Source organism: Mytilus trossulus, chromosome 2 (genome assembly GCF_036588685.1).
Source record: "Mytilus trossulus isolate FHL-02 chromosome 2, PNRI_Mtr1.1.1.hap1, whole genome shotgun sequence".
NCBI lineage: Eukaryota > Metazoa > Mollusca > Bivalvia > Mytilida > Mytilidae > Mytilus > Mytilus trossulus.
The window spans coordinates 63,425,908-63,495,964 of NC_086374.1; the positions used below are offsets into that span (position 1 = coordinate 63,425,908).

At 31.2% G+C, this 70,057-nt stretch overlaps 5 protein-coding genes across 5 annotated transcripts; 4 read left to right on the top strand and 1 right to left on the bottom strand.

The window, feature by feature from the left end:
• Positions 1–2,665: 2,665 nt before the first annotated feature.
• Positions 2,666–25,586, bottom strand: LOC134707757 (integrator complex subunit 5-like). Its single transcript, XM_063567788.1, has 22 exons — positions 25,500–25,586; positions 23,787–24,000; positions 23,004–23,107; positions 22,227–22,381; positions 21,702–21,794; positions 21,292–21,493; positions 20,373–20,490; positions 19,725–19,800; positions 17,429–17,520; positions 16,243–16,298; positions 15,684–15,820; positions 13,406–13,514; positions 12,202–12,386; positions 11,409–11,605; positions 10,414–10,532; positions 9,451–9,648; positions 8,918–9,171; positions 6,329–6,399; positions 5,881–6,029; positions 4,265–4,369; positions 3,480–3,522; positions 2,666–2,810 (listed from the first exon to the last, which is right to left on the bottom strand). The coding sequence occupies exons 1-22, from the start codon at positions 25,530–25,532 to the stop codon at positions 2,683–2,685; spliced, it is 2,838 nt and encodes a 945-aa protein (XP_063423858.1). The 5' UTR covers positions 25,533–25,586; the 3' UTR covers positions 2,666–2,682.
• Positions 25,587–28,514: 2,928 nt separating this feature from the next.
• LOC134705317 (uncharacterized) lies at positions 28,515–29,411 on the top strand. Its single transcript, XM_063564062.1, has one exon. It carries the CDS (start codon positions 28,573–28,575, stop codon positions 29,281–29,283), a length of 711 nt encoding a protein of 236 aa, XP_063420132.1. The 5' UTR covers positions 28,515–28,572; the 3' UTR covers positions 29,284–29,411.
• A 4,714-nt stretch (positions 29,412–34,125) lies between these two features.
• On the top strand, positions 34,126–38,129 carry LOC134705318 (perlucin-like). Its single transcript, XM_063564063.1, has 5 exons — positions 34,126–34,211; positions 34,770–34,858; positions 35,341–35,431; positions 36,741–36,966; positions 38,071–38,129. Exons 1-5 carry the CDS (start codon positions 34,127–34,129, stop codon positions 38,102–38,104), a joined length of 525 nt encoding a protein of 174 aa, XP_063420133.1. The 5' UTR covers position 34,126; the 3' UTR covers positions 38,105–38,129.
• Positions 38,130–46,522: 8,393 nt separating this feature from the next.
• LOC134705934 (SCAN domain-containing protein 3-like) lies at positions 46,523–47,791 on the top strand. Its single transcript, XM_063564647.1, has one exon. It carries the CDS (start codon positions 46,523–46,525, stop codon positions 47,789–47,791), a length of 1,269 nt encoding a protein of 422 aa, XP_063420717.1.
• A 16,717-nt stretch (positions 47,792–64,508) lies between these two features.
• On the top strand, positions 64,509–67,589 carry LOC134705319 (coagulation factor XII-like). The gene is made up of 2 exons (XM_063564064.1): positions 64,509–64,710; positions 67,006–67,589. The coding sequence occupies exons 1-2, from the start codon at positions 64,599–64,601 to the stop codon at positions 67,518–67,520; spliced, it is 627 nt and encodes a 208-aa protein (XP_063420134.1). The 5' UTR covers positions 64,509–64,598; the 3' UTR covers positions 67,521–67,589.
• The last annotated feature ends 2,468 nt before the right edge of the window (positions 67,590–70,057 follow it).

Below are 70,057 nucleotides of genomic sequence, written 5' to 3' on the forward strand. Positions count from 1 at the left end.
TTATGTAAATGAATTATATGTTTCAGATTTAAAAAAAAAAGGACATGGACATTTTTACCTAGAAATATTAATGACATGGACTTAAATTCCTAGGTAAATTAGTCTGGGGACAAAAATTACTAATATCAGACTATATTTACTAGTAAAATTTGTAACCATGGACATTTTATACTAGGAATATGGGTCCGCCCGGACATATTTTACAAGGACAAATTTATCGCTTACATATACAGTATGTGTTTCTCAATATTAAAGGCCGTATCGGTAATTACATACATCCTCTTTATTTGAAATTTGTTAGCTGTATCATTCGCAATCACACCACATCTCTTTGTGTTTACATTTCATGCTGGTGAAACGAAATTACGATCCACAAAATGTAAACTCCTGTGACATTAATGTTACAAAAGCGAGAAACAGTGATCCTAGATTCTGTCCTCGGCGTCGACCTTGTCAACTTTTATGTTCAGTCTGTCATTAAAATTTGTGAAGACATCAATAACGATGTCCAATCTCCATAAAAAAATTATGAAATTGGACAGAAGCCTGTTTATGAGCAAAATACAGTATCCCCAGAAAAATTTACAGGTAACAAGAACTAACAGTAAGTTTAACAAAAAAAGCTTCTGCCAAAGTTTCACAAAATTCTATAAAGTTTTTAAATGCCCTATTTGGCGTATAATCTGCAGTGGTGTTGGAGGCAAAAAAGTTTACACCTAATCGTAAAACAAATGTCAAAGTGTTTGTAGAACCAAATGAAACCCCCAAGTAAAACAACCCGGATAATTTAATTTGAAATAGTTAGGCTGTTAGGTTTATCAATTGAATTGTTTCAGATCTGTCATATGCATGTAAGGCCTTTTATAGTTGACCATATGGTATGGTTTTCTCCTCATTGTTGAGGGCCGTATTATTGCCTATAATTGATAACATAAACTTCATTTGAACTTTGGTGGTCTAATTGGCAATAATACCACATCTCCTTATTTTTATATCAATTACTAGTATAAGTTAACTGCATTTGGGACTACAACAATTGTGCAGGCTACTAGTATTCAAAACCAGTTAGCCATGATAACGAGCAGGAAGTCTTCACAAGGCCGTCAAATGGAAAATTTGACTAAAGGATAAAGCACAAATAATGAAATAGGCCCATCTTTTGTTTCAATTATTACACATTGTGTAATTTTAGGGACTTTTATAGCTCACTATACAGTACTGGTTTTGCCCATTATTTAAGAATGTACAGTGGCAAACAGTTGAAAACATCCATGTCCCTTGACTCTGGTGGATAGTTAATCTAAATTATTGTTATTATATTTTAATTGTTGTTTGATTATTTCCCTTATACTGCTTGAAATTATGTAGTAAGAAATGATGATTGTCTTTAGATGATTAGCTGTAAAATCATTTTTAGAAGTTAATATCAATTAATATTAATTTTTAACCATGATTGTATGTCATTTTATATTTTAATATTTTATGAAGTATTTAAATGAGTAGCTTTTGTTGCAAACTCCATAAGAAATTGAATTGAGATTATTTTTGAAATAAGGGAAAAGGGGAGGTGAAAAAATAATTGGGGTGAAGGGGTACAATATTTCTCATTTCAGATGTCAGAAATTAAAATGAAAATTTCATTCCATGTCAGAAACCTATGCTGTGTCAACTATTTAATCACAATCCAAATTCAGAGCTGTATCAAGCTTGAATGTTGTCCATTCTTGCCCCAACTGCTCAGGGTTCAACCTCTGGGTCGTATAAAGGTGCGCCCTGCGGAGCATCTGGTTTAACATTTTTTTTAAACCTAGATAGCGACAATGCCTCACCCTTTTCTTTTCAGCCATATGCATGAGTATAGTTCCACATATAAATTAGATTTGACAAACAATGAGGTCTGAATACAACTTGAAAATTGTTCCGCTGTCTGTAAGACGCAAATGATGCCCTGCCTGACCATAGAAACTTATAAATTTAACACTATGCATGTCCAAGTTGATAACGGAATGTAGGATTGCTATGTTAGGCTTTTGATACAAAAGTTGCTGGCTAGACAAGAATGAAAAAATAATGACCAAAAACGGTTGGTGGAGATTGTTGGACAAACCATGATTTCTTTGTGCAGCTAGTACAAAAAACAGTCTGTCATTTTCAGAATATTTAAAAGAAATCAAAATCCGGTGGCCATGCACACCTCCATTATGTGTATGAAAATCCTACAAAGTATCAAAGCTGTATCTCAAAAACTGAAGGAGGAGATTGCCAGACAAACCATGATCTCTTTAAGCAGCTAATACCAAAAAATGACTGAGTCCGACTACTAGGGTTTTTTTCAGAATATTTGAAAATAAATCATAATCCTGTGGCCAAGCACACCTTCATTATGCATATAAAAATCCAACAAAATGTTAAAGTTGTACCTCCAAAACTTTCGGAGGAGATAGCCAGATCTAGACAAACAGTATATACCTATCCTAAAGGAGGGATGGACAAACAGATGGAGTGACATTTTGTCGCAGGGGAATAACAAATACAACAGAATTGTTTACATGGTTGACTGATGGGTTAAAGATTGATTTTAAAAGAAATCAACCCATCTCAACCTTTCAAGAAACTAGCAAAGAATAGATATCTAATGAAAGAATAGGTAAACAAACAAGCATAAGAATTTTTTTAATAATTTTAATCGTCCATTTTGTTTTCAGATGGTGGCATTGTCTCATGAAAGAATCTTGAATAAATGTGTCCCATTCTGTGGATATCTTTATGTAGTATGGATCTAACACAGACTGTATGGCGTGGTTCACAAACTGGAAAATACAGAAACATAATTGTCATAAGCAGTAAACAAAGATGATTTTGTTTTCATTTAAGATTTTGATATCAGATACATATTTATGTCTACAAATTTTCTTGAAATGGTAATAATAAATTTCACATTTTTGTCCACTCTGAAAAAAAAATCAATAATATCTGAATTAAAATCTATGACCAGATGGTCAAAAAAAAAAAAAAAAAGAATCTATCAAAAGTAAAAGAGAGTAAGAAAATACAAAAGGCTTAGTCAAGCTCATGAGTTGAAAACAAACTGACAATGCAATTGCAATACAAAAACATACTGCTAAAAGAAAGTGACTACAAAATAAGAATAGACTATTTTTACATTGGCAATAAATTAACATTGCTTAGTACCAATTCATTTTAACTCTGATAGATAGTTGTTTCATTGGCAATCATACCACATCTCCTCATAAGTGACTTCGACTGACAAAAAGGGCCTAAATGCGGCATTTACAATTTCATATTATGAAGTCGTAAAGTTGACATTGTCAAAATCTAAATGAGCACCTGTATTTCGTAATTACAAATTTGTAATTAGGTTTGCGGTAGGATTGAAAATAGACTAAACTTTTTTACTTATGAAATTGTATAACATTTTTACATCAATTATTAAGAATTTTCCATTTATAAAATCTTACCTCTTTTGTTGACTTCTTCTGGATCTTCAGTGGGAGGATTCTCCTGCAACAAACATAAACATTTCTCATTTTCAATATGACAAAATCTCATAAGACTTTATATCAGTCTTCCTTTAGATCATTCATTATTTCTATGAAAGTTTGTGGCGGAGATGAGCAGAAATTAAAACACTAAGTTGAAATAAAATGTTTACACTACTATAAGCAGATCTAGATGTCCAACAGATGTATTATAGTTTAAAGCTATTCCACAAAATTTTACTTGATTTTACTGACTGATAATTTCTTTTCTCAGCACAGTAGAGTGATATGAAAAATTATCACTAGAAACTAAGGTCACATGTGGCATTGTCAATGAAATTAACAATGTCCTCATTAAAATAGCAATAAACAGATTATCATTGGTCATATCAACTCAGTTGCTTTTCTAACTTTTGCCGTACTGACTCGAGCGTGAAAAGCAATCTTGTTGAGATGATCACAGATAATCTAAAAAATAAATGTTGATTTAGAATAAGGAAGAGAAGTAATCAAGATTACCCTGTTATCTGACTTAAAAGTAGACAAATATCTGACTTATAATTCTTACAACTAATAAACAAATATTCAACATTTAATATTTTCATGTAATTATTTACGTCTGCTGTACAACTTGAAATATATTTATACATGTTGGAATACTTCTGACTCCTACTTGTAATGCTTGTCAATTAATTAGTCTATATTTAAAGGTATTTCAAAAGGTATTTCCCAAGGATTCGTTGCATTTGAGTTATTATTGTTACCTTTATGTATTTCCACATTTCCACCAAAAGTAAATATGCTTCATAGGAAGTCACCAAGGGGAATAACTCTGATATAAACTTGAGTGGTGTTGGTAGGAGTCGACTCTGTAAAAGAAATAAGGTTAATGAAGGTGTTATTAAAGTACTGTATTTATTAATGCTCAAAGATAATGTATTTTAGCTAAAATTAGTATGCGGTATAAATTCAGCATACTAATTTTTAGCTAAAACACATTATATTTGAGCATTAATTAATAGAAGGACTATACAAATCCTTGGTATTTCTATTTTCTTTTCTACATCAGTAAAATGACCCCTTGTCTGAGGGAGGGTTGTTCTCAACCTGATAATAACAAACACAGGTCAAAGTATGGCCTTTTACACAGGGCTTTACTACAGGCCAAACAGCAAGCTATAAAGGACCCCAAAATTATTAGCGTACACAATTTGAACAGGAAACCAACGATCTAATTTATATATCCAAACGTGAAAATACTAATGAACAACATCAACAAACGATAACTGCTGAGTGACAGGCCCCTGAATCAATCAGAACAGGTGCTTAAAGGTGCAGTGGCTATATATAGTTTTGTTTCGTAAAGAACATTTTTTTATAAGGATTATAAGTAAGGGGGAAAGAAACAATTTTTTTGTTCATTACAGGTGTTTCCGCTGTTATAAATTTATATCGGAGCACTCCTACTTTGGATAAATAGGTTTCATGCTGAAACAAATATTCTCACAGATATTTACACAGTCTGGTGGGGTGCTTTTATGTTTAAAATCGTTATATACAGGTAAGACTGTGATTTAAAAAAAAAATGTTGATATCTTTTTCTAATATTTATAAAAAAAAAACGTGTGGTAAATGGACATGATTACATTTCCGTATGCGGGAAGCGGGAATATAAATTAAAAAAAAAAATCTGTTTTGAAAAAAATAGATGCGGGCGCGTCCGTCGAACAAGGAATCAAATTGGTGTGGCCTGACAAATCAATAGCAAATGTCAGAGCATAAAACAGATATCAATTCTTAATAAAATTAACTTCTTCAAAATTTTGTGGATGAATATGTGAATCAGTGCCGGCAGAACAGGACATCATGATTGTGACCTAATAATAAAGTTATAACAATTTTGAGTGTTATGAATGCAATAAATAGCAAGCTTAAGTCTCACTTATATTATTAGCTATGTATAAGTGATACAAAATTTGATTTATTAATTTATTGATTGAAACTATCTTACTTTACAAATTATAATCACACTAAAACAAAATACCCTAAATTGTACTCATTACCAATTGCTGTGGATTCATTAATATTTGTTGGATACCAATTTTCTTGAATTTTGTGGGTAAAGGGGAACCAGGAATTTAAATGTTCAACCAATTGCAAATTTTCTGAAGGAATGTATGCAAGCAGTGCCAAGACCACAAAATTAAATATCCACAAATATTGAGTTTTCCTTAAACCTGGATTGGATGCCATGAATATAAACGAATCAACAGTAGTTGGTAATGTGTACAATTTAGGCTTTTTTGTTTTAGTTTGATTATAAAACAAAGCCTAAAACTTTACACATGTTTAATTTCTGTATTTTGAAAGATTATTTTACCTTTGACAAACACCTCACAAGTTTACAGCATGCCTCCATCTGCCTTGGTGAATGACTGGCCTGTTTCTGTCTACAACTCTCAAAGTAATTCATTAGAGAAGCTGTGATGGATTTCAACACAGGAGAACATCTACACATAGCCAATGGACCTGAAAAATACAATTATTTTATGTAATGTAAAATATCTTGATAGTTTCAGTCAGATTTTAAACCAGAAACTATTCATCTGATAATTTCTATAGTAACTGGTCAATCTTAAAGTGAAGTAAAGGGAAATCTTAAAACATACTTTATTATATAACAACTAATGCATGACAACCCTAAATAGCCATTTGACCCTTGTTTAGAGACCCTTGTTAGTACATTAATTCACATTTCCCATGAAAAGTACAAATATTTTTTTTTTATTAATTAAATGAGACAACAAATTTTATCTGTATATACTTACTTGATGAATATAAATCAAACACATCCCATAATACCAGGTTATCTTCAAATATCTTCCATACAAACAAATCTCTGAAAAAATAATGGTTTATTATGTTATAGAAATATCCTTAGAGTAGAAATGAGACAAACTCTTTCCCAGTTGCAATTGAGTTCATTCTTTCATATACCCTTAGTAACAAGAGAAAAGAATTCAAATGATTGCAAAATAAAGATTGTGATAAGTAGAAATCAGATGCAGCGTAATAAATACATGTTTATTTATTAGTCTCAAATTGAAATCCCTATTTTTATGTTTACCTATAGTAATTTATGATTTAGAATCAACTTTTGATAATTAACAGATTAACAATGATATTTTAGATAACTATAAGTCATACTGTGGATACATTAATATACATGGGTACCAATTTTCATGGGTACATTTAAGAGGGGCGTAAAGGTGGGTATCTGCACAGAAGAACACAAAATAAAATTGCCATTCCTATTGAACAAATAATTCAAAATTTTCTGCACATTGATCTTTTGACCGATTTCACCAAACATAGTGATAAACGAACCTTTTTCAGTGCAGCACGTAAAATAACTAGAGGCTCTAAAGAGCCTGTGTCGCTAACCTTGGTCTATGTGAATATTAAACAAAGGACGCAAATGGATTCATGACAAAATTGTGTTTTGACGATGGTGATGTGTTTGTAGATCTTACTTTACTAATCATTCTTGCTGCTTACAATTATTTCCATCCATAATGAACTTGGCCCAATAGTTTCAGTGGAAATGTTAGTAAAAATTTACAAATTTTATGATTGACCATTTTGGTCATGTTGACTTATTTTCAGGTCTTACTTTGCTGTACATTATTGCTGTTTGCAGTTTATCTCTATCTAAAATAATATTCAAGATAATAACCAAAAACAGCAAAATTTCCCTAAAATTATCAATTCAGGGGCAGCTTTTGGTTTTTGAGTTATAAGCCAAAAACGTCATTTTACCAATGTGTTCTATTTTTAGCCATGGTGGCCCTCTTGGTTGGTGGGCCGGGTCACGCCTCACAATTTTTTAACTAGATACCCCAAAGATGATTGTGGCCAAGTTTGGATTAATTTGACCTAGTAGTTTCAGAGAAGATTTTTGTAAAAGATTACTAAGATTTACGAAAAATGGTTAAAAATTGACTATAAAGGGCAATAACTCCTAAAGGGGTCAACTGACCATTTTGGTCATGTTGACTTATTTGTAAATCTTACTTTGCTGAACATTATTGCTGTTTACAGTTTATCTCTATCTATTATAATTTTCAAGATAATAACCAATAACAGCAAAATTTCCCTAAAATTACCAATTCAGGGTCAGCAACCCAACAACAGATCGTCAGATTCATCTACAATTTTCAGGGCAGATAGATCTTGACCTGTTAAACAATGTTACCCCATGTCATTTTTGCTCTTAATGCTTTGGTTTTTGAGTTATAAGCCAAAAACTGCATTTTACCCCTATGTTCTATTTTTAGCCATGGCGGCCATCTTGGTTGGTTTGGCAGGTCACGTCACACATTTTTTAAACTAGATACCTCAAAGATGATTGTGGCCAAGATTGGATTAATTTGGCCCAGTAGTTTCAGACGAGAAGATTTTTGTAAAAGATATATAAAATTTAAGAAAAAATGGTTAAAAATTGACTTTAAAGGGCAATAACTCCTAAAGGGGTCAAATGACCATTTTGGTCATGTTGACTTATTTGTGAATCTTACTTTGCTGAACATTTTTGCTGTTAACAGTTTATCTCTATCTATAATATTATTCAAGATAATAACCAAAAACAGCAAAATTTCCCTAAAATTTCCAATTCAGGGGCAGCAACCCAACAGTGGGTTGTCCGATTCATCTGAAAATTTCAGGGCAGATAGATCTTCACCTGATAAACAATTTTACCCCACCCAGGTCAGGTTTGCTCTAAATGCTTTGGTGTTTGAGTTATAAGCCAAAAACTGCATTTTACCCCTATGTTCTATTTTTAGCCATGGCGGCCATCTTGGTTTGTTTGGCAGGTCACCCCACACAATTTTTAAACAAGATACCCCAATGATGATTGTGGCCAAATTTGGTTTAGTTTGGCCCAGTAGTTTCAGAGGAGAAGATATTTGTAAAAGTTAACGACGACGGATGACGACGACCACAGACGACAGACGCCAAGTGATGAGAAAAGCTCACTTGGCCCTTTGGGCCAGGTGAGCAAAAAATGGCAAAACAGTTTGCACGAAAATAACCTTTTACCACCCTCATTTGAATATCATGTACAACACAACAGGCTTGTATAGACTTTACCACCCTCATTTGAATATCATGTACAACACAACAGGCTTGTATAGACTTTAGCAAACACAATGTCAAATATAACAAAAAACATAACTTTTCTAAAGCAACAAAAATATAGATGAACCCAGAGTACTTCTTTTTATAAAATTTAACAAAAGATGACGTCAAGGAAAAAAGTGAAAATTATACAACTCATGTACATGTAAAACCTTTAAGAATATTTTTGCTGTGACAATACACATATGACCCAGTATTACATTTGTTCAAAGTAATACCTTTCAACAGTTATTCTAATCGAGTCCTCCTCAGGCCAGAACCTATTATTATACAATACATCTGGTGTAGCTAGCTCTGTGATAAGACTCCCAACCATTCTACATAACTCTGCCGATAATGTGGATCTTCTTTTCCTAACAGGGAACATGTTATCTGTTTCCATTGGTGTATGAACTTCCTCTGGTCCCTGTGCTGTCACTGAACATGCTGCTAAAAGCTCCACTAAACACTGTTTATTTCTTACAACTTGAGGCTGAAATACAGAGGATGTTTAAATTTCTTGTAATAGTGCCAGAACTGTGTATTGGTGCTTGATCTTTTTAGAGTTTTTGTATGCACAAGCACTTCAAATTTACTTCTATTGTCTTTCCCGTCATCAAATTTCTAGAATAATAATGGAAGTTTGATTTTGTATGCATGGTACTTATAACATGTATAAAAAGACTTATTGTTAATTCTTAAGAAGTACTTATAAAACATTGGCTTTCAAAAATTTTGGCCAAGCATGATTGAGTTGAAGGTTATTTTTTACCTGCTTTAAAACCTGCACATGTGTTCTTGGTTTCAGACCTTTCCCTATAACACCAGCATGGAATACACTAGAGTGTGACCTTGGCAAGGTCAAAGATAAACCATGTTTCATATTTTCTTCCTTCAGTTGAGTATATGTATCTTTCTCTGAGGTGAGAGACGATGGATCTATTTTACCACCAAATAAAACTGAAATTTCCTGAAATTAATATTAGTAAAAAGTGTGGTTACTTCTCAAATTTATTTTAAATATAATATATGCCCTAAATTTATAAGAAGTATTTTATTTTGTTTGTTCACAATTTAATAAGGAAATATGGCAAGTCACTCTCTGACATCTGTAGGCATTTTGTTTTATTCACTTTAAAAATAATTTCATTTTCACATTTAGTGAACATCTATAGCTAGATTATAATCAACAATCTTTCTACAGTACACTTTAAATAAACTAAATATACTAAATAGTGTACAGCTCCAAAAGAGGAAAATATAACAAATGAATACAAATATCAATAAGTAAATAATTTGGATAACAGATATCTTGCAATAGCATATAAATATAGAAACTCTGTCATAAATGAATCAATATAAATTCTTTTGTTCATGGTTTGTGGTCAAATATCATATCATATCATATGTACAGTTAGTATAATAAAATTCAAGGGGATTTGTATACAAACAAGAAATTAAGCAAAAGTCTCTCCACAGTTCACTATTTTAGCCATAATGAACTTTATCAGATACAAAGGTTAGGTAATCTTTGAAATATTAAATGATTATCTCCCTTTTGTCCTCTCTCATTTGCAGGCACAGACTGTTTTTTATTCTATAATATTGTACTTTATGCGTTATTTCATTACAATCATTGTATAAATTTTATTCTAAAGGGTCCATGATTGGCAAATAAAGAATTGTTCTTCTATTGCATACTACTGAAAAAAATCTGCATTCAAATCTTAATTACCTTTGTAAACAAAGCTTCAATAAAAAATCTTAATATGGTGGTCTGTACATAAGAACTGTTGATCAATTGTTTCATACACTGTTTACACACTGTTACCATTTCAAATGCTGTCTTTGAATCTAGAAAAGAATATAAATCTAGCTATGATTCCACTTTGAAATGTGTACATATTAATCTATGTGTAATAAAAAATGGTTTTGATTTTCAAAAGCTAACACATCTGACATTAACTATTGTTATACAGAGGCTAATATCGTTAATACAATTTTAAAATATATTGACATTTTGTTTTTTCTGTATTAAAGTGTATATTTGTTGCTGGAATCTTAATAATTAAAAGTTTATCAAGCAGACTCTTTTTTCTAAAAATGTTTTTCTGATTTGAATTTTGACACTCGTGTGTGATAAATACACTGAAAGTTGCCGATATCTTTTTACTATACGTCATTAAAATATTTGAAAATTGTTATTACACTCAAACTTATATTATGCTGTTTTTTTTATGTTCCACAACAGGTGCTACATGGAGTAAAATCTGCTTACATTTAGGAAGCACCTGAGATCAACTAAAGGTTTTTAACGAGGTTTGTGATGCTTACTCTTATAGTTTTTATGTAGTGTTTTGTAGGCTAAAGGTGGTACCCAACACCTTCACTAAAATTATTTTGGCTCGTTTAATTTTTATAAAATTTTGACAAAGAATTTACTTTGACCCTTTGACAAAAATATAAAAATTTAAAATAATTTGAATCAACCATTTTATCAGAAAAATTACACTGGTTACATAGCAGTTTGACAAAGACTAGTTTTGATCAATGAGGCTAAATATTCCCTTAACAACACAACGTGATTAAAACGTTTAGCTGATATTACAGAGTTATCTCCCTGTAGTGTTAAGTACCACCTTAAGCTGTCATTTCCTCTCATGTACTTTAGGTATCATTAGCCTCTTTTTCAGATTGATCAGATAAACTTCCCACTGTTACATTAATTACCTTCTATTTCTAATATCCTGAAGAATAATTCTGACAGGGATGAACACAATGTAAGAGTTACAGGACTTGATAAGACCTTTGGGAGTTTTACAATGTTGATGATTTTGAGCATGGTGATAGCAATCTTTGTATCACTGCTTGTTAGTAAAGGCAGGAACGATTCCCACTGCTGATGAATACAATACTGGTATAATGATCTGGAAAAAATATATATACAGATTTATATATATAGCATATAATACAAACACATTTTTTTATATTGCATTTTATAGTATTGCATAGAAATATAATATTTGCCACAGAAAGTAACCAAAAGTTAGCTTGCAATAATTCCGAATAAGTCTTCAAAATTCATGACGTCACCAACAACAAAATCTTAGTTTAAACAAATTTTAACTTTCAAATATTATATTGTTATACAATAAAAGGGCTATTGCAGGAATATTGGGGAATATTGTCTACTCTGAACAATATTCCCCAATATGCATGCAATAACTCTATAATATTGATTTATGTCTTTGTTATTAATTTTTTTAGTAGAAAAAGTATGCATCTCAGATATTCAACTAATATTGATGTTATCTTCTTGGCAATTGTTATGGAATTACATTGTGATAGCACACAAAATTACACATATTTTTCAAAGAAAATCTTTCATGCTTTCTGAAATAATAATTTCACAAAGAGATTTTGCTAAATCAAATTATGTACATATTTTTTCTTTTTAGGTTTTCTGTATATTTTATCGAAATTTAACACTAAACAAAAGTTTTTCTGTGGTTTGAAAACAAACCTATATTCTTTGGCTACATGTGATGTACTCTCCCATTGGACAAGACACAACAAGTTGCCAAGCAACTGCTTAACATTGTCCATTTGTTGTGTGTTTAACATATCAACAAGTCTGTGTATTGTACAGGGTAAAACATCTCCGAGTTTGACTTCTACTGTGCTCTGTAAGTCCAGGCATCTAGATAGCTACAAATAAAATTGAGAATGGAATATGTCAAAGACACAACAATCTGACCAAAGAAGAGACAACAGCTGAAGGCCAACAATGGGTCTTTAAAGCAGCAAGAAAATCCTGCACTTGAAGGTGGTCCTCAGCTGGCCCCTAAATAAAATTGTGTACTAGTTCAGGGAAAACATGTAGTAAGGATAAATAAAGCAACCGGTACAAAATATGTTCAAATGAATGGTAAATTAAACACACTAAGAGCTCACACCCTCTAGTCCTATCTTATTCAACATGGGCTTCTTGTTCAAACTTCAGTTTTCTGTGTAGTGTATTTTGTACTAATGCTGTCTTTTTTATTTCTATTTTCACCTTGTTGTTGATGAGCCTGCTAGTGGAGTGTTCCTCTTAGAGGGTTTCGACTGCCCAGTAGTTTGACCTTTGTTGTTAACATGAATTATCATTTATATGGTCAGAATTTAATTAACTGTTTATTAAACTTTGGATTGTTCAAAATGCTGCGGATTTTCTACCTGAGAAATAGATTACTATAGCTGTATTTAGAAAAACATGTTGGAGTTTCAAGTCCTCAATACTCTTTAATTTCATACTTAATTTGTCCTTTTTATCCTAATAGATTCAAGCGTTATTGATGAGTATTTTTTAAACAAAACATGCATCTGGTGTACAAATTTTAATCCTGGTATCTTTGAGGAGTTTATTTGTCTTCTAGCTAAGATTTATAGTTGAAGATTGCTCACATAGTATCTTCCTTCTTTTTCAATCCTTACTTGCACAGTTCAGGGAAATGACAAATAAGTCACAAACATTAGACTATATAATATGATTACTTATTTTTATCCTGATTGAATAAGACAAAAATAAAAGTGCTTTAGGAAAAATAGAGAAATTAATAAATATATACATTTGTGTAACTGTCTATATGTGACTTTAATAGATAGATGTTGAAATTTTTTTTAATTTTTTTTTAAAAGTTCTAAAGAAAAAGAGATTTTTATGTGCATGTTTTATACTAACATACCTGTCTATAGTTAGTGGCTTCAGATATTATACAGACAAGTATTTCTGATGTGCATTCCTCTCCACTGTATAATGCTACATAAGACAACAACTTCATTAGCCACAGTGATCTGAAAAATAACATAAAAAATAAATAACAACAAGATAATTCAGGATATGACCTCAGCATGTAAACAAAATAATGAAAGAGGGGGGATAAGACCTTTAACAGGATTCTGGGATCAGGTGTTTTTAAGCTCAGGATTTCAGGATTGACCCTTTCAGGATCCAGGAATTCTATTTTTCGAATTTCGGGACGTCAGGATTTCGTATTTTTAAGCCCGGGATTTCAGGATTTCGTGATTTAAAGCCCGGGATTTCTGGATCAGGGCCCCTCCTTACCCCCCCTCATAAAAGTAAACTCTTTTGAGTATTATTATAATAACTGCAATAGTGAAGCAAATAATAGGGAGCCAATGCAACAAAGCCATTAATGATTAATTTAAAATTTTCACTTCCATCGTTGAAAATCAGTGGTGGCAAATTGAAACATTGCATTAAACCATAAGGTCTATCCAATCAGATTTCTATTCTGAACTTTCATCATTATTCAAAAAATAAAATCTCGAAAAGTTACTTGTTTTGGCATTTATACATTTGTAAATAATATATTTTCATGAAGCTTTAGTCCAAAATTTGTATGCAGAAATTAAAAACGTTCAAATATATGCACAGCTAAAATTAGTTAGATTTTCATCCACATTGAGGGAAAATGGAATAGGTGGGCAGATTAAATTTGATTTTATCAACCTCTGAAATCCTAAGAAGTAAACTCTCTATAAGGTAGGGTAATAATTAGCTAATATAAAAAAGAATTCTGTATACTTTTTCAAGTTATTAATTAATATTTCTAATTGGCAATGCAATGGTAACCACTGTTAAAACTAATTTTCAGTTTAACATTAAAAATATGGAAGCATGCTCTCTGACAAAAAGACTACTTCTCAGTTCATTTCCTTTCTCAGCGACATAAAATGAAACAGTGCTACAAGAACACCATATGTCCTGAAAGCTAATTCGCAGTGATAACTATCCACATCAGATTGATATTATATATCTCCTAAACAAGATATTATAATAGAAGGAATCCTAGCACATTGGTTTGAAAAACAAGTATAATAAAGATCAAAACACAAACTGTGCTTAAATACTGTGACTCTTGCTTTGAAGATTCTAACTCAAGGTGAAATAAATATATTTCTATTAACTAGCTATGAGAAAAAATATAAAACACGAACTTAACTAAAGAAGAACTTGTTAAATGACTTTTTTGGATGGCTAGAAACACAATGCTTTTGATTGTTTTCAACTAATGTCAGTTTTGATGTATATCTAATACATTTTTACCATATATATGGTCCAAAACAATGATATTTGGCAAAAGCTTGTGCTTTGATCCAATCTGTCATGTGTTTTCATACCAATGTGTGCCCTGATTCTTAAATTTTGGGTATCATTCACAGTCCACATTTTCTGTCACAAAGACATTGTATAAATAAAAAGATTCATAAAAGATTCTGCAGAAGCCTTTGTCTTACCTGCTATTGCTGTTTATAGAATAAAAGTGTAATGTTTATGCTGCCTAAAAAGTACATTTATCAGCAAAATATTAATTTGCTTTCATCAGATGCTACCCCTATTACATTTTATTGGTGAAGAAGATTGTGTCCACATTTATTAAATTCAATACAGGTTTGAAAAAGTTATTAATTTCTTAAAAAATCAATTTACATGGAATATTAAGTGCCAAGAAATAAGTCCATTTAAAAAGTAAAATGAAAAATATTTTCAAAATTTTCTCTGGATACAATTAATATGTCTTTTGATAATAACAAAGTTTCAAACAATTTCATGAAGTTTTGACAATATTAATGATGTTTAAATTTTTTTTTTACAGATTAAACCTTAATGTTAATGCTTCTGGTGTTGATAGCAGCATTGATGGAATGCAGGATTGCCATGTCTGACCTGTGGATCATGTTGGACATTCTTACTTTCTGAATTATTTTAACAAACACATTTTTTAAAATTTTTACTTAATTCATTGAAATAGATTATTTTTCCAATTCATGTCATTCCTTTATTATACCTGTAATTTTATTTACTAAATTCTTTCATAATCAGTTATTTTATATTCACAAATATTTCTCAAGTTGTAAACGAAACATGCATGACATGGCAACATTTGTATGAACTATGAACTTAGAACAGGAATGTTAAATGTACAATCCAATACTTACACCATGCCATCACTTTGTAGAAGCATTCTGGTCAACTCTTTGACCTTTGGTGTGAGTGAGGCCAGAAAGGGGACTTCCACCATTCCATTATTCTGTCTGTGATATACAGCACTTTGTACTTCTCTTAACAGCTGATCCTACAATTATAACATACCCAATGTATTAAGTAGACTAAAAATAATTCCCAGGTTTAATTGTCTTAAAGTTTTGTCAAACTTTGATCCTTTGACAAAAATATAAAAAAATCAAAAACTTGAACCCCAAACTTTATCATAAAAATTATAATTTCATTGGATATATAGCAGTTTGACAAACTCTTATTTTAATCATTGAGAAGCTTAATATTTCCATAACAATAAAATGTGATTAAAATGTTCAGCTGATTTTTACAGAGTTATCCCCCTGAAGGTTTATGTACCACCTTAAACCATAACCATTTATGAAATTGCATTTTCAAAGCTTATACAACATCAGTATGGAATCTTGTATATTCAATGTTACTGTACAAACAATGGTATGGTTTGCTGTTTTTTACAGAATGTATAATAATCCAACTTACAATTAGAAAGGAACATGTATCTTGTATATCTTCATGGATTACTTTGGCCTCTGTACCTACAATTAAACAGAAATATATACAGTCAAAGAGACAGCAACCCCAAAAACACAAATATGAATACATGTAAAAGTAGATGACATGGAACAGTCCAAAGAAACAACAACCCATCAACCAAAGTTTTTATTGATACACATTTTTTGTGGATGTAGGAAAGTGTACTTTCATGAATATTTCATTTTATGGTTATTACAAAAACATTTGTCCTTCATTCAACATTAAATTGTGAGGTTTACGTTAAACCAGGAAATCCACGAAAATGGAGTACACATGAAAAATGCTAAATCCACTTTAAATTTTATCTTTGATTTAGGAAAAAAATGTTGGTTTTTGATATTTAATCTCAGACTTTTAGATTTCTTTCAGCAACTATAAAATATAAATTAACTTTACTAACAATTCTAATATATAGAGCCTTCTTAAACATCTTACATTATAAGTGATTGGTTGTAAATTAATAACGTTTAATAAATCATTGGAGAAAATAAATTGACAGCTGTGACTTTTTAGTTGAAGCATTTCATATTAAACATTATTTTAGAAAATTGTAAAAAAGTTGTAATGTTACATGTTAGGGATGGTTGGGATCCTGCTAACATGTTTAACCCACCATATTCTGTATGTTTGTGTCTGTCCCAATTCAGGAGCCTATAATTCAGTGGTTGTTGTTTGTTGACTTGTTGTGTTACATATTTGTTTTTTTCGTTCAATTTTTTTGTACATAAATAAGCCTGTCAGTTTTTTTCATTTGAATTGATTTACATTTATCATATAGGGGCCTTTTATAGATGACTTTGCAGTATGGGCTTTGCTCATTGTTGAAGGCTGTAAAGTGACCTATAGTTCTTTATTTCTGTGTCATTTGGTCTCTTGTGGAGGGTTGTCTAATTGGCAATTATACCACATCTTCTTTTTGGTATTTACATCAAAATTGGCAGCAGAACAGATTCAAAAAATATCTAGGCTAGCTAAACTTGGGTTACTTTAATTAGTTCATACGCTCCATGGACTAGGTTCATCAACTAAAGATTATATTGGAAAATAAAAATTTGGTCAATTTTCAGCCCACAAATTCCATTTTCAACATGTCAGATAATTAAAGAATGACATCCTGCAAATGTTTACAAACCTGTTGGAATGGCAGCTTGGAGAAAGAACTGTAAGACTTGATAAGCTCCAATATCACTCTGTATCACAAGGTGAACCACCAACAGGAGGAAACTATAATAAAAACAAGAATGTGTCCATTGTACACGGATGCCCCATTCGCACTAACATTTTACATGTTCACTGGACCGTGAAATTGGGGTCAATACTTTAATTTGGCATTAAAATTAGAAAGATCATATCATAGTTAACATGTGTACTAAGTTCAGAGTTGATTGGACTTCAACTTCATCAAAAACTACCTCGACCAAAAACTTTAACCTGAGCTTCATACTATCTTTTTCTTTGTTCAGTGGACCATGAAATTGGGGTCAATACTTTAATTTGACATTAAAATTAGAAAGATCATACCATAGGGAACATGTGTACTAAGTTTCAAATTGATTGGACTTCAACTTCATCAAAAACTACCTCGACCAAAAACTTTAACCTGAAGCGGGACGAACGAACGGAGGCACAGACCAGAAAACATAATGCCCCTCTACTATCGTAGGTGGGGCATAAAAACATAATTTATTGGATGTTCCTTTAGGGCTATACCATTAAAATGAATGTGGAAGAGTAGGAAGGAAAGTTGCATTTTTTTGGACATACATTTTTGTACATAGTTGTTTCATTTCTGAGAGTCTTGTTTACTCCTTGGTTTTGATTGTTATTGTCTTTGTGAAGAAAACAAAATCCTATGATATGGTAAACAAAAAGAAAAATCTTTCACAAGAACTTATCTCAAAACATGACCAGTTTCAAACTGAATGTCAGGTAATCAATATTCATTACCTTCAAGTAAAAAGTCTTTTACATATTTACTAAATACAATCTGCTATTTTTAAGTTGAGATAAATAGTTGGAAATCAATGACAATATTTTATAATGTTCAACATTTAACTTACATGTAAAATGAATAGCAAATACATCCCCCCTCCCCCCCCCCCCCCCCCCCCCAATACATTTTATGTTTGTTTCACTGTTTATTAAAATCTATTAATTAAGGAATTAAAAATTTATGTGAGGTTAGATCAACAGCCCAAAAATCAGGATTTATCAGAAGGGGGAACATCAACAAAATTAAACAAATGTCAGGTAATACCAACAACACCAAAAACACCACAAAACTTTAACAAGAGGCTCTCAAGAGACTGTGTCGCTCACCTGTATCTACTGTGGTTTTGTTTAATAAGGTTGAAATCATGATAAATAGTATTAGATACCCTAATAATGATTTAGGCCACATTTGGTTAAATTGGCAAAGTAGTTAAATTAAAAGCAGATTTTTTTTTTAATTTAACAAAAATTTAACAAATAAATGCAGAATGATTTTAAAGTCCAATAATTTGCTTATGGATGCAACATGTCTGATGATTGGCTAAGAGTGTTTTCTTTATCAACTCATAGACATCATTTTGTCATGTGGCTGTGACACTAATGTTTTTCATAATTTACTTCGGCTTTGGAAATAAGAATGAAATTAATGTATATAACAATATTTATTCTGCTATTTTCGAAATAACACAAAAAATGTGCTTTTAAATAAATTGCTACACTGGTTATTCAGTGTACACCACATTTTTTTTATTTTTATTTTTTCAGACAGAAGAAATAGTACAGTTGTTTCTTAAATAACTGCAATAACATGTCAATTAAAGATGTTGGTCATGTTGACAAATTTGTAGATCTCACTTATCTGAATATTGTTGACAACTTAGTTTATCTCTATCTAAAATAATATTTAAAATAACAAAAAACTGCAAAATTTCCTTAATATAATCAACTCAGAGCAGCAACTGGTTGTCTGATTAGACATAAAATTTTAAGGGCAGAAAGATATAAACCTGATGAACATTTCCCCCCCCCCCCCTGTCAGATCTGCTCTTTATGTTTTAGTTTCAGATATAGAAGCAATAAACTGTATTTTACCCCCTATGTTCTATTTCTAGCCATACCACCAATGTTGGTTGATAGACAGGGTCATCTGACACATATTAAATGAGATACCTTACTGATAATTGTGACTAAGTTTGGTCAAATTTGTCAAATAGTTTCAAAGAAGATTTTTGTAAAAGAAAAAGTCAACGACAATGAGCTAACAAGAACCAATGTTGTCTTTCTCCTGTTGCTGGCTGATTGTACTTTTGATGTGTACTTTTCATCTTCTTTTATTCATATCTAATACATACTTTAAGTCCATGCATTTTTTAATTTAGTTTTATTTTTTCTATTTTTCAAATTTTCTACTTTTGACCTATGATCACATGACCTACCTTTCATATTCCTGATGACTTGTATTTTTCCACTGAGATAAAATAGTATTTAACTGATTCAGTACTTCTGGGGTCACTGAAAAGAAAAATCAAAGTTGATTTGTCATTAATAAGACTTGGTAAATTGGATATGAAGCAAGAGAAAACTGAGAACACACTGGTTCAAAAATGATTCCAAAATAGTAGGGTAAAAATATTTTATTGTTCAAAATGGCAAATGGATTGACACAAGTTTAACAACTTAGAAATGTTTTCTCCAATATAGTCATCCCTTAGGAATGAATGATCATATTATGTTATTTTGGTGATCTGTCTGATCTTTAAATGAAATATCTTCTTTATCTATTACTATAACTGAGTATCTTTTTTTTTATTTAAAATCTTTGTTTTTATTTCTGTTTTGTCCCAATTATAGAGCAAAAACTTAATAAACATGGAATTTCCATGTTTATTAAGATGACTTAAATATTGTAGACTCTTAAAGATATATTCTTAAAATGAAACAAACATTTATTTCAACAAAATTTCTTATTTTTGCATTTTGCACATTTTTTTATATGACAGAATCTTGAAGTTTATATATAAATATTTTAGAACAAACTATAAACACAATACAAAATTCAAATTAATAGAATTGCCAATACATACATGCATTAATAAGATCTGTAGTTAGAATATTAAGTAACATTGGAGACAAAGATGCCAGCTTCAGTAGGAAAGGAATGGTTGTCTTCCTAATCATCTCACTCTCAGCTGTTAAACTCGCCTGAAAAAAGAAATTAGTAAGTAAATACAATCATGACAAAATCTAATATTACAAAGGGCTGTTTCCTTTTTAAAAGGATAATCCGATTTCAATAACGATTAATATTCATAATATGTTCTGGCATGCTCACATGTGCTTTATTAAAGTTATTTTAAATTGTGACTAAAATTTCACAGGTTGGAGGGATAAACATAAACTAATAGAATCCTTGAAATTTTTTGTCATTTTGATTCAGATGTTTAAATTGTTTTAAAAAGATTGTATGACATATATGCCTTCAAGATGTATATTTTTTTTTCTCAGTATGTCAATACTGTAAATTCAGTAATTATTGCGAGATTTTTATTTTTGCGAAAAATGCAACAGAATTGTCAACGCAATAATTTAAACTAGCATTTTGAAATATTTTATATGAATTAAACAGGATTTTTCTCATAATCATAAAAATTATAATTGCATTCAAGTCTTAACTGACAAAATCGCAATAATAAATGCACGCAATAAATTCTGAATTCACAGTATAATGAATGTCCCACCAATGGGGTTTTCTCCTACCCCATGCAAGGTAGAATGTTTGTACAATTTTTTTATTAACATTTTTGAAGGCACAATAAAAGGTTCATTGGTGGATCCAGGGTGGGTTCTGGCAACGTTGGAACCCCCTTTTTTTTTGCTGAACAATGCATTTGAATGGGGACATATAGGTGGAACCCCCCCCTTTGTCCTGGGTCTGGAGCCCCCCCCCCCCCCCTCCCTTTTTAAAAAGGCTGGATCCGCCCCTGAGGTTGATTTTTAGATTACCTCAAATAATTTCATCAAGGCATTTCTAATATCCTGCCCATGCTTTGATGCTAGATGTCCTAGAATTCCCACTGCAGACGCCATCTTTGGCATTTTATCATCAGATGACATGTGACCTTCTCCAGGTTTTCCGCCATGTTGATAGTAATCCTTTAATCCACTCATTAAAACCCTTGTTATTATGGTGGTTGGGAAACATGATCTGAAAAAAATAATAAGGTTTTTATAAAAATTAAAAACTTTGATAGCATTATTTGTATGAAAAATTTGCTGAACCTTTTATTCATTCTTGTTTCAATGTTAATTTAACCTAATGTCAAAATAACAATTTACCAAAATGTTATATAAACATTCAGTGAATAAAATTTGTCTATATTTCATACTGAACCTTTATTTCAACAAATACTCACCCGATATGAGCCACAACCCAGTCAAAATGTGGACTGTACTTCACTGAAGCTTCAAGTAATGAATCTACACAAACTTCTGGTGCACCTTTAACCCTGAAAAAAATTTTGTATGATTACGAGTCAACATAGCAGTCCAGTGTTATCAAAAACACCAAAACTTGTCATGAAACTCTAAAAAAACAACTCATTTACTGTATACTTTGTCATGATATATGTCCGATAACTTTTGCCTTATAAATCAAACATTGTATAAATATGGATACCTTATTTCCAAAATATTCTTTTATTAAGCAAAAAGCAATGGAGTTTTTATGGACAGTGTCTAGTATCCATCTTTTAATCCATATAAATACATTGTGTATTAAGAAATCTGATCAATCTATAACTTTTAAATAAACCCTATATTATGAATAGTCTCCCCTTGATCTTATGGACAATAATACATGTACCTTGAACAAATGTTCTTTTGGGCTTTCCTAGTCAACTTATTTTTTACAAAGGATTAAGTTTAATACTATTACTTACATGGCTGCAAAACATTCAGTGGCAACCTCTATCAAGGATTTGGTTGGTTTACATGTCATCCACAGCTGTAGAAGTTCATTCAATGATCCTGAATGTGGAACCCCTCTATGTGTGGAGTATTTACCACTCAGATGTCCAAGGAGTTCCAAAGACCACTGAAATAAAAAATCTTTGTGAGATGATGTGGTTCAATGCTTGGTCTTTACAAATAAAAGTTAGGCCAAAAAAAAATATGTCTGTTTAACATCTTCTTCTTCTTCTTTAGTTACAGAATACCATCAACATTTTGAAGATTACATTCTGGCGCATGCCTGATTGAGGTTGCTTTTTAAAATTAATTTCAATTTTTCTTAATTTTTAAGATTTACAATTTTTATTGAACTTTTAATTTTTACATTTTTTTTTTTTTTTTTTTTTAAATTAAGATAAAAACAATAGGTACATTTAGTTTAAGTGAGAAAACATGTTTAAGGTTACATGCTTTTAAAAAAAATAGGGTAGGTAGGTCGGTATTTTCATTTTATTTTTTGTGACATGATTTAAGTTAAGGCATGTAAGGGTTTCGTCTTGTCGTGGTCCAAGTTGATCATGGGTCGAGTTTACCCGTAATTTCAATGAATGGATAATTTCCCTTTGTTTTTGATTGGGAAAAAAATGGATGCAAAATGTTTGTTTCATCATACCAGTCGTGAATTTCCTACAAACAGCTAAACCATTCATGAATACGAACATTGCCATTGGGATGTGTCAGGCAACACTATCGTCACTTTTACTTACTGATGATATAATAGGTGCCCATGCTGCAGGATTGGTCTTTATAAAATTAAATAAGACTCCACAAGCATCCTGTATGATAGAATCTAAAGCGTTACTTGATTCACCTGTAAAAGAAATTTTTTAATTCATTATATGTTAAAACAATTACACTAATTAACATGATTAAACAACAAATTGTAGAAGCTTCAGTCTAAGAATGAAATGAGATGAGTCGTAACAAGCATCAGTAAAATTGGAGAAAATATTTGAAATGGTCACACTGGATCTTCCTCAAAAAGATTAAAAAGACCAATCTGTTTTTATATTGGAAAAATCAGTATAATAGAAATGCATTTTAAATTAATTTAATACACCTTTTTCATACTGTTTACATACAAATTAATAAAGAGTGTTCTCTCAATATGGTAATGTGATGCTATCTGAATTGATCCTGTAATAGATTGTGTTATGGATGTACTTGTGATGCCATAAATTTTAGAAACAAGATGGTATTTCAATTCCTCTGTTTAACAGGATGCTACATGTACATGCTATATAAAATATCTGCAGTTTAAAATCCTTTTCCTCAGAAATTTTCACTTATCATTCTGGTGACTGTGGATCTAGAAGACTCACTGTGAATAATATATTTTTCTCATATGACAAAGTGATAATTCATAATTTTATAACCTCCAGACAACATTATATCAAATGTTTTACAGTACTAGTGAAACAGTGAATCACTCAACACCCGTAGGAGTGATTTTGACTTCATCAACCTCAGTGAACTGTTTGTATCATTACCTAAATCATCTTGATTAAACTCATGAAACTGTAGCTGTTTCATTTGAATTTGTACTGCCTCCTCAAAAACATTACACAGGTATTCAAATACAGCATGTCTGGCTACTGGTAAAGTCTGTAACAGGTATAATGCTGATTTTGTCAATGCCTGGTTACTCACTTGTCTCTCACGATTAACTCCTTGCAAAAATAATCGAAGGTCTGTTAAAACATCCTGAAAAATAGTAATGGTAAAAATTACACAAAAATATTAGATATTTTGTCTACATGTTTATGAATGTATATCAATCATTATCAGACTCAGAGATTTCTATGTTTGTTTAAAAGGTATTTTTTGTTTTTTTACCTAAAAATTATTACTCATCCCCAATTTGATGGGGGGGGGGGGAGGGGGGGGAATGTTGTGGCCAAGCAGACGACTATATTAAATTCAGAATTCAGACTGTCCCATACCTTTTATAGTGTTAAAATTTGAAAAAAAATATTAATAATATGGATAGACGAAGCATTGGACAAAAAAAGAAGGAAAAAAGGTTTGTGTTTCGAGCGCATTTTTTTTCTGGTTTCTGACATAAAAAAATCAACCCCCCTTGAATTTAAATGGTTGCTCCCTAATAATGCATAAGAAAAGTGCAAAAGTATGGGGTGCAATGTGATTATAGGCGAACAGACTCAGATTCTAACTGTCTCACATCGTCTCATTGCTTATTGCTTTAAAATCTGTGTCAGTTTTTCAGAGAATCTGGCCTGCTTGAAAAATTGATGTCATACAAATAGTACTTCTCCATTGTGGCGTCACTATTAACACAATCGGCTTTGACCACATTTATTTTAAGAAATGGCCCTACAGAGCTATAACACTAGGATATGTTGATGGCAGACGAATAGCAATAAGGTGTATGTCATTTATATGGGGACGAAGTACACAATTATGGTAGAAAAATCAATACAAAAAAAATAAAAAAATCAGGAAAATTTCCCGAATTTTTCATTCTACTAATGAATTCAAAATCGTTAACTTTTTTTTTCAGATCTACTTCCGGTTCCGGTTTTCCCCGATCTTGCACAGAAATCTACTTTCTTTTTCGGTCTTGTTTGCATGTGACTATTTAAAACATATATTTATCAGTCTTTTAAAATATAAGATTGGAACTCAATACAAATTGATTTTAAATAATTGTTTGATATGAAAAAAAACGTTACCTGATGAAAGCGTTTAATTCTTTTGTTTACATTGAATATGACATCATAACTTAAAGAATGTCACAGCTAAATTCCTAACAACATAACCAAAATCAGGAATGTTACGGTATTTCCGTTTCTTTTATCAACTTGTTAGAATTAAAAAACATAATACATACAAGAATACATACAGACTTTGTCCCCATTCACAGGTTTGTGCCTGCCTCATATTATATACCAATACTAGTATACCATCATATGACTAGAGTCTTTTCAATTATAAATTGAGGACTAAAGGGATAAAACACCAAAGTAACAAACTAAGTAAAGTAAGTATAAAAATTGTTTGAGCACCTAACATGACTAAACATTTTGTTTACCGGCGCAAGCCCCTTTGCCGTATTTGGAACGAATTGAGTACTTAAATGCAAGTAATGTACGTCCTTCAATAGATTATGCTAGTATTCATACAATGTTATTAAAATTTTAAATATGATCGAAATCATACGATTACAAATTATAAATATAAACCTTTGATGTTAAATTTTCTGTGGCAGTTGCCATTTTTCATCACTGGAAATTCTAATCGCCGGAACCAATATGAGAACTGGACATGTCACGATTCCGGAGAAAATTTTAGTGAAAATAAAAAAAAATTAAAAGGTTTGCTCATGATTTTATTCGAGGATATCTGTGTTGATAGTATGTGAGTGTGTGGACGTGGTGGTGTGTTTGTGGGGGTGGGGGACGAAATTGTATTTTTTTTTCAGTTCAGCTTGTGCTGCCTTCCTCATAGCTGATTATTTTACTCTTTTTTTTCGCAGTGGTCTATTCATGTTTTCAGTTTTATTAGTATATTAACTTGAAGTGGTTCGACAGCCTGATTTCCTGATTGTTGTCCCCGGTAGTCTATCTTTATGTTTCAGCTATTTACAGAACCGTAGCTCTTGTAGGTAGGCATGTCCCGTTATGTTATTTTCAATCTAGCTATAAACAATTAAATCCTTGAATTGCTCTTGTGCTGATATGCGCGACATTTCAGAACAAGAATTCTTTGAAGGATTTAATTTTAATCATGTTGGTTATTTTGACTATTTGTGGACCAAAGCTTGGTGTGTACTAAATTTTGATTAACCGAGTAAAGCATTTCACGCGGCAACTGATTTTTGATTTTGTTTATTCTAATATTGTGCTGTTAAACACAGTTTTTTTCATCCACTATAAATAGGCATGGCTGTAATAAAAAGTAAAATAACAAAAACATCGAATTTCGAGGCCTAAATTTCAAAACGGCGGAAAGTCCATAAACAAATGGCAAAATCAAAAGCTCAACCACATCAACTCTCATTGGCAATCATACCACATCTTCCTTTTTACAGACATGATAAATAGATGCACATATCAAAAATAGAGATACAGCAGTCAAAATTGAGTTGATTCTTGTAATCGTAATCACTATAAAAATACAAAAACCAAAATGGCGAATAGACAAAGCACAAGACGAAAAACAAGAACAGTTTTTATTATTAATCTTGGTATAAACAGGGATGTACAGAATTTTACATCGATGTGGAAAAAATCATACGACTCAGGGTTTTTATATACATGTTTAACACCGTTGTAAAATTCGGTATACCTCTATAACTACACCAAGATAAGGAATGTATTTCTCATGAATCGTTCCTTACTCATTTTCAAATGAGGATATAAATGGAAAAATGCTAATGGAAAATTCTTAGTGCATTTTTTTTTTGTTGCTGCGTATTGTCAATTTTTTTTATTTTTTATTTTTCCATATTTTTTGGGACATTTGGATTTTTTTGGTAATTTTGACAACATTTATTAAAGTTATTCCCCGGTAACAAGGATAGGGTGTTAATTACACCGGGTTATTAACCATTCAGATTGCAGGAGAGATACAATAAAATTACCATAGCACATGAACAGTAACAGAATGACGGGGATGTGCAAGTAACAAACCCAATCAAATGGATATCACAAAAAAAAACCACTATTAAACTTTAAGTATTAATTTACAAAGACAAAGAAAATAACACTATAACACTTAATTATCATTATGTTCTAATTCGTAACCTCAACCGAACATAAAACATTTATCAATATAATACAAAACTCTCACATGGGAGTAGCCACTTGCAAAAGTCAAGTGCATTTTATTCAGGTAATAAGTACACGTAATTCATTGTATATCAATGAAAATTATTAAAATTGTCTGTCTCTAACTAGCACTGCAACATCAATATTTGCGACTCTTCTTGGACTATCAACCTGTAAATAAATAATTTTCATAATTATTTATTTGGAAAAAAGCATCTAGAGCACTTGACTGCAATGACTCGAATGACTTTAACTACTATCAAACCACCCGTGCATAAAATGTTTCCCCGCATACTTTATATATCCAATCAAACAGACCTTTCTTTAAATAGCATAAACACATGTTCCTTACCAAACAAAACAAACTGTATCGATATATGTACAACTTTGATAAATATAATGATTAAGATGATAAACAACTACAATACCTAAATCTATACTTCAAGACTATCGTGTATTATTTGTGAAGTTGATACGGAATATTTATCAACAAGGTATTTTGCGATGATTTAAAAAAAAAAAGGACGACGTTCTGTGACATAACCCTGGTTAATATATTTTCTTCCAAGACACTGTGATGTTTTACAAAGTCCAAGTAAGCCAATGAACTATGCAGGTATTAAAGATTAATGGCTTTAGCGTATCAATAAGCTCATCATAGATACCAGTATCGAAATTTTGTACTTTCTCCAGACGCGGTTTTGTCAACAAAAGACTCTTCAGCGACGCTCGAATTAAAAAAAAGTAAAAAAAATAAAATAAATAAAGTACGAAGTTAAAGAGCATTGAGGACTGAAAACTCCTAAAAATTTTGCCAAACACATATAAGATTATCCAATTCCAGCGGTATATAGAAAAGCCTCCGAAAAGCCTTGGTAATTAAAAAAATCAAGTTTTGTAAACATTTAACTTATGGTGACATATCGATGATAATTCAATGTCAACACAGAAGTGCTGACTACTGGGCTTGTGATACTTTTGGGGAATATAAACTCCACCAGCAGTGGCATCGACCCAGTGGTTATAAATAAACTCATCATAGATACCAGGATTGAAATTTTGTATTTTCACCAGACGCGCGTTTCGTCTACAACAAACTCATCAGTGACGCTCGAATAAAAAAAAGTCAACTGTCCTTTATCTCGTGTAACAATGATAGTACATTTAAAAAGAAACACTCATGTTTCAAAGCATACTAGATAACCGATTTTAAATACAGAAGTCATTTAACACATAAATATTTATAGTAATCACGTGTCTCAAAATAAAACGAAAGAACTTACTCGATTTAGTCAAGACATTAAGAATTTGTTATAAATACAAAAAACTTCCAAATTCAAACTATTGATAATAAAATGAATTAAGTTTGAGTTAACATTTTTTTCAAATTTTTACTTTCGTTTTTTGTAAAATATGATGCAGATTAAGGAAGTGATATACTGTTTTAAAGTTATAGTTTCGTAGGTAAATACCTGAATAATGTGAAATGGCTGCCGCTATCATTGGCAAAACAGAAGTAGGTGTGAATGAATTCGGACGAGATGTGGAAGTTCCTGAAAATCCAATAGCAAAACTAATGTACTATTTTGATAGTATTTGCTATGCAATGGATATGGATCGGCAGGCAAGTCCGGATAAAATAAAAAAGTTGAGAAATTATTCTCGGTACAGGCAGTTGACTGATGAGGAAAGGGATCTTCTTCTGTTGCTTTGCGTTCGATTTTCTCCTGATGAACTGATAAACAAATGTCTTTTTCTAGACGAAGAAATGTGTGGCAACGACATAAACAAGTTTTACAAACTAGGAGCTGTCCGTCATCGCTTTTTGATCACCGAAGAAATCATTATTGGCGGCCAGACTACACATGTCAAGCAAATTTTATGCTTTCGAAAAATGTGGCTGGAATACTGCTATTTGGAACCAATGAAGAATGTGGAGAAAGAATTGCGATCTATTGCTGGTAAACTTACGGGTAGACCTCAATCTGGCGCAAACAGTGGACAACAAATTGGAGCTGTTCAGCAGCGTCGACCTCAATCCGGCGCAAACAGAGGACAACAAGCAGGAGCTGTTCAGCAGCGTAGACCAGCCCCGGATGTTGCTGTACAACAACAAAGACGTCAGCAAAGGACACAACCTACCCCGGCATCACCTCCGCCACAAGAAGAAAAGAAAAAAGATTGCGTAGTGATGTGACTGAAATATGCGGGTTCGATTGACACTGGAATTATAACAGTAGAAGCTATTTGGTAATTGTTATTTGGCTGGCATACATCTATCTGGGAAAAATATAATTTTGTAACTTAATTAATTTTTGAGAAAACTCAAGGATGAAAAGCAAATTGTTTCATGTACAACCAAATAAAACTAAAGTAATTCTTAACTTCTCCATAACGTCGATGGTAGAAAAGATATATATTTTCACGCGAATTGTTCCTTCGATTTATTTAATGTGTTTTATAATTGAAATTCTGTTTCTCGCCGTGTTTGTTGAAAACAATTATTATTCACTGTTCACGTTAAACGGTTAGTTTTCATTCTTCGTATACTACCACAATTGTTACAAACCCAACATATAAATGTCATAACGGTCGACCGAATAACGAAGCTGTCCATTCACCATTCCTTGGAATAATAGACCTTTACTTCTAGGAAACATTGGTTCAATGGCCTCATTGTTAGTAACACCATCATATTAAGGAAATTCTAATATTGGACACAAGATCTTTAATTTTGCGTTAACTGAGTGATGTATTCTCTTTATGCAGTACCCGTTGGAATGTTGCTAAATAGAGGAATAGAAAGTTAAGAATAGGAAAGATAAAATCATCTCTTCGGTCGTAAACACTAGTTTTCAATTGACTCTTATTGTCAATTTATAAATATGAGACAGCACACGTGTGCCTATGTCATACTGTATTTCGAGTTTTGTGGTATGGATGCTTTAAACATAGTCAATTCACCTTTGAAATGTTTAGTGAGAGGACATCATATATATATTGGTATGTGAAGTTAAAGGATAACGCTAATAACAGCACAATTGGTTCGCATAGGAATGCCGATGGTTTGTCGAAAAACTAACGTCACCAAACGTATCAAATATTGTTAAAAAAAATACCCCAAAAATGTTGCTATTAAGTTTAAAAATAAAAACAATCCAAACAATCCAAAAGTCTAATTTAATTGTAGCAGAATATGCCGAAGAAACAAAGTGTTTTTGTTATTCGATATTTAAAAGAATTCAATTTTGACCCCCCAAATTTTCTCCTTGAACTTATTCTACATTAAAGTTTTGTTTTAATTACAGTATCTTAGTTTCATCTGTGCATTTTTGTGCTGTGAAAACGTTATGTTTGATCTCTGAACATGCGAGCTCATATATTTTGCCAAATTTTACAAATTTATGCAAAAAGGATATTTTTACCCCCTCCCTCTCCTAAAAAATAATATAGCAAGTAAACAACACGTGGAATTTGTTAAAATGCATCAATATTTTATGACAACAGAATTTCAGTAACCATAAAAGACTTTTAAAACTGTCAAAACCTTTTTAGTGTACGTATGTTAGATTTATATTGATATTCACCTATATTTCTAGGTTTCATCAACTTTTTTTGGTCTATAAATCAAATGGAATCAATGTATTTTTAATGTACCTATTTAAACTCAAATGATATTATGCACTACTAATACCCTTATAGGATCAATAATTTTATCTATAATTCATAATTAAGGTCGTGTTTGAACTTTTGTAATTTTGATTATTAAGTTTATAAAGCAATATATTTCGTAGCATTACAAATTTCTATTGAAATTATTTTTTATTTTTTAATTAGCTACAGACTGCAAGCTATACGTTTACAATTATAGAAACTCAGTTTTACGAAAATAGATGTGAAAGCAACCATCCTATGCGTAAACTATCAGTTTTCTTGAATACCCCCGTCCTTTTTTTAAATCAGTAACTTGATGTGAAAGAAGATCGTAACTTTTTTTTTTTATAAAATTATTTAGATTTCATTCGACTTTTAGCATGTTTAGTGGTCAAGATAATAATCAGCTCTGTGGCTTTAATGTTTAAAGGTATTCGAGGTTTACTGCTTCAGCATTGTGTTCCATCTACCAACATATAACTGAATCCACGACAATCTGTTTATCAAACTAGTATTTTTATGATTTGCCAAAGTAAAACTGACTTTTTGTTTCATGCATTTTGATGAATTAATTCACATATCTTAAACTTTTGAAGCGTGTTTATTAGTTTTTTGTATTATTTGTGCTATAAGGGGTTTTGGACATATATCTTAACTTATTCTTATAATTTATTTATTGGATTTAATTCTATAATTTTTTTGAATAGAAGTTTAAGAGGGATAAAATTACAGGCCAAAAGGGAATGGAAAGAAACATGAAAGTTTCCTGTTTTTTTCTTCAATAGTAGAACTTGAAATGGCATTATCAAATCCGAGTATCTGTTCTCAAAACACCATCTCTTTGAAGGTTACATGGTTGTGTATTTTTTATTAACATGTTGCATATCATTGTTTATATTCAGTATGTATACATACTTGTTTGATTTTTTTTATTATTTGCGATTGATTGTAATATTTGTAGAAATTTTATAAATTTCAATGATTGATAATTTTACTTTTTAAATGTTAAAAATTATATAGTAGTTATATTAAAAGCATGTACACGAAGGACAGATGATTTGTTTTTTTAAATGTACATTCCCCCCTGGAGTTGAGGTCTCTGATAACTAATTTCGGTTTCAAAAAGTCTAAAACTCTTTATAATTTAAAGAAAACATACTTTATTAAGCAGTTGTTTATCTTTGGTGGCCATTAACACTGCAAAACCTATTCATAGTAAGCAGTGTTTTCCAAATTAAGCCGTTTTATAGGAGCTTTAACATACCATAACAGTTAAGTAACGCAAACACTTGATAGAAATTTATCATTGAAACATCCAAAGCACATGAAACTACAAAATTGTTTAGCATTACCATGCGTTCACTTGCTTGTCTTAAGAAAATAACATTTTTCAGTGCGTTACATTAGTTCCTTTAACTTTGTTTTAATAATATGATATTGTTTTCTGTTCATTTGATGCATGTGATTTGAGATTTTGAATTTTTCATTTGGTAAAGGATATATCGGTGAATTTTCCTTGGAGTTAAGTATTTTTGTTCTCTTTTACTTTTTACCTTGATGTCGATGGTTTTATTGGGATGAAATGAGTATTTTGTTTAAAAGCGCACTGCATGCACATGATGCATTAATATACATATGGTCGTTATATACAAAATGTATTTGACAATACTAGTATGTTCAGGATAGAAATATGTAACTCTGCAATTCCGAATTATTCATTTTGGAATGCGATAAAAATAGAAAAAGTACAGCATTTTGTTGAACAAATACTCTTTCTTACTGACCATGTTCTATCAATAACAGTTTCTAAGTTACACCAACCATAAATTGCAACCAATAAAATTAGAAAAAAATGTTTCATGACTGTTAAATCAAGTCTTTAAGCGTTCTTATTGACCCATACATCGTTTAAGACTGTCATACAAGTAATATATTTAGCTAGATATAAATGCAGGTTTAATCAACCATTCCTACATAAGAACATACCTGTACCAAGACAGGAATAAGCAAGTTGTTGTTATCCATTCGTTTGATGTGTTTGGGGTTTTGATTTTGCCATTGTATTAGGGAGTCTTTGTTTTGAAGTTTCACCAGAGTTCAGTATTTTTGTGATTTTACTTTGTACTAGATCGCCGGTACTACGAAACTTCAGTTATGAGGATCCTGTGTTTCTGAATTATCATTTACATTTATTTAAATACACTATGCTGGTGACCTAAGTGTTTCTTTTATATAAAGTATGAACTTAAGAATCAATGTAAGGATGTCTGTCTCTTTGACGCAGTCACAGGTATAGGCTCTTGATGTGTAAATATATGCAAATAAACTCATCATAGATACCAGGGTTTAGATTGTATTTGCGGCAGACGCGTGTTTCATCTACAAAAGACTCATCAGTGACGCTCGAATACAAAAAGTTAAAAAGTCCAAATAAAGTACGTAGTTGAAGAGCATTGAGGATAAAAAAAAGCCCAGTAGTTTACCAATGTTTTAATTTTATAAATCGATTAAGACAATTCAAGGTAACTATCAACAGTCTGTCAGAATGAAAGTAAAATTAAACGGAATATTTTTTAACATTTATTTGTGTCCTGGCATTTTCCAATATTACAAGGACCATATATAACTCATGAATTGTGAAAGTGACAATCATAAATATTGATCTTGACTTGCATTTTGACATCAGTAACTACATATCAAAATTTGAACGAGTCATCAGTCAACGCAAGGACACTATTTGGCAGCAGATAACCCGCCTGCCTTCCGTACATCCCAAAATCAATAACAGATTTCCCTGAGGAAATCCGGTAAAAATTAAGGAAATCCCATATATTAAAAAGGGTGCCCGACCGGATGAGTTTATAGGATAAACGCAGTGGCGGATCCAGTTGGAGGGTTCCGGGGGTTGGAACTCCCTTTTTTGGACGATCAATGCATTTCAATTGGGACATATAGTTGGAAATCCCCTTTGTACTGGGTTCGGACCCCCTTTTTAAAAATGGCTGGAACCGCCTCTGAAACGTCTCCCTTTTTTTTCCATTTTTGTCATTGTCACTATATCCTTTGTTTTTCTAATCTCGTTTCATAAATGTCCTTAATCTCAAGTGTACTGGGATGCAAGAACTCACTTACATATTACTATCTTTATTTATTTTTTTATTAATTAAATTATTCTTAAAAATTTGATATTGTCTTATTTTGATGCATTTCTTTAATAAACTTATATTCGTATCCGTGGATGTCTTTCATAATTTAGTTTTACAACGTCTCATTTAATATTTTTTTTCAATTTTAAAACAGAACGTATACGTTTGAATAATTAACATATCTATGAATTACAATAGAACAAATGAGATAACAGAAATTACAGCGTCAATCAGACAGGCATGGCTTATCTCGGTCGTCTTATCTCGGTCGCCATGGATCACACCATTCTTCTCACAAGCCTCACTGCTCTATTCTTTGTGTCAGGTAAAACCATAAAATGTCTGACATCGTCATTCTTGTATAGTTCTATATGTTAAGCTGCAAAACCGCATATATTATCTTCCCATATCTATTTTTATATTGGAGTAAAGATGTACATCAGATTTATTTCTTTACCAGTGAGTGCTGATTGTTTTATTGACGCACGTCTTTCATGTAGAGCAAACAAATCGTTTGAATAAAAAAAGTCTTTAGAATGAATGAGACTGCTGTTCCTTGCATATACGCATTTCAAATTCATCGTGATGAACAATATTTATCGATACAGATTATTATGGTTTTTTTTGCATATCAGAAAATAACAGATCGAAACATATAAGTCCTCCAAAGTTGTACTTTGTTGTTGTGTACATTAATCATGTTAATATCATAATCTTGTGGTGTTTTTTTTTGTAATTTCTTTAATGGGCTCTGAAGAAGATTATAATAAACCAGATATACGTAAGGTATTTTGTCTCGAATCTGTCTGAAATATTTGTCGCTGGACGTCATAAGTTAACATTAGTTGAAACTTTTTTCGAACTTTCGTTGTGTTTTTTTCAGTGTCATTTGCCTGTCCTTCGGGATTTACCACTCATGAAAATAACTGTTATGTACTACTTCCGGTTCCAACGACATGGGCAGAAGCTTTGGTAATTCTAAAACTTTAACTTTAAGTGACTTGTTACAAGAAAATGTAAATTTTGTTTTAAATCTTAGAAATAATAATTTAGATTTAATAAACAAGTGAAATAAATACTAGGCCGATTAAAGAAAATAGAAATGCCATTAATGTCCCTCTTATGATAACACTACCATACACACGATTCAAGTATATCGAAACATTACTCTATTATTCGGAACGAACTATCATCATTTCTTTAATGGTTTCCTATATGTTAATGTTTAAACTTTTTAATCAAATTAAATAAATTTTAATCCTCATCTAGATATTTAAATATATATATATATATATACCTGTCGGACTTATCATTGACTCAGGTTTACATAGTATTGGTCGGAGAGAAGCTAAAACATACGACTCTCTAATAAAAATGCCGTTAGAATAAAATAAAAAAAGGAAACGGAGGTTAAATAAGTATAATTATGTAATATTGATTTAATATACATCCAGCGACTCTGTGATGCAGTAAAAGCAAAATTAGCATGGATAGAAAACGGCGCAGAGAACACATTCATTGTTCAGATGTTGAAAAAAGCAAACAGTAAGTTAACACAGTACTACTTAATGCAAATCGGATAGTTAGATGCATACAATGAAGACTCTTAAATGTCACTAGCATTGTTTCCTAGCTACAGTACAACCTGGTTGAAATTATATTTTTGTCACCACAAAACATATTCCCCAATGTTTTGATCATTTGTTTGGTAGAATATTAAGAAGTTCTTCAATAAGATTGTGAACGCAACAAGTTTATATGTTCATAATATAATGACATGATTATATATTCATGGCACAGGAAATTTGTGGTTTTGATGCCAATTAATTGTGGTATTCAGTATGTTTAATATAATTTTCGCAAGACCATAAAGAAAATATAGCTTTACCTACAAAAAAAACCCAGCTGTAAATATAGGGAGCTGTGAAAAATATTAACGATTAAGTTGAAATATAAAAATTCAGAAAACAGAAATGGCCTTCATATTATGTAATCTGAAAAATAGAAATTAAGATTTTTAACAATTTGTGTTATTAACATCATACTTTTTCACCATGGCATTTTTTTTCTTCTTTTCTAAACTGATGATTAATTCTTTTACAGATGTACGACCGTTAAAGTTTTCAACAATTTGAAGAATTGTACCAATTTATTGTGTTTTTAAATATGTATCGTCTTCCAATATACCATAACTAAAAAATAATGACTGCATTCTGACTATCCTAAATCATCCTATCAATTAAAGAGAACCAAGGAAAATATAACGTACCTGCGGCACCCGTTTATTGTTTAATTTTTTGTGAAATACTGCTTAGGTTTTATGTGATCTCTTTTGAGTGGTTTTTCTTTTAATGTGCATATTTAAGTATAGATGCTCTAAGGTTCACTGATACAATAACCAAAATGAATTTATAGTCTTAAACACAATACGTGTCCATTGTTGAAGTTCAGTGTTTTTGGTTATATTTAATGTGTTTCACTATGTTCTAGTATGTTACTCGGGTTTGTTTTTGCTTAATCGAATCATGACTATTAAACAGTGGTACTACTGTTGCCTTTAATATTTATACCATTGGTTACACTAGTGACGATAGAAAATTAACAATGTAAAAACATTAGGTACAAGGCTAAGGAATTGTCATATTTTTATACCCTAGTTAGCCCATAACAATTCATAAACAAATGCCAATCAAATATTAAGTTATTTGATTCTATCCATGGTTTTGAGTATTTTGTTTCCTTTTACTTTTATGTTGTAATGACACCTTTTAAAATTTTGTGTTTACAAATAATGATAATTATAAGATTTGTATTGATAAATATACAAAAAAAAAAAACAAATTCTATATTCTAGTAACAGGTCATTCAACAGAGGTGTGGTTGGGAGGAACAGATATGTTACTGGAGGGTATGTGGATGTGGGCAGACGACATGGAACTGATTCAATACACTAACTGGTTTCCGAACGAACCCAACAATGCAGGCAACAATCAACACTGTTTAGGAATGATGGTGAACCAAGATTTCAAGTGGGATGATTATTCATGTAGCCTAACAAACTATCCTTTGTGTAAAAGGATGTAAGTTTAGTTTTTTAAAAGATAGGCAAAATATACCAGAGGGACAGTCAAACGCAAAGATCGAAAATAAACTGACAACGCCATGGCTAAAAATGAAGAAAAAAGACAAACAGACAAATAATAGTACACATGACACAAGATAAAAATATTAAAGGCTAAGCAACTCGAACCAAACCAAAAACTGGGGGTGATCTCATGTGCTCTGGAAGGGTAAGCAGATTCTGGTTCACCTGTGGCACCCATCGTGTTGCTCATGTAATCACAAACCCGGAAATAGTCCAATTCGGTAGGTCATATTCATGAAAAAGGGGGGGGGGAATTGTAGTTACAATGCAAGGAACATATTCGGTATCTTTGTGAAACGGTTATTTAATAACGGCCAACCAACTTTTAGTTGGCACATTTCTTATTTACTTTCTAAGACGGGGGAAATCTTAAATTATCATGTTGATATCATTTCGTAATAGTATTAAGGACTTAACACAATTTAAACATTTGAAATAGAAAATTTGTTTTTTAACTATCAACTTGAAAAAGAAAACATTACACTATCAGCGCCTAATGGCGGTCATCTTTGATTTTTAAAATGACGTCTATCCATGTGCAATAAATCAAATGTATGTTCCCTTCTACATAAATATTGCTTGTATTTTATTTTAAAAAAATCTGAATATAATGAATGAAGTTTTAATTGCCTAATTGTAATAATAAAACATCACTTGTGATCAAATATCGGTCGATAACTGACTTCCGGTATTATAAGTATCTTACATTTGATCCATACCACAACCAGCCAACTCCACTACTATTGACCTATTGATTGTTAAATAGACTTGTATTTAACACATCTTATTTTAGATGATTTTTTTTGTTGCACTAGAATTCAAAATAAGGTAAGACTTAGTATTTGTATAGTTATGATCGTTTCTATATATTTGACTGTAAGAACTTACATGGTCATTTACTATAGGAAATTGAAAATTATGAAATAATATGTGTTAAATTCCGCATATAACCCTTTTCGTGTGTAAGAGTTTTAAGAATTTAAACGTGTAGTTGGACTTAAATATATGTCTAGAGCAAAGAAATTAATCTCTATTACAGGCAAGACGATGGTGAACAGTCAGTAATTGGATGAAATGAGTAAACAACCTGAAAAAAATAAACAAACATATATTTGGATTGTTATAAACCAAACATGATTTGTAATTGTGGTGACTTCACTAAGAGACAGAGGTATATCTAGAGCTTACAACCTATTTATGAATCATAAGATAGAAGAAAATTTCCCTAATCAAATGGAAAAATCGAAAGCTCAAACACATCAAACAAATGGATATTAACTGTCATATGCTTGACTTGGTACAGGCATTTTTTATGTAGAAAATGGTGGAATAAAACATGGTTTAATTAATTTTAATTATCACTTCATACAGTTGACGCTCTTTATCACTATTTTGTTGGTCTTCACAGTGCTCATATGCGAGCTTATCAATACTATACCAATCCTAGCTGTACTAGAGTTTCACAACGGACATAAAAGAGGGAAGTAAGATACCTTAGGGACAGTCAAACTCATAAATCGAAAATGAACTGAAAACGTCATGGCTAAAAACGAAAAGGACAAACAGAAAAGCAATACTACACATGACACAACATAGAAAACTAAAAAATAAACAACACGAATATTATTGCTGGTTCTGATATGTTTCTAGCTTTGACGATTGGCGGTGCGTACAATTGTTTATATGTCTATCACATGTTTTGTTTTACCTTGACTTGTAATTAATGAAATTGTGATGTGTATACTGCAGTTATATTTGGTATTCAACAGCAGCTTTCATTGCAACCGGATATTAAAATATTGAAATTTGCTTAGTAATTATAAAGTTCATTGATATCAATGATATAGAAAACAGGAAACACATTTTTATGATAAAGGTGAATCAGTTGAACTAACGCGAAGGTTGAAACGAAGCTGATCGACATTTCCAACGTTATAATATCACTTTGAATGCTTATTAACACTTCATATGTCCAAAATGAAAATGGTATACAGATCAAATGACAAATACGCAAACATTTACAAGTCACCGTATGACTTTCACCTTTGTTCAAACCTGAAACTTATATTCAGCTATAAAAGACCCCAAGATTAAAAAAATCTAAAAACAACAAGAGCATGAATTAATTAAGGCTAGAAAAATGAGCGGACTTTAAAATTTTTGAATATTAATTTGTTGGTATTGGTATTCATTTTGTTATTAGTAAATGAAAAATTCAATATATTATTGTTTTATACATATGAAATTTCATGGATATACAATTTGTTGATTCCTATATCAGGGCATTGCACAATGTCATGTCTTTCATTGACTGTCTTTACACAGAATCAATTAGCTGTTGAATGTGTACTGATTGACTATTTAGTATTTGATGCATTTTTTATTAGAAGTTGTTATTGGCTATGAACTAGCCGCCAGTAACTGAGAGCACTCTCAGATCTGTACTTAGTGTCTTTTATTGTTGAGATGTACAAGTATCCGGTCACGTTCACACTATGTTTTGGTCATTTGCATTTATTATTTGTTCATCTGATGAGTTAAGCCGTTTCCAACTGATTTTTATAGTTTGTTCTTATGTTGCACTGTAAAAACATTGTCTAAGGTTAGGGAGAGAGTTTGGGTCCTGCTGACACGTTTAATCTCGCTTCTTTTGTATGTGCCTGTCTCCAGTCGGGAGCCTGTAATTCGGTGGTTGTCGTTTGTCGCTCTGTTATATATTTGTTTTTCCTTATTTTTGTGTATATTTACTAGCCTGTTTTTTCTCTCGATTTAGGTATGGACTTTTCTCATTGTTGAAGGACATATGGTGGCATAAAGCTGTTAATTACTGTGTCATTAAGTCTCTTGTGAAGAGCTTTCTCATTGACAATTATACTACGTCTTCTTTTTTTTATGTCAATGATGACAGAAAAAAACCAACAGTAGATACTTGATTACTGGCTCCTGGTTTTGGACATATGCATCCATTTTGTAATGCTGAAACCTCTATAGCACATATAGTGGTTGTATAACATACGTGTAACATATTTTGACTGTTTGAAATATTAAGGTTTTTTTACCTCAGGAATCTATGCTCTTCAACTTCGTACTTTTTTTTGGCATCGTACTTTGTTTTGGCATTTTTAACTTTTTTGGATTCGAGCGTCACTGATGAGTCTTTTAAAGATGAAACGCGCGTTTGACGTATATACAAAATTTAGTCCCGGTATCTATGATGAGCTTATTTAGCTGTATATTTTCTTGGTCCTCAATGAAGTTCAACTTTGTACTTTATTTGGCCTTTAAAATGTTTTGATTCGAGCGTCACTGATGAATCTTTTGTAGACACAAACGCGCGCCTGGCGTATATATAAAATTTGAATCCTGGTGTCTATGAAAAAGTCACATAGTACGGAATGTAACATTTAAATATCGTCACTGCATAACAAGTTTAATTTGGTGTATGTTACCAGGAATAATCCTACATTTTGAAAGCGCCATACAAGGAAAAATGCAAAACTTCAAGCAAAACGAAGGTAATTCAGGAAAATTATTCGATACAATTTTCTATTGCAATGCTTACCTGATAACCTTTGCATACATTTCTTGTTCCAACCTACGTCAATTAAATTTCATAAGCTTGACATGAGTTAATTAACACAAATAAATTTAAGCTTTTAAAGATTTTTTGATGTAAGAAAAGATAGAAAAAGAATCCTTCTTACTCGATATTTTTTATGATAAGTTCAATTTATAAATCAATATACATTAATTGACAATAAAATTAAATGTCACATCTGAAATATGACTTCAAACTTCCAGTGATTAGCGACAGACTGAAAGTCAATAGATTACACGGTATCTTATATCTAATAAATGGTTGTGCCAATTAAAAAGTTATACTGAGTTCTGCCTGTAATTAGCATCTTATTCATTTGACAAGGTGGCTTCGGACTGAGAGTGTGAAACATTTTCAATCATACAAATATAATCCAAATTTAACGTTGTGCGTGAATTCTGTAAAGTTTTTGTAAGAGAAATGTGTACAGACCTTGAAAGGAACAATGTCTAGCTTTTTTCTTCTGAAATTAACATTTAATATTTCCTGACGGTAACTTATAGAACATATTTTAATTTGTTTAATTTGTATAAATTCCATTGACAAGAAACGCAAATTGGTATACTTGTAAATCACTATATAATATTATGTATTTGCTTTACGGATATAGTTTGACAATGAAAGACATTTGGTTTAACAATTCTTTTAATGGTAATAACTACTATACCGGATAGCATCTCTGAAATAGGGAATATGGTTTTGTTATTTATAGCACTATTCATGATATTTCGTATCCAGTCATATGCACTAACTGGTAAGTACATTTTGATTCCGTACTGGACTCTTACAGTTTTAAGGAATTTATTCCTCCCCGAAACTTCAATATTGAAAAAAATTACCTACGTAAACAAAATGGTAAAGGTAATTAAGCATATTCATTTAACTACACAGTCTCTGTTGTTTTTTCTTTAACTCTGTCAACTCTTTTGTTTGCGCCTGTTCAAAGTCAAGAGCCTCTGATCTTTGTTAGTGTTGTATTATTTTAATTTTAGTTTCTCGTGTACAATTTGGAAATTAGTATTGCGTTCGTTATCACTGAACTAGTATATATTTGTTTAGGGGCCAGCTGAAGGAGGCCTCCGTGTGCGTGAATTTCTCGTTACATTGAAGACCTGTTGATGACCTTCTGCTGTTATTTTTTCTATGGTCGGGTTGTTGTCTCTTTGATACATTCCCCATTTCCATTCTCAATTTTATTTTATAAACTGAAAATCGAAAGAAAAATATGAGATTGATTGCCTAGATACATTTGAAGAAAAATCAGAATTAATGTAATACATACATTTTTTATTTAAATATATACACTGTTTGCTTGATACATTTTCGTTTCGGTGATGCTTCATCATTTTTTGTATATACTTACTTCAGCAATTTTCGTCCAGCTAAATAATAAAATGTCTAAATTTGAACACTAAAACACAGCAATATAATTGAATTTTCGGATTAGAAAAACGACAATCGGATGATTCTACACGGGCAAATTTAACTCACATCAATTTCACGTGAATAAAAATTCATGTGAATCTCACGTGAAATTCACATCAGTTTCACCTCAAACAAGCTTATATGTGAAACTCCCGTGAAATCAGTTTTTGTGAGTTTCATGTGAATCTCATGTGAACTTCATGTGAATTTCACATGAAAAATCATGTAAAATTTTTTCATGTGAAATTCACATGAATTTTTAAAATAGAGTATTTCAAATAACAAATAAATTTCCAAATTTAATCAAAATCATGAAAAATATCATTTTTTTGGTTGAAAATTTCACGTGAAATTCATTTGAAAAATTTCACATCAGATTCATGTGAATCTCAATTCACGTGAAATTTTTATGAAAATTTTCACGTGAGTTTCATGTATAAGCTCGATTGAGGCGAATCTCGCGTGAAATTTTTCATGTGAATTTCATGCAAATTTTACCTGTGTACACTGATTATACAGAAGTTAGTTTTAAACAAATGATCATGGATTGTTTATCAATACATAGTGATTTGATGATGTCGAGACGACACGCTAACTGTCGAAATGTTCATATGTTACAGTAAATTTGGTATTGCTACGCAAACTATACGCACAATCGAGATATGTGAATGCAAAATAAGAAATATGGTATGATTGCCAATAAGACAACGATCAACTTACAATAACGTAGATGTCAACAACAATAAGTCACTCTACAGCCTCCAAATATAGCAAAACCATACATAGCAAGCAATTAGGCGCCCCAGAGATTTGTTTCTGCCATCAGTGTCTAATGATTTTGCGTTTAATTTGTACTTTAAAGCATGATACCTTGGGTATGAACATATTTCAAAAGAGGACAATTTCATGTTTAACTGGTTGTCGTTTTTGTCAATCCCTTAGTTATTAACTTGGAGCTGTAACAATTCATACCAATCATGTAATCAGCCAACTATTGTAGAAATAACAAGTATACAAATAACGTCTCCCTGTTTCCTGTTTCTCTGTTGATATAACGGTAATGTAAATACAATTGTTACGTAACATTTCATTTTGGTTTTCATTTCTTGTTTAAACTTTTAATAATTAAATTAAAGAAAAAAAAAGGAACTAAACATTAAAGCGTCAGGAATTTAATAGACCTGGTTCGTGTTTTATGCGCACTTTTTTATATTAATTTTAGTCATGAAACCATAAACCTAAAATTTTAAAAAACAATGTTATAAAAGAACTTCTTTCTGCGATTAGCTACAGAACAACTAGGAACTAAAAAATAAATAATTAAACACATCTAAGATCAACTTTGTCGAAGCGAGTTGGAATCCTAGTTTGTTAATAATTCGTACATTATCAAACAAAAAACCCCATCGCTATTCCTTTAATCATTTCAGTATCAATACGATGACCACTGAGATAATGGTTCTACTAAGGATACTAGCATTTGTCCAACAACTCTTTCGTCCAAGTAAATGAAAATAATAACCTAAATTGGTACTGTGTCCGTAGAACTTTTCTAGGTTTAGCTTCAATGGGAACGCGCAAACTAAAAATTTTCAAAGCGAACGATGTATAAAGTCTTGTTCATTCCGAGAGCTATTTGACCATAAGGAACACAAAAACATAAAAAAAACCTTCTAAAATAAACCTCATGAAATTGGTAAAATTAGGGTTGACATACTGTAGACCTATATAATTGTCAATAAAAAAAGATAGAGAGCATGTAAAGCAAATAACTTACTACTGAATTTATGATACTTAAGGGACTGTTACAGTATTAAAAAGTAGAATGAAAAGCAATAAAAGTATTGTAAAAAATATCAAATCGTTGGATGCGTTTGAGCTTTTGATAAAGGACTTTCCGATTTGAATTTCACTTGGAGTCCAGTATTTTTTTTAATTTACTTTGTACTCGATAATAAGAGAGGTGTTGCATAGGGATACTCAGATTCAGCCGGCCGTGCTGCGTATACAACAACAAACTCGTTAATAATTCTTAGTTTGGTTAAATTTAATCATAGCTGTACGATTCTCTTTCCTTTTTGAACTATGTACGTTTTTATAAATCGTAAGTTATGAATTTCAGAATAACCATCCAACATTATGTTTGTAATTTTTATCAAGCATAATCATGCTTGTGGCTATGACGGAGTTAAATAAAAGTACTAACAAGATTTGTTTTCACATATTGTCGTTGGAGGGGTATCTGTTTAGTTTACACTCGTGGTGAAAATAAATATTAAATATGACATAACTTGATTAAAATAAAGATGCCTCCCAGCAGCAAATGGTATTTGTATGTTTCCAGTTTTTAATCGGCTTAATATTGATCCTGCTGATGAATTGTTTCTTTAACAATTTCAAAATGTGTTGGAAAGATTGGAAATTACTGTTTGTACTTTGTGTTTATTGATTTTCTAAGCCATGTCTGGTGCCATCTATCGTTTCCTTTTATGATTAGATAATGGGTTTTTACTAGTATATTAAAGCATAGTTATTAATTTCTCATCACTCATCAGTTTCATAATCAGAGACCTTAAATTAACAACTGAGTAATACTGATATATGGTGTTAAGTGATGTTTCGTTAAGGATATCACGTACTGTTACCCTACAAATATAGTTTTGGGTAAATATCATAAGAATTATTTATAACTTTTTAATAATTGTGTTCCATACACCGTGCAAATTTTTATATTAGTATCTATGTCATTTCCGTGCTTGAACTAATGGAATAACATTTAATCGAATTAAAAATGATATTTGACCTATTTAAAGGTGAATTATTTCTCTCAGATACCATAAGAATAACGACAAAGGTTGACTGACATTAACACTTTATGTCAAATGGGTCATTATTTGACCACCTATACATTTCTAGTCATATGATTGGTTCAAGCAATCGTGTTATTACCGTATTTATTTCATATCAGGTTAGTAGGCGGGGCTTATTTGAATAAAAAACGTTTCAAATAAATTCATAAAACACATTTAAAGCTAACACGTTGTTATTGTTGGCATTTGTTTTTGTATATATATGTTACAGGCATTTTCTGAATTTAGGCATTTTGTAAAATGACTGAATTTTTAGGCATTTTCTAAAATGGCATTTTCTAAAATGCCTAAAGTTGACAGGCATTTTGTAAAATGCCTAAAAAACCCTAGTCATTTTGTAAAATGCCTGAAATTTTTAATGAAAATTACACAAAATGCCTGGTCTATTTCAGGCAAATTGTGTAAATATGCAATACATGAATTAGATGATAGAAATATATTGTAAAATTACAAAAAAATATTGATTTAAATATATTTAAGATTATTCTTTATAAATCTAGCCTGCAGGTTAAGTTTTTATGTTTTACTAGTTTTAGTGTCTATAATTAGAAACTCCAACAACTTTGAGTAAGTACTCACTCTGTATTTCATTAATGATCTTCTTTTCATCATGGCAGAAGGTTATGATGTTCTAACACCAGAACAAAGATTTACAAACCAATTAATTGAAAATTCTGATTCTAATCAGAAAAGTATAATATGGAACAGAGAATAATATGAAACTATTTTGAACAAAATTAAGATTGGATTAAAAGGACATTCATCGGATTATTATCATATGCAAAGGTAGGTGCATTTCTACTGTTGAGCTGTAATTTATTTTAAAGTGTTCATAACAAGCGTTAATAAGAAAAGCTATAGGCTCCTATGCTCATCTTGCAAAATATTGAAAATAAAAATATGATGCACTCATTTTAACAAATGGTCAAGTGAAAAAGTACATGATCACATATAAAAATTAAGTTGACAACTTGTAATAACGTTAATTATAAATAAGAAGATGTGGTATGATTGCCAATGAGACAACTCTCATTAAGTTACCTCACAGACCTCTTGAATATGAATGAAATATTTGCCACTGGAAATTTAGCATGCACCAATTCATTGACAAAACATTGAGACTTTTTGTTTTTTTTTCTTTTTTTCTGCTACTAAATTGTTTTTTTAATCTAATTGTATAAGGCAACCGTTGAAAAATTACAAATTAACAAATTTATATACTTTGAAATTGCAGATTTGATGTGTTACACTGTGGTGATGTCGAACAATTGATTAAAAAGCGACAGTCATTGACAGATCCTATCCTAAATTATGCATATGCAGAGGAAATATACAGCATTATAATGAGAGCACATTTGAACACTGGACATGGTGGAAGAGATAAAATGTTAAAAGATGTCAACAAGAAGTACGCGAATGTGACAAGGCATGCTCTGAATTTGTTTAAAGAAATGTGCGAAGAATGTCAACTCAAAAAAAGGAAAATTGCCAGTAAAATTCTAGTTGTTAAGCCATTGATAAGTAAGGACTTTAACAGTAGAGCTCAGGTTGATCTAGTAGACATTCAGTCTATGAGAGATGGTGATTTCAGATTTATCATGCATTATCAAGATCATCTGACCAAGTTTGCTATATTGCGAGCACTTACATCAAAGCACGCATCAGAAGTCGCCTATCAGCTACTAGATATATTTTTACTTTTTGGTGTCCCACATATCCTGCAGTCGGATAACGGACGTGAATTTACGGCCAATATTATAAAAGAGCTGAAAGACATGTGGGCAGATTGTACAATAGTTCATGGAAAACCTCGACATCCTCAGTCACAAGGAAGTGTTGAAAGAGGAAATGCAGATATCAAAGACATGCTGGTTATCTGGATGAGAGAGAACAACAGCAAAAAGTGGAATATAGGGTTGAAATTTGTTCAGTTTGAAAAAAACAACAGTCATCATTCTGGTAAAAACAGATCACCATACAAGGCAATGTTTGGCTGTGATGCTAAGATAGGTCTATCATCATCATCACTACCTCAAGAGATTCTTGGTTCTTTGCAGACCGAGGAAGATCTGATTCAGCATTTTCAAAGCTCTGATAAGCCAGATGAAATAAGCAATGAAAGGCCAAATGAGTTAAGCTCTGATAATCTAAACCAACATGACGAGGAAAGTCAGCTAAATGCACCATCAAATCAATCTAAAACTCAGGAAACAGAATTAGATGTTCATGTGTGTGCCGTGTGTGAAAATCTATGTTTTTCGAATATTCAGTGTTCTACTTGTGCACAGTACATACATGAGCTGTGTTCAAAGGGAAGCATATCTGATACTATCACTTGTCACCTGTGTCTAAACGAAGAGGTCATCAGAAATGAGAGAAGGCATGCATCAGAATCAATGACAAAACAAGCTGTCAGGATGAGAAATCTATCAGAAAGAGTTTTAACAGAGGTGGATATTGGAGCAAATGTGTTGGTTGCAATTCCCCATGTTGATCGAGGGAAAGGAGACCCACGTAACCTTATGGCTGTTGTTACTGGAAAGGAAGAGCATGGTTATAAACTTGGAATTAAAGATGGAATATTACGTGGACTTTACACCAGGAATCAGTTTGAACTATCTGACAGTAATTTTATATCTATTCATTGTGTAAATTATGATAATGAAATATCCTTTAGAAAAGCTGTCAGTAAAGTTTCTTTGTGTGATGGTCAGGGTTACACAAAATGTGGCTGTAGTGCTAGTGGTAAGACTAGATGTAACACTAAACGTTGCCTTTGCAAAAAGTCAGGACAAATGTGTAACAGTCGCTGTCATCCAAACATTACATGCAGCAACAAATACTTGTCATCTTCAGTGTTTATGTAAAAGATTGATTTAATTACAATTATAAAACTTTTACTGTTTAAATTTCATGCAATATTTAATTATAGAATAAAATTATTTATTTGATATTTTTAGTCGTAAAATTTTGAATACATTCCATTCAGTTTTAGTCTTTTAGGCATTTTGTAAAATGCCTTACCATATTTTCAGGCATTTTGTAAAATGCCTGAAAAAAATAGTCAATTTGTAAAATGCCTAAATCATCCAGGCATTTTAGAAAATGCCTAAAAATTTCAGTCATTTTACAAAATGTCTAAATTTAGAAAATGCCTGTAACATATACAAATAGAAATAGGTCCTTAATACTAAGTATTGAAAACTTAATCACTATGATAAGCAACTAGCCTAAATACCACATGTTAAGCTAGTCAGTTAGAAAAATTCATTACACAGTATGCTGGTGACCTCATACACTCTCACCCATATGAAATTTACTGACCCCATCTGTATTGTACTTGGTCATTAGCATACTTTGTAACTAATAATAACCATAAAACACCCCAAATTTAGGATCTCAAATTATTTAAACATATTTATCTATAGTGGATTGGGAAACAAGTTTTACAACTTATATTAATCCCTTTCCACTTTGCGGGTGCGAGTGCTGCCTTGTAGCGGCATTAGCCTACTCTTTTTCGAAATCTACAAGGGTGTCTTTAACGTGCAAGAGATGTGGCTCTCTCTTAACACGGGCCAGCCATTTATCGTCCCCGTCCGACGGACTATCATCGTTTCCTCAAAACCATACTCGCAAATGGTGTCAAGGGAGAGCCGAAAATTGATTTCCTGAAATTTTCATCCCAAACGGGAATCGAACCAGGAACCTTTGTGATATTGTACATGTTTCAATTTTAAACAGCTGACTGAACTTAATCAGTTGTGTTGAATTGAAGAACAGAATACCACAGAAAAAGGCGTTAACACTATGTAGTTAAAAGTCAATTCAGATTGTGTTTGAATGTCTAAAATATAATATATTCAGTATTGTATATCATACTGACTTCTATTATTTTCTTTAAAAAATATATTGTCCGGAAAATATTAAAACACACAGAAGTACTAGTGATGGACAATTTCGTATGTGAATGAAGTTAAAGTGAACTTGAATGATACCTACACAATTTTCAAACCACTTAATGACCTTAGGACATATATGTATTCCTTTGATTAATAGGGTTTGATTTTGGCAGTGGACTTACCATTTTGTATATAGCTTGGAGTTTGGGATTTCATTAATTTTTTTTTTGAATTCTTAAATGTGCTATAACGTTTAAATCGATAGTGGTTTATTTATGTAACCAAGTAAGCCATTGTTCGTGTTGTTAAGTAAACTGTTCCGTTTTCAGAATATAATGTTTCCTATTTTGGTTTATGATTTAATGCAACGTTAGGTTTTTCTTTTGTCTTTCTTATAAAAAAACGATACAAATGGTATATTAATCGACAGTATGAATTGACCACTTTAAAGTCATTGTACTTTTCATCTTATTTTAGTGTACACATGATCAACATTTGATATTTCAAACAGTGTAGTGTTTCTTATAACCTTTGATTAATTTTTGTATAATGCTTCGTTTATTTGACTGTAAAAATTTCAGAAAAATCATAAGATACGACCGAATTTCGAACGTTTTCTCAAACCATTTTTTTTACATAACTTCATATGGAAATGCCTGTACCAAATCCAAAATATCACTTTTGTTTTCAATTCGTTTGAAGTGTATGAGCTTTTGATTTTGCTATTTGATAAGGGAATTTCCGTCTCTAATTTCCATGCAGTTTTAATTTTTTTTTGTTATTTTACTTTTTTGAAATATTGTTTTAAATAATTCATTCCTATTTTTTTCTTGGTGTATTTAAAGTAAGATGAACTTACTACAGTTTAAAACATGCTATCACCATAAAAAAAGAAGGAGAGAATTAACAATCAATGTTCAGTACTTTTCGACCAATACGTTTTGATATTTGAAAAATTAAGCAAAGGTTGCAATAAATCTATCGACCATGATTTACTATTTACGAAGTGCTCAATATACACTGAGATGACTTTATGATTAACAGATTGGTCACCTACCAAGTATATCTATCGTTATTATACAGCTTGTAGATCTCAATGTTTTCCTATAATTGGAAACGAAAACACATGCATTGTTTAAAAGTAATGAATTCCATATTTTTTTGCATTATGAAACGAAAGTTTGTCTGCACTGTTTCAAGATAATGTACTCTATATTAAAAAAAAAACTCTTTATTCAAGAAAATATGGTTATTGAGCTTTCTAACATTTAGATGATGAAGGCATTTTATTGATAATTGACAAAAAAAAAAAAGTTGAAAATCTGCTAAATTTGAAAGTCTAATGCAAATGTCAGCCTTAATAGTTTCGTACTCCTTACACAAACAAATGCGACAACATAGTGTTAAGAAGAACGACTTGAATCGACATTAATTATGAATAAGGAAATGGTTGGGTACCCACTAACATGTTTAACCCCTCAACATTTTGCAAGGAAGTGCCTATCCCTAGTCAGGAGCATGTAATTCAGTGGTTTGCGTTTGTTGCTGTGTTACATGTTTGTTGCTGTGTTACATTATTTTGTTCATAAATTAGGCTGTATTTTTTCTCGTTTGAATTGTTTAACATTGTCATTTTAGGGTTTTTTATAGCTAACTATGCGGTATGAGCTTTGCTAGTTTTTAAAGGCAGTACGGGGACCTCTAGTTGTTAATGTGTGTGACATTTGGTCTATTATGAAGAGTTGTCTCATTGGCAATCATACCACATCTTCCTTTTTATATTGAATTAGTTTTAAGGTTAGCATCAACAATTGTATCTAAGTTAACGAGTTTTTCCCGTTTTCAATTTGTCAGTAAAAATATTCATAACGTATTACGCTTTCTAATCATAATCTCTTCAAAGAAAGAAGGACTGGTCATCATTTCAATTAATTTAATAATGAACATGAATTGCTCTTAACTAACAGGTGAATGATAACGCCATATATCATACATGCTCGTTAATGTAGGTTTGTAATGCTTTATTTAGATAAACTTGCTTATTTACATAGCTTGCGTATTGACTTCAATTTTAAAACTGCTATTTCAATAGGATAATATATAATATAACAGTCATATATATATATGTTCTTTAAAGAAATTACAAATGATTCACACGACATGTTTAAAAAAATATCCGTCAAAGGAAATATTCGATATTCTAAGACATGATTATCTGTTAAGTCGCTATAATATTTATCATGTGTGACATAAAATACCCGGAAATTGACATATGAGGATTATATTACCATTGAATTGATGTTCCTGACATTAAAACAAACTTCTGGATTGGTACAGCATAATGTTTACCGAAGACACAAATCATCAGAGTCCGGCTGAAATTTATGGGACTTTATTTGCTTTAGCTTCCATTTTTTTGATGATTTATAAGTTTTCAGTAACATGAAATGTACCAAACATTTCTATAACTGTAGACCTTTTAATCATTTTTCTTCAAAATTTAGAGATTGTATAAAGATGTAAATATTTCAAATGGATGTGAGCGAAACCGGTGTTATTCATTTTCAAAATTGAGAAGAAAGTACCGATTTCCAAATTATGTAAAACAGATGGCATAAATCACAATCGAGGTCGGTGTCTCCATATTTTAATTGGCTAAATTAAAAGCTATTTAGTCTTAACGGAAAATAAAATCTAGATAAGATATCACTTGTAAATCTGAACCAAAAGATAATTACTTTGATTGACTGGTTATATTTTGTTTCTGTTAATACGGAGTGACACTTAGAAGGGTGAATCATGGCCATGTAGAAATGCATATATGTATTCATCAGGGAAACTAAAGGTCTGGGAATTGGTTTAATTTTATGATTTAATGAGGTTTTCATAAAGATTGAAATATGAACTCCTCCATTTCGAACAAGTTGTCATCCTGTGACTTCCGCATGATTTAACGAGGTTACATGTTTTCATAAAGATTGAAATATGAACTCCTCCATTTCGAACAAGTTGTCATCCTGTTACTTCCGCACCAGCCGGAGGCGATAGCCATGGAAATGGAAAAAAGTTTAATTAGGAATGTAGATTTAAGATTCTTTTCACGTTTTATTGAAAAAACATTACAAATATATTTTGTTTGTATTCTTTTAATGTAATACCTAAATTGATAAAATAAATAACCAAATTGACATTAATTGATAAGAATTAAGCAATTCTGCTCCACAAAAGCAAACAATATTTGCAGATTTCCATGTGTTAATCGGTTTACTATTTATTTGAAACATAGATATTTCTTTGACACTTTCAGTATGTGATCCAAAGGGTTACCAATTTCTGTTCGTAGTGTGATTTCATTGACTTTTCAATCATTACTGGCTCCGTCCAGCTTCATCTCTTCTGATTATACATTGTGTATAATGTTTCTGTACTAATGTAACATAATTATTACTTTCTCCCCACTCATGGGTTTCATAATCATAGACCTTAAAATCCATTTGAATAAAATGAGTATAATTCTATATCGGGTGAAGAAATTATCAGCACAAGATACCACGCTCTGAATATCTACAAAAGATTGTTTGAAGTTATAATAAACGTCATCAGTTTTATTTTATAGATTGATATCACTTTACTATTTAAAATGATGATATATCATTAATTTAACAATTAAACGTTTTAAAAAAGGAATTTACAAAGAACGTCACTGACCAATCATAAGAATGAAAACAAAGAATACATGGCTTTAATAATTTGTTGCCAATAAAAGCCAGCATATACGAACATCAATGATATTTTAATATATCTAAATTAAATACATTTTCATTCTTCATTATTGACGTATTGCGTTAATTTCGGCATTATCCGATATCTCTTTCAGTCACTTTAGATGTTCGTTTTATGTTCAAAATATAAATGATTCAGTAATGAATATCTTTATCTTTAAAACAATAAATCAGAGAAACTTGTGCCAAATATGATTAAAGTCATGTATCTAAGAGGGTATACACGCTTTGTGTAAACTAGATAGAGACATTATATACGGTAATTATTTTGAGGTACATATACTAAGTATACGAGCCTATTTAGTACAAAACGAAAATTTATAGTTTAAGATTAAAAAGACAGTACAGTAATGCTCCATCGTCTTTTTTTTTGCATTCTTGTCTCTGATTATTTGCTTGAGTGCGTTAGCTATAGAGTGTCTATACGACATTTGTTTTTTGTTGTTGAGATAATTGTTTGTTGACAGAATTTTGACTCGTAATACCATTTTTTTTTTTTTTACCTTTTTTGTCTGTTTGTTTTGCTCTACATTATTGTAGATATAATGGAAAAATATGCTACGGTCATACAAGTGAGAGGTTTTATAAGCTATATTTAGCAAGGTTTCATCCACCATGTGCGACATAAAGAAATACTTGTTCCAAGATAGGAATATGACATTCGATGTGTTCGAGCTTTTGATTATGCCATTTAAACAGGACCTTTCAATTTTGAATTTTCCTTGGAATTGTTTTTTAAATTTCACTTCTCAATCGGTAGATGAATATATTTTTTTAAAAGACAATAGAACAATGATTTTTGAAAAAAAACACTTTAAAAAAGCTATTATCTATATATCAAAAAGTAAAAAAAAATAAATACCGAACTCTAAGAACAATTTCAAACAGAAAGTGAATTATCAAATGGCAAAATCAAAAGCTCAAACCAATGGATAACAACTGTCATATTCCTGACTTTGAACATACGTTTTCTTTTTTTAAGAGAGTGGTGGATTAAACCTGTTTTATAGCTAGCTAAACATCTCGCTTGTATAACAGTCGCATAAAATTGTATTATATTGACAACGATGTGTGAACAAAACAAGCAGACACAAAAATAATAAATAGGGGTACATCAGTCGACAGTTATCAAAAGGAACCAGGATTATAATTGAATACGTCAGACGCGCGTTTCGTCTTCATAAGACTCATCAGTGACTCTCAGATCAAAAAAATTAAAAAAGCCAAACAAGAATAAAGTTGAAATGTATCATTGTGTTATAATCTCAATCAGTACTAACACAATCAAAGTAACAAAGAAACACAAAAATTAAAAAAAATAACATTGTCATAAACGCGCAAGGTTTGGTTAGCGGCAAAACCAGGTTCAACTCATCTTTTTTTCTAAAAAATGTCCTGAACTAAGTCATTTAAATGGTAGTTGTTATCTTATAGTTCGTTTCTGTGTGTGTTGCATTGGCTTTTTGGTTTTTTGTTGCATTCTTTGTTGTGGTTTTCCTCTTATAGTTGATGTGTTTTCCTCAGTTTTAGTTTGTAAACTGTATTTGTGTTCTCTCAATCGATTTTTGACTTTGAACGGCGGTTTACTACTGTTGCCTTTATTTACCGTAACACAATAACACAATGACGGGATGTATAAGTAAAGAGCCACGTCATATAGATATCACCGAAAATAGACTACCAGGTAAAAGAAATATTGAGATTTGTATGTCATTCATTATTCTAATAGATTCTTGTAGGTTGATTATCGATTGTTATATAAGACTTGTGAAAATATGCAAATGTATTCAAACAAATCTAATAAACAAAGTCCCTTTAAACTTTACACATGTGTTTTATTTAAACATTTTAAATTTAACATAATTAACTGATTTCAATATCGCTGTATGGCGTTCAAATGTATGGAGAAACACCTTCTTGCACTTTCTATTTTAAAAGAGCATTATTTAAAGCAATAAAAAACATCTACTAGCATATAAGCTATATTCTTTTACGAAGGCGACTTTTCATTCAAACGTTAGTTCATTGTTGAACACATCACTGTCATAAGGTCATGTTTTATTAGGCAATATCTTGCTGTGAACAATACACACGAACAAAAAGAACTTTTAAATGTGTTATTTTGGAACATTTTCTTGTTCAAACATTTTCTAGTTTAATATATTCAGCCGTCGTCAGTACAGCCATATGACATAAAGAAAGTATCAATTCCATTCTAATTCTGATAACTTAAAAGCATATGACTGTTGAATGACTACTTAAATATGAAATAGACCAAATGATTAAACTAAGAACTTAATAAAATTTAAAAAAAAAAAAAAAAACAATTATTCCGTTGGCGTTGATTAATGTCTGTCATATTTATTTTTCGTGAATAGTTTTTTTTTTTAATAAATAAGGCCGTTAGTTTTCTCAATTAAATTGTTTCGTGATTTTCTATCGGGGTCCAAGTACGCGCTATGAGTTTTTTCTCATTATTGAAGGCCGTACTATCAGCTTTTAGGGCTTATATCACTTCATTTTAACTTTGGTGGATAGTTGTCTTCTTACTTTCATGACTAATTTATATTTCAAGAATATGCAAAGATATATAGAAAAAGATTTGATCATATACTTAGCATTAATATAATAGCTTTTGCATATGTGTAATGAACGGAAGTTTACAAGCCATAATTTCTCATCCGGGCTAATAACCCATACCAGGGGCCTCTCGTGCAAAAACACATAACAGTGTGTCTCGGGGAAGTTATTTCCGGTATCGTTTGTTCACTTTTCCTTTGAAACGTCAAAATGTAACGGGAACTTTTGTGATGTCCAGTATAAGATGGCGGACAAAAAGCGATATTTAAAGGTGTATTTGACCCAGTGGTAAAACTGTTTGTACAAAACCAGCTGTTATTGGAGAAAAAAATTATAACATGGCTAAGTCCAATGCAATAGATTTGTTTTTAAATGATGATAGTTTATTACCCTGCTAACATATGCCATTTACATTTATGAATCATCTTATAATACAACATGTAGTAATAATGATCATCAAACTGTAAATACTTCTATGCTTCAATCTTCCATATTTTCAATTTTTCAAAATGCCTCTTTAGTAAATGGTACCATACAAAATATATATGGAGGAAGTGATGCTTTTGTTGGACAATTATAATGTATTTGTTGGATTCATACTCGAACTTCTTTATAAAGTTTTTGACTGTTTTAGTTCTTTTATTTGTTTATTTGCCTTACATAAAACAATTGTTGGAAGTATATGTTAAACAGATAAATACATGGCCTTTTCCATATCGGCCCGACTATCATCCCTCGACCCATATCAGTACCTCGACTACGTCTCGGGCTAATATGGGGTCTCGGGATGATACCCGGGCCGATACTGGAAAGGCCATGAATTAATCTCTATATATCTACTGCGGATCGATTCTCTTCATATTACATGTTATCATTATGCAAGATGTGGTTGCCATGAATTAATATGGTAACAATGGTAAACAATCACGACAAAACGAATCACAGCCAGCATGAAAGAAACGTTTTTCGACGAAAGATGCATATATTTTAGTTACATAATGAAAGTATTTCGTCGATACGAACTTTTTTGTTTCATTAATTTTAAGTTAAACACTTATCATTTTATGAATTTTAAAACATATGGTATTTGAATTGGTTTGTTGTTGACAACGAAACGCTGACACCAGCGCCTGCATACATGTACGCATATGTCTCCTAATTAACACGATATTTCCGGGCTTTTATTTGCTATCATGATTTCTGTGATAGAAAGTTGCTGCTCACAGGGAAGCAATTAAACCAAAGTCGCAAATGGTGAAGTTGAAATCAACGCTTCGTAAATTTTACGGACGCCATCACGAGTTGGTTGACTATAATGGAATAACCGTTTCATATATGATATCGTTTATGTTCCTTACGTCGTAAGTACATTCCCCTTCCTTTTTCATAAATGTGACCAACCGAATTAGACTATTTACCGCGTTTGTAATAACATGAGCGACACGACAGGTGCCACATGTGGAGCAGGATGTGCCTACCCTTACGGAGAATATGAGATCACCCCTAGTTTTTGTTGGGGTTCGTGTTGCTTTGTCTTTAGTTGTCAATGGTCTGTCATGTGTACTTTTATTTGTCTGTTTGTCTTTTTCATTTTCAGCCATGGCGTTGTCAAATTATTTCTTCGATCTATGAGTTTGACTGTCCCTCTGGTGTTTTTTCGCCCCTCTTTTATACCTTTAAATGTGGTTGAGCTGCTGTTGTATTGACGTTTTTACATGATATATTTTTATTCGGATGTGTCAACAAATTTAATAACTTGAAATATAAAAGGCAAATGTTTCAAGATTTGCCGTAATCTTCAATCAACAAGCAGCTTTGAGAACTTTATTTATTTTGCGCTTGAACGACTCTTAGTTACACACAAATGACAGAAATATTTTGTTTATTCAAAACATAAAATGAATAGTTTTATCGCTTTTCAGTGTAAATAAAATAAATCTTAATCCGAAATGTTATTGAAAAATATCAAACGGATGACGTCGGATTAAGGAATACAATTGTCATGATATTTGAAAACCGTTCAATGCAATGTATGCAATTACTTTGTAGATATCAATGAATATACATCGTTTGTGTCTTTTTCATAACTCTTTTGATTGTAATTAGGAGATAAAACCCTAACTAGTTTTGTCATCTGTTAGACCAGAGCTCTGAAATGGACTAGAATGCCGAATCACTTCACAAACTCCCGCCCATTCTTGGAGCACGTGTTCACAGTCACAAAAAGTAAAAATAACTTTATTTCATTTTCCGTCTATAAAAAATTTATCAGTGATGCTCAAATTAAAAAATAATAAAAAGGCCAAATAAAGTACGAAGATGAAGAGTATTAAAGACCAAAAAGATGTTTTGCCAAATATAGTCATGTTAATCTATTTCTGAAGTAAAAACACCTTATTTGTTTTCAAAAATTCAAATTTGTTAGGTGTTTTATATATTATTTTTGTATTTATTGTATTTTATAATGTTGTGTACCCTTAGTTGATTTTCATTTTGCCTCTTGGATAGCAACATGTCTGAACAGTAAATAATTATCCCGTAAAATCTCATTTATCTTAGGGTTTGATTAACAAAAATGTTAAGATCTTGAATATGACTTCTAAAACAGAATCTCATTAATTTCTGGTTCTCTAAATACTTTTTGGAATTTTTGGTCCTCAATGCTCTTCAACTTTGTATATGTTTTGGCTTTTTCACTATTTTGATCTGAGCGTCACTGATGAGTCTTATGTAGACGAAACGCGAGTCTGGCGTATGAAATTATAATCCTGGTACTTTTGATAACTATCTCTAAAAATTAAATTAAAACTGAGTAGTACATTATCGGGAAACGAACGTCAAATTGATTCCCACCATATGAAATCAGAGCAGGACTTTATTATAAGATAATCGAATGCTGTCCAATGAACGACCAATGAAGAGCAATGATCAAATCAACTGCATATTCTTGGAAAAAAATGATAAAACATTCTAGAAAGGATAATTCGGCTAAAATAAAAAATAAAATACATGGCTGTTCAACACTATGAACAACATAGAAGCATACTTGTTACATAATATTTTAGGAGAATATAACAAAAACATTAGTTTGCTGTTGAAGACTGTACTCTGACATTTATAACTTTTTTTGTGATCGGCTGCTGTTTCGTTGAAGTTCACGGTTGATTTTTCTTTTACTCTGATGTATCAAAATGTTAAATTTCAGGTGTCAAATTTTAGGAACAATGTAAATATAGAATGTATCAAGCAGTTTTCGCAATCAACAGGCAGCTTAAAGATCTTTATTTATTTTGCTCTCGAAAGACACTTAGTTAAACACAAATGACAGAAATATTTTGTGTATACACTAAGAATAAATAGTTGTATCGCGTTAAACAGTAAATTAAAAAAATGAATCCAGATAATATTGACGTCCGATCATGGAATCACCAAATTAATTTAGTTTGAGACTTATGTGGTGCGGCTACAAATAGACTAGTAGATATACACGTTTTGGTATTTTGATAAACTCAACTTTGAGGTTTGTACTTTTGGTATTGTATTGTCTTGATCAACTTGCAATACATTGAAATCAAACTACACTTGCACGCACTGGACGGTTTAACAAAAGATAATATTTAACCAATAGTCTGATAAACTTACTATTTAGACAATATACGTATAGTGTCTTGAAATATGAAATTTATTTGTATGAGGCTTAGAAACGGGAAAATGCGAGGTTCTACCGAGCATTTTCCCGTTTCGTGCCGAATACAAATAAATTTCATATTTCAAGACACTATACGTATATTGTTTTTATACTGAAATTGAAAAAAAATATTTAAAAATGAAAAAACTATGTAACAAAAATTGTTAAAAAGAGTGTTTGGAATTTTCCTCTTGGGGTACCATTTTGGGGTATTTCCCCAAGAGCGTAGTCCAGGCGGTAAAACATTGACATATTAAGGAATTAGAAAGGGAAAATGAACTTAATTGATATCATTTGATAACCATGGTATATAAATAACCAATTTGAAGACATAAAAGTTTAAATTCATAAAAGTTTGACCATTGTTACTTTTCGTTGTCATGGTCATGACGTGACGTTGTTGATGAAATACAAAAAGGAGGCGGGGCTTATAGGTTAGTTGGAGTCATTGACGTATAAAGCTTACGTTTATACGTATAGCTTTATCTGTATAGTAAAATAGCTGATTGCAGTATAAATGTCTATTATACAATTAAAACCATAAACAAAAAGTTATCATCATTAATTTTCTGTTCATTTTATAGAAAAGAAACTTTATCCATTTTATAATTCTATTACATCACTTACTCAAAGCTCTGGTGACTATTTTAATTTCATCTTCCCATCAAACATGATAGAAAATAATCAAACCATGACTGATTATACCGATTATAATCTTGTCTGACTTGCAATTGACAATGTGGTTATCTTGAGAGCGAACCGTTACAGTAAAAGGACAACTTAAAAGCTTTCATTTCAAAGTTTCCATTTGTATGTTGCCAAAGAGGGACAGTCAAACTCATAGATTGAAAATGAATTAACAACGCCATGGCTAAAAAGACAAACAGACAAAATAATTAAACAGAAGACACAACATAGAAAAGTAAAGACTGAGCAACACGAACCCTACCAAACACTTGGGATGATCTCAGGTGCTCCGGAAGGGTAAACAGATCTTGATCCATATGTGGCATCCTTCGTGTTGCTTATGTTAATACAAACCCGGCAATATTTCAGCAATCGTTCGGATTTATTCATTCATTCGGAGCCTTCTTTAATTGTTATCAAAGATATCAGAATTATAATTCAATACGCCAGACGCGCGTTTCGTCTACATAAGACTCATCAGTCATGCTCAGATCAAGATATAAAGTAAAATAAAAAATATCTTGCCAAATGGTCTCCTGAGTTTTTCTATTTATTAAGGTTATCTTTTTGTTCTTTTGTTAACCATCTAGATATGTTTTATAACCATATGGCATTACGATGTAATTACTTGCGCACAGACATGACATTCAAAGGATTAAAACAACTAATTCTAAGATGCGGTAATGCTATTGTAAGCATTCTCTTGGTAATTAGAGAAGGGAATGCACATACAAAGAATGATCAGATCAAAATTTGACTTTAACTAACTTACAAGCACCATTGAACGTCTCCTGTTGTGTATGCAATAAAACACAAAAGCTTTGATAACCGAACAGCTATTTTCTCATCAGTCAAGACGTAATTTTCTGAATAGGTTATGATGCATTCAAAATAAACCTATAATGGACATAAACCGTTATTGTGACACTGCAGATGTATAAATTTTCAAAACATAATGTGCATGCACCATTACAGAATGTAAATTGCAGCTCTTCACAATATTCGTACTTTAGTCAATTATGAACCACTGGTATGCAGACAATATTAAATCTGACTTAACACATATTGAAACCCTTTTTTTCCAAATATCTGAGCATGGAAATATTCACAAATTATATGGAAAACAAAAAAAGGTTTCTTTTTAATTACACAATATATAGTAAAGCATAACATAGATTTATTGACGTAATAACCATGACGAACGGTAGCTGCATTATTTCGTGGTCGAGATTATTGGAAAGAATTATCACAGTAGAAAATAATTGATAAGGCTGTTATATAGGAATGATTCCGTAGTAATGTTAGATTAAATTTCTTGGTAATAAATTAAAGGCGAATATTGAGAGACTATGATATTGAGTTCGGATATAACATGTGTCTGTTTTTACTTGCTTTGCGTTAATTTGAATTTTTCGGCAATGAGTGGTAAGTTATTTCTGTTTTACTTAATTTTACATTTTAAGTATATTGTCCTATTTAAACATTATTTTATTAAAGACTTCGGACACAGTAGTTTGTTTACAGTTTTTATTATAATTTTGTTATTATTATAATTCTTTTTTGTATTATTTATTTATTTCATCATCATAATTCGTACTATCAATTATAATAATGATAATAATAAGAAATGTCTTTAATGCAAATGAAGCCAAGATTTTATAGATTGTTATTTATGGTGAAAAGAGTAAAATAACAAAAATAACGAACTCCAAGGAAAATTCAAAACGAAAAGTCCCCCAACAAATGGAAAATTCAAAATTTCAAAAGTATCTAACGAGTAGGAAATAACTGTCTTATTCATAGCTTGGAACAGGGTACAGATTTTTCAAATATAAAATACAAGTTAACCAAGAAAATATTAGGTTGCATTAATATATAAATATCATGCACATTTCCAACCTTTATAGAAGTTGTCAGTTTTCATTGACTTATGAATCTTGAAGGTCAGTTGGTATAAAAAGTAAAATCACAAAAATACTGAACTTAGAGGAAAATCAATTCGGAAAGTCCGTTATCTTTCACCTTTTTTTTTATTGCTCGTCAGTGTTGTTGAAATCTAAATGTGTGAATTTGGTTCACTTAATTTAGGACAGATTTAAACCCTAATAGTAGAAATGTCTATAAAAAGTTAACGACTATAACAAAGTATAATGATAATTAGAATTAATATTTAACTGACACAAAATAGATTTGAGGTTTCATATTAAGGCCTTCAAAATTTAACAAAATTCTGACCGTAAAATTAGCTATAAAAAATTCCGGACAAGGCGGCGGGTAGAATATGATTGTGATCGCTTAAACCTCCCACAATCTAGGACAATTGTGTAACATCCCAACATAATCAAAAAATGTAAGTATCAGTTAGAAATGACTCGAATCACCCGTCTGGCATATAGCAAAAAAAAACACCCTTAAAACATAAAGAGGAAAGATACGAAGTATCTACCCAACAATAGTCTCAATGAATAAAAGCTTGTTTAACACCAATAACTACTTATACATATATAATGTTTCCAGGCTTGAGTTTCAATCGGTACATATCAAACTGTAGCGCGTTATAATACTTTGTGAGGGAGTTCAATGGTGGCTATACCACGTACTTAAAGTCAAAAACACTATAACAACCAGAATAAATTTGTATCCATGTATTATTTGTAAAACATTTAAAACGGCGTATTTTCTGTATGAAGTCAATAATTGTGTTGACTTTTGAAGCCGAAACTATCTACTGCATTAGATACGCAAATGAAAGATCCAAAAACTATACCAATACCAATTTTTTTTAAATTATAGCAAATATTTTGATCGACACTAAAGGAATGAAAGGAAAGAATTGCCACTACAGATAGATAATTGTTTTTTTAATATCTTATACCAGAGAACAAAAAAGAAAAAGTTTACTTACAATGATTATCAAAGGTACCAGGTTATAATTTAGTATGCCAGACACACGTTTCGTCTTCATAAGACGCTCAGATCGAAATAGTTATATAGCAAAACAAGTACAAAGTGCTTACCCTTCCGGTGCACCTGCGCACTTTGGTGGGATTCGTGTTGTTTATTCTTTAGTTATCTATGTTGTGTCATGTGTACTATTGTTTGTCTGTTTGTCCTTTTCATTTGTAGCCATGTCGTTGTCTTTTTATTTTTCGATTTATGAGTTTGACTGTCTCTCTGGTATCTTTCGTCCGTCTTGAAGAGCGTCGAGGACCCCGAATTCAAAAAACAGACGTTTTATTCAGTTAAACAAATCATTCTTCAAAGAGAATTCACAAAATACATTTTACGCACGGCTAAGCAAACAAAGGAAGTCTGTGAATTAAATCAAATATGTCCCATCTGCCTGTTAATGGACTTTAAAATTGAATACGATCGTTTTAAGGTTAATGTCGTATACCTCACACATTCTTGTGTATTTTCATGTAAATTAAGCGCAATAAAGGTCTGCGAAAAGCAGAACTTTGTGCAATTCAATATATAAGTACATAAAACCGACAAGGAGCTTAAACCCCCAAAAACGACAGGTAGCCACATCCCCCACAATACACGACCATACGTGTTCATAAATGTGAAGCAATGCACATATTTATGTTCTGATTAATAATAACCATGTTAATATCGATAGAAAAAAACATATTCAAATGTCTTACGAAGGATAAGATTAAGTTTTATTAAAGGATCAATTAGTTACTACGGATCGCAATATAACCGCAAACATATAAATGTGATATCCCTTTTTTTCTATAGAAACAGCCAAACTTCTAAACCGAATCAATGCATCCATGAGATAATTTAGTAAAGGATTTGAACAATTTAGAGTAATGTAATCCACAACTTAGAAATTAATCAGTTACTATAAACCATAGAAATATAAAATATTACTTAAGTCACAGGAATAGGAAATGCATGAAAAATATAGAACCATGAGAAGGAGCAAAGGAGACATCTACGTCCCAAAAATGAAAATCAAAACAAAAGGAAAGGAAACGAACACTCTCCTTTTTTTGTTTTGATTATCCATTGTGAAATTGAAATATTCAAATCTACAGAAGGACACTTATTGCTGTTAAATATGTTAAAGTTAGTTTTTGTGTTTTAATGAGTTAAAAAACGGATAAAAAACTCATAATGTATGTAATTAATTTTAATCAGCACCGACGAATTTAGGACTTTTGGACAGATTTTATCAACAGTAATATGAACCCAAGCAATGTGCTTATCCTTTATTGCTGTTATGGTTACAAAAAACTGTAAATGATCATATATAAGAAAGATCGATTTATCAGCAAATATTTTACTTTATTAAATTTTTTTACAGAAGAAAATGTCTGTACCAAGTCAGTAATATAACAGTTGTTATCCATTCTGTTGTGTGCTTGAGCTATTAATTTAGCAATTTGATTAGGGATTTACTTTTTAATTTTCCATGGAGTTCAATATTAATGTGAGATTTACAGGCATACATCAACTACAAGAAGGCAAACAATAGTCCTTAAAAAAATACACGGAAAACAAAACAATATCTTCACCAATCCCACCAGAAGCTATTGTATTCTAGAACGAGGAAACAACTGTCATACAATCGTAAATCAATTACACTCAAATACGAAATCTTCTTTTACATTGTCTTTCTTTTCTTATAATATATTGCATAATCTTACACATAAGCAACACGACGGGTGCCACGTGTGGAGCAGGATCTGTTTACCCTTCCGCAGCATTGAGATCACCCCTATTTTTTGGTGGGGTTCGTGTTGTTTATTCTTTAGTTTTCTATGTTGTGTCATGAGAACTATTGTTTGTCTGTTTGTCTTTTTCATTTTTAGCTATTGCGTCGTCAGTTTACTTTAGATTTATGACTGTCCCTCTTTGGTATCTTTCGTCTCTCTTTTACAATCATTTCTTATATTTTGTAGAGGACTGTTTTGTTTTAATTGATAATGTTGCTTCATATTCTGGCACCATCAGCACAACAATTACTGGAAAAACTTGTCAAAGGTGGGATGCCATACTTCCACATGCACCAGTATACGCCATGGGCCCTGAACATGCAAATTACTGCAGAGCTCCAGATAATGACACACGAGTGTGGTGCATGACAACAAACATCACTACTCCATGGGAGTATTGTGATGTATCAGAATGTGGTAAGTAATCCCGTAACATTGTAAGTTCCGGTCATCTTCCGCGGTAAATTTCATGATACTTTCACAGTTACATTTCATCAACCTACACGTACAATGACTATCCTATAAATAAGGTAGAGCCTCTACGATGTAAAATAAAATCGCGCTTCTTCATCTGTTTGCTTTCGTTGCAATGTTGTTGGTTTTTGTCTTTTTTATTCTTGCTTTCAAATTTTAGAAAAACATCAAATCGAAAGATACTTGTATTTAATTTAAGCATTATATACATAACAAGACAACAAACATAGTTTTAACATATAATATAAATGGAACTCTGGCATGGCTCACCATCATCTTGATGGAGACAGTTTAGATCAAAGCAATCGCGTGACGCTGAAACAGAATTGCTGAAAAAAAGCACATTTTAATAGTTTTTCTTCTCTTTAGTGGAATTGTTTTATCACCACGATTATATTATGAAAATAAGAACATATGCGGTATCATGGTTACCAATGAGACAACTCTCCACAAAAAAAAACTAATGACACATAAATCGTCGACTAAAGGTCACTGTTAGGCCTTCAACAGTGAGCGAAACAGACATGCAGCATATAAAAATGAAGATGTTATATGATTGCAAATGAGACAACTCTCTACAAGAGACCAAAATGACACAGAAATTAACAACAATGCAGCATAGTTTGCTAACATTTTGTATTATTCTTTTTTTGCGATAATGTATCTATCATTTATGTCATATTATATGTGTGTAATGGTAAATAACGAAACTAATAACATCTTATACAAAATTCAGACATGAGTAAAAATAAAATTATAGGAAAAGAGTTGTCAATATTGAAAACAAAATAACAATCGGTCAATATCACCAACAAACAAATCCAAGTCCGATTAGGTTAAATAAGAATGCATGGCTACTCAAGTTCGCAGATGTTTTTATCGGGTGAGTTAAGTACACGAGATCAATCAATTCCGCTTAAATATGTCTAGTAATTGTGAATCTTGAATACATGATTTCTCATTTTACATCAATCAAACTAGGTTTTCAGTTAATTGTATATGTTTTTATATATGTTATTAACAATACCAGAAGGAATGACAGAATAAGTTGTTTTTAACGACCTTGAAATGAAAAGTAATTTCATGTCAATGAGAGAGAAAAAAATACGATTCGGATTCAATAACACAATTTCAATCAAAGGTCAATTTTAGTTTTGTGATTAATGAGTGAATTATTATTGTCTGAATTCAATTCGTAAGTGTATGCTTCACTTCTTTAAAACATGATATTATAAAATAATCGAAGTAATTTTATCGAAAAAAAAACTTTCTCATGTACAGAAGAAAATAACAAAATGTAATAAAACATAGTAGGCAAATCAAGAATATAAAAAAATATGAACTCAAGACTTTAAGGACATCTGTAAACGAATTTAAGTATCAAATTATTAAAAAAAAAGTACTACTTGGATAAACTGTTAAACCACACAAGAACCAGCACATTTCAAACAAATGATGGCAGGAATGATAAATAATGAATTAAAGTTGCGTAAAATCTGGCAGAGAGTTGTCACATAGAAAATGATATCACATCTTTTATTTTAATATAACATTTTAAGTAAAATAAGCCTCTTGACAAAATGTCAACATTTCATCTTACTAGATTAAGCAAAATATCTGTATTCAAGCAAAGGGATATTCCAAGTTAAGCAAACGAGTGTTTTAATCTTAGCTACTGATGTTTCGATTTTAAAAGTGAGCGGTGTTTCAATTCAAGCAACCGTTGCTTGGGCAGGTTCTTTAATTTACTCAATATCTGCAATCTTCATAACTATCAATCCTTTGCTTGAAAACAATAATAAAGAATTTCAAAAATTAATTTCTTTCGTTCTAATGTTGTACTGTTATACCACTGTCCCAGGTTAGGGTGAGGGTTGGAATCCCGCTAACATGTTTTAACCCGCCATATTATTTATGTATGTGCCTGTCCAAAGTCAGGAGCCTGTAATTCAGTAGGTGTCAAATGAGGCCGTTAGTTTTCTAGTCTGAATTGTTTTCATTGTCATATCGGGGCCTTTTATAGCTGACTATGCGGTTTGGGCTTTGGTCATGGTTGAAGGCTGTACGGTGACGACCTATAGTTGTTAATGTCATTTTTGTCTCTTGTGAATTGTAGTCTCGTTGGAAATCATACCACATCTTCTTTTTATATTGTTTCATTGAATATCTTATTTATTCATGAACATAGTTGTTAAAAATAAAAAAATATATATAAAGTTTATGAATAATACATTTCAGTTACGAGCACGACGGAAATCACAACAAACGAAATAACAGTTGTAGAGACGACAGCTGCCATGACAACCAAAATAACAAGTGCACAAGAAACCACAACACTTGATACCCTGACAACCAAAACAATACCACAAACTTATGTGCAAACAACAAATCAAAGTCCGCCACCAACAAATACAATATACACAACAACCAATTGCAGTGGTAGTTATATTTGTCCATGTGGAAGCAGAGCAATTTATTGGATGCAATTCAATCAAGCTAATTTAACACAAGCAGAAAAGTTAGCAATTTTAGACGAAGAAAAAGCACGACTACGGAAAATTTTGATAGTTGATAAAACTATATTGACCTCGTATATACGTGCTCGAACAAGTGCCGAGGATAAACGACCAAGCGCTAAGTCAATAGGCCTTGTTGGAGCCCTCATCTTAGTTAGTTTTGGTGTTATTATTGTGTTATCGGACCTTATGTCATGTTTACCAAAACTATACCATCATTTCAAAACCCGTCACTAAATTATAAATTTGTCTTTTTAACATGCATACAAAAATGTAAATTACCACATTTCTAATAGTAATTTATAATGTTTCATTTAACACTTACTAAAATATTGTATATGGTCAACAGTCTGTTGAGTATTCACTATAACTACATAATAATGTCTTTTGGACACACACCTATATAATTTATTTTGTATTTATTATTTTGGATAACTTTGTGATCATTTACCGTAACTCACAAATGTACAAGTGAAAATGTAGAACAGGATTACAGCTATTTTTCATTCACTTATATTCTGTAGAATAGTTCAAATTAATAATTGTTTGGTAAATATGGATACATTTAAATCATTTTTCATATACATTACTAACTGTTAGTACATGCGGTTTATATCAACTTCAGTCTACGATTAAGCTCACAAAAGTGACTGTATAAGTCTAATGAATATTAGTGTGAGCGAACTTATTTCATAGAAATTATATGAATAATTGAGATCATCAACAATATTTAGAAAATACTATAAATTTTAAGTCGTCAAAACAAAATTAAAAAACACAATGGAAATATGTTTATTAAAATCATATCATTCGCTCTCAAGACTCAATGTATCTTTTTAACGAGTCAACGCAAATTCATAACGTATTATTTTCAGTGGGAATAGGTATTTACAACCAGTGCTCTATTTAACGATATCAGATGTATATTTCAATTTCAGAAAACAGCAGAAATTTCAGTCTATTAGATATTTGATATACGTAGGATATTGTCAAAATGTTATAAAAATTACTATTTAAAACCCATTTTATTTTACGAACCTTATCAATTTTTGAACGATTAATTGTTTTGATAATTACTTAGATAATCAATTAATCCTTTTCTACAATGATTTGTAATTGAAAAATATCCATGAGAGTTTCGCTCTCTGAACCACAAAAGAGAAAAGCAAGGTGACTGCATGTCGTCATTCAATTTTCATTAATATTATTATGTATTTCATTTATTTAGGGTATTATTATCAAGTCTTCAGTACAGTATAAAATCATTTCATTATAATTTATAATTTACTTACTGTTGTGTCAAATCAGAAACATAGTTCAAATGGTGAATTATATATAAGTTGGAATTGATATGTTTATATGGTAGGCTCCTTAGACGAGGTTTCGGAATTAAGTATGCTCTGTTTTGCAGCAAAGAACGTGAATGCGTCTTTAAACATCACACCTAGCTAAATGGACACCCCCTCCTTAGAATATCAGCTTATCATCGGATGTAAGAGGATCAATTATTACCATAGTTACTGCAATGAACCCTTTGATTAAAATCTCAACCAGATAATAGAATAATCATAGCGAAAATATTAAAACATGAAATAGACAGCCGAATGTCGATCACTACACCAACAATATTCAAAATAAACACCTCTATCGAGAAAGTTAATAATAGTGCTTAGGTTTTAGATTTTTTACATCCTGCACTTTTTGGAGATAAAGGTTAATTTTTTAACAGTGAGACTATGACATTACTATGTTTTTTTCTAACTTTATTAAAGAAAATATTTTAAACAACTGTTCTCTCGGTAATTCGTTATGTTAAACAGTGTGACGCAGTGCTCACTCACCAAAATGGTTCACATTGTTGCATCGTGGCTGGCGTCCGAATTATTTTTAATATTCTTGTGTATAAAACTCTTTATCTTTACGTATGCACAAAATTTGAAGAAAACACGACTATATTATAAACAGATATTACGGAATTTTTATTTTATTATCTTACAGAATACTATGTTGTATCAATCATATAAAGTGCATTTGTCAAATTGGAGTGTATATAGCTCCATCGAAAATTCGTTTTAAAAAATAACATGTAAACAAATATAGGTCGCTGTACAGCCTTCAACCCAAAGCAAATAGGTCAAGGATACAATATATTTGTAGAATTGTCGAATTGTCGAAAACAACTGAAAATATAATTGATATTTACCTTATAGTCTATAACAATTAAAATATTTAATATAATTAATTATAAATTTCCTGTCATCATAAATTCTTTTTTGAGTCAGCGATTTGCCGGATATGATTTCTAAATTGATAGTGATTTAGAGAATTAGCTTTTAAAATTGGTTCATAGTTCTTTTTTAATTGATAATGAATGTATAATTATTCAGTATATCAACGAAAAACAGTCAAAAAGAGTTAAAGCATTTAAATTTACATTTCACAATAATATTGTCATCCGTGATTGATATTTTAAATACAAAACTTTGGTCAACAATTACTTAAAGTTATGTCTTATAACAAGGTAAAGTTATTTGAAATGATTATTTACCATATACAACGTTGTTTAAAATCTAATTTGATAATCCAAATAAACAAAATATTTATACGCAAAAAGAGCCAAACCGGTTTAATAAAGAAAACAAAATGTGAAAGGTTGACGTATTCAGAGTCTCAACTTTGAAAGAAGAGTAACTTATGAAACCAACACTTTTAACCTATGTCTCTCGCACTGAAATATGGGAGCACTGTACTTATAAAGGCAGCCATTGTAATGG

Excerpts from the sequence above, each read along its gene's own strand:
- LOC134705318 (XM_063564063.1), top strand. The coding sequence starts at position 34,127 with ATGGCTTATCTCGGTCGTCTTATCTCGGTCGCCATGGATCACACCATT. Across the intron at positions 34,212-34,769 it reads TGCTCTATTCTTTGTGTCAG|TGTCATTTGCCTGTCCTTCG; the intron begins GTAAAACCATAA and ends TGTTTTTTTCAG. Across the intron at positions 34,859-35,340 it reads CGACATGGGCAGAAGCTTTG|CGACTCTGTGATGCAGTAAA; the intron begins GTAATTCTAAAA and ends ATATACATCCAG.
- LOC134705934 (XM_063564647.1), top strand. The coding sequence starts at position 46,523 with ATGCATTATCAAGATCATCTGACCAAGTTTGCTATATTGCGAGCACTT.
- LOC134705319 (XM_063564064.1), top strand. The coding sequence starts at position 64,599 with ATGGGCCCTGAACATGCAAATTACTGCAGAGCTCCAGATAATGACACA. Across the intron at positions 64,711-67,005 it reads TTGTGATGTATCAGAATGTG|TTACGAGCACGACGGAAATC; the intron begins GTAAGTAATCCC and ends AATACATTTCAG.
- LOC134705317 (XM_063564062.1), top strand. The coding sequence starts at position 28,573 with ATGGCTGCCGCTATCATTGGCAAAACAGAAGTAGGTGTGAATGAATTC.
- LOC134707757 (XM_063567788.1), bottom strand. The coding sequence starts at position 25,532 with ATGGCAACTGCCACAGAAAATTTAACATCAAAG. Across the intron at positions 22,382-23,003 it reads GGGCACCTATTATATCATCA|TGGTCTTTGGAACTCCTTGG; the intron begins GTAAGTAAAAGT and ends TTTTTATTTCAG. Across the intron at positions 9,649-10,413 it reads TTGAAGCTTTGTTTACAAAG|GAAATTTCAGTTTTATTTGG; the intron begins GTAATTAAGATT and ends TATTAATTTCAG.